The sequence below is a fragment of the Triplophysa rosa genome, unplaced genomic scaffold, assembly GCF_024868665.1.
Source record: "Triplophysa rosa unplaced genomic scaffold, Trosa_1v2 scaffold339_ERROPOS141128+, whole genome shotgun sequence".
Taxonomy (NCBI): domain Eukaryota; kingdom Metazoa; phylum Chordata; class Actinopteri; order Cypriniformes; family Nemacheilidae; genus Triplophysa; species Triplophysa rosa.
The window spans coordinates 10,066-65,474 of NW_026634345.1; the positions used below are offsets into that span (position 1 = coordinate 10,066).

The 55,409-nt window shown below is 43.7% G+C and overlaps 1 protein-coding gene across 1 annotated transcript; it reads left to right on the top strand.

Annotated features, from left to right (window-relative positions):
* Positions 1–20,594: 20,594 nt before the first annotated feature.
* Positions 20,595–53,027, top strand: LOC130550461 (mucin-2-like). Its single transcript, XM_057327939.1, has 42 exons — positions 20,595–20,643; positions 21,070–21,295; positions 21,501–21,630; positions 21,801–21,864; positions 21,973–22,055; positions 22,419–22,611; positions 22,697–22,813; positions 22,902–23,022; positions 23,260–23,395; positions 23,500–23,577; positions 23,862–23,931; positions 24,000–24,131; positions 24,251–24,394; positions 24,630–24,724; positions 24,815–24,947; positions 25,819–26,062; positions 26,177–26,217; positions 26,451–26,539; positions 26,638–26,792; positions 28,033–28,171; positions 28,423–28,521; positions 29,130–29,330; positions 29,730–29,972; positions 30,136–30,292; positions 30,434–30,544; positions 31,263–31,404; positions 31,504–34,175; positions 39,209–39,286; positions 39,923–40,126; positions 43,126–43,364; positions 43,509–43,695; positions 43,884–44,091; positions 46,995–47,173; positions 49,355–49,424; positions 49,683–49,792; positions 50,568–50,599; positions 50,726–50,876; positions 50,966–51,003; positions 51,200–51,307; positions 51,414–51,453; positions 51,786–51,894; positions 52,575–53,027. The coding sequence occupies exons 1-42, from the start codon at positions 20,595–20,597 to the stop codon at positions 52,735–52,737; spliced, it is 7,980 nt and encodes a 2,659-aa protein (XP_057183922.1). The 3' UTR covers positions 52,738–53,027.
* Positions 53,028–55,409: the final 2,382 nt, after the last annotated feature.

Genomic DNA, 55,409 nt, shown 5'->3' on the forward strand with positions numbered 1-55,409 from the left:
TCCAAGCCCTGTAGCAATGCCCATAACTAAAAGTGACCACATTAAGTTAACCTTTCCCACTTTCGGACGACCAATTGACGATACTGACCCTTTACTGTATCTAACAAAGTGTCAAGATTTTCTGGCTCTTCATCCATTGTCAGACTCGGACCTCATGGCTACCTTCCGCACTGTGTTGCATGGAACGGCATGAGATTGGTGGGAAGTCAGTCGCTCGAGTATAACTACGTGGACTGAATTTGAGATTGCATTCCATTCTGCTTTCCTGTCTGAGGATTATGAGGACGAGTTGGCTGAACGCGTCCGCACTAGAATTCAAGGCAAGAGAGAACCAATTCGAGACTTTGCATTTACATACCGTGCATTGTGCAAGAGATGGAAAAACAGCTTTACTGAATATGAAATTGTGAAGATGATTCTGAAAAATATTAAACCTTACCTTGCAAGCCAATTACGTGGTCGAGTGAATACTGTAGAAGAATTGGTCAAGCTGGGGCATCAACTAGAGAACGATCATGAACAACAGCTTCAGTACGAAAGCCGTGTGAATGTCAAACAACAAAGCATAATACAGAAAACTATACCCAATCGAGATGCTGGGAAACAGCCAGTTTTGTGTTGGAGATGCAATGGACAGCATTCACCAGGTAACTGCCCACTGTATGTACCCACTACAAATCGGCAGTCTTCAGGTCAACAATCAACCCATGGAAGATATTCACCTCATTCTGGGAAAATAGGGGGTCGATTTATCAATAATACTGTAACTGCTTCATCCGTAATGCTCCAACATCCTACAAAAACCCTGAAAAACTCTACTACCGCGACCTCGGGAGAAAATACACCAATGACAGTTCCACAGCAATTAGTTGTTCCAATTCGTAACGCTACCTGGATGGGAAAAGCTATTATGGATACAGGAGCAAGCTACACACTGATTCATCACAGTCTTTTAAAACACATCTCATCTATGGATCAGCTACAACCATGGACTTGTGGACCCCTTTACTTAGCAAATGGAAAGGCTGAGACTCCTTTAGGATGGATAAACGCCACTGTTCACCTGCACGATAAAGCTGTTACATTACCTACCGTTATTCTCGCTTCTGAAGCCCTTGCATTAATAAATGACGACTTCCATGCCAAATAATTTTCCGGGAGATCGTCAAACTTACTAAATCCTGAATTAACAAGCTTACGACGCACAAGGTATCTAGCTATTTCACTCATACTTGTGTAGTCTGAATAGGATGGCTGTTGTGTTGTACCGCTGAGGTAGGGAGTCTGAGATTTGTTAGATTTCTCTGAAACCGGAACTTGTCCATATGCTTGGTTACGAGAGACAGGAGTGCGCTGGGGTAATGATAGCTGTGCGCTGGGAATTCCTGGCTGACCTACTTGGTATGGTTTGGAAGTAGATATGCGGGTCAATCTGTCAGTGTCTTGTAGGCCATGGCTTGTGGCAGTCGCGGTGGGCCGTGCAGGGGTTGTCATGAACGGTTCCTGATCACGGGAGTCAGGCTCTGCTTTAATGGGAAGGAGACAGTGAAAACTTGATCCATACAGACTGTCCACATAGTCCTTTGTGCGCTTTTCAACTGACTCCTGTGAATGTGCGGTGGTGCCAATTGTCATATCAATTTCTCCTGACTCCATCTCTGCAGCAGCTGCTTCCAGAATTTTGGCCTCTCTTGCCGTTGCTGCAATCGCTTTTTTATGCTGTAGAGATAACAGTTCAGATTCCAGTTTGGCCTTTGCTAGCAGTACCTCAGCCTCTCTTTCGACGAAAGTTGTACGTGCTCTCACTGCTTCTGCTTTGGCCCATGCTCTGGTAGCTGCCATGCTCGCTGTGGATGATCTTGAGCTCTTGGAAAATACCGAAATCACTGACCTGGTTTCCAGTTGACTGAGTGAGACTTTCAATGTCTTTTGTTGCTCCTCAGCTCCCTCTTTATCATCTATCTTGAGTCCGTCGCAAAGCTGAAATAACCAGACGGCTGTTCTTCTTGTAAGTGCTATGTCCTACCCGTCGTGATGGTGCTTTTACACTATTCTGTCCTCTGCACGCGTGTGTGTCGAGCATGCATATACAGATAGCCAAACATTGCAAGGAGATGACAGATTAGCTTCAATGACCACTCGGATGAGTAAATTTTCTTTTTACTTTTGCTTGAGTGCAATCATGTAGCACCGGAGATATTGCGTGTGGACACTGAAACAGCGCAATGATTGACAGGATGACAGAGAGAAGAGCGCAAAAGAACGTTTGTTAATAAAAAATAATTTGAGCGTTCAATGTAAGTGAGTTTGTCTTTGTTTTACTTTAATGGTGTTTTCATAAAATGTGAACCACAAACTAAAAATGCTTAACGCAAGGGGAAAATCCAAAGATTTTTTATTTATTTGCGTTAAAATATCTGTTATCCATCTTATTTCGTTTTTTCAATAATATTTTAATTATAAACGCACAGTAAAGGTATGTTTAACATAGGCTAATTTTATTGTTGTGTTTTTATTAAATATTAATGAACCACAAACTAAGCATTCGTTTTAAAGTAGGCCTAAGTGGGAAAAGAACAATAAAATACAAGGCGAGTATATCACGTGATACGTCTTATTCGTATTATTCTGATAATAATAAATAATGTTAATAATACTTTTTGTTGAAGGAAAGGAAATAATCTAAATGTATAACTTTAAAGATCAAAATAAGTTTATTTCCTCATCAGCACATCTCTAATGGGCTACAACTCGATTGTTACTTATATTTGGGATATTTAAATAAGTTTTATTGTTTAAAACTTGACAAGTTTTTTTGCTAAAGGTATACTGTCCTCTGCACGCGTGTGTCGAGCATGCATATACCAAACATTGCAAGGAGATGACAGATTAGCTTCAATGACCACTCGGATGAGTAAATTTTCTTTTTACTTTTGCTTGAGTGCAATCATGTGATACAATCTCCGTTACATTCATTTTTTGTGAAAAAGCAAACAATACAACGAATGCTTACTTAAATGAACCAAATAAATACAAACACAAAGTATAAACAATGAATATAAATTATAGACTTACAAGCAAAGCTTATTAAGGGGCTTACACAACAGATTGGAAGAAGAACACGCAATCTCTCTGCTGAGAAATGGCCGCTGTGCTTTTCAAGCTTCCGCACTATAAAGCATAACAAATAAAGTTTTTTCAAACTGGACTTTAACTCAACCTTTGACAAACAGCGCCCTCCAGTGGGAGCGAAAGAAAATAACATTAGACATGGCATAATAAAAGGTTTTAAATGTCAAATTTCTAGACTACATAAGTGAAACTCACTTTTCAAAGAATACAATAAATAGCCTTATTTGAAATCTTATTTAGTTATTATAAGCAAAAGATCAATTTAAAAACTGTTTAGCCTGTTATCCGATTAATCAAAAAAACAATCGTCCAATTATACGGTTATTAAAATAATCGTTAGTTTCTGCCCTAATTTATTGTGTATGTCTGAACATAAACTTTATGTACTTTTACTACTTTTGCTCCTTTGTTTCATTATTTTTCAGATTGTTATTTATCTTTTCAGAATTGTGTATCTGTTACACTGTGAAGCAGTTGGAAAAGTGTTTCTGTAAAAGGAAACCTTTATGCTTCTGTTATAGATGCAAATCTGATTGTCACTGTTGACAGGATGTCCCGAGCAATGGGTTAGTAAGTGACACATAAGAGATTGTAGGTATGATGAAGAGAGTTTTAATGGTTCCTCCTCTTTCAAATATGAAAAAGCCAGCCAAGAATGCATCAACAGCAAAGTATCAAAATAACAAAGTAAATAAAATGCAACAATATACAGGCTCATTCAGCTAAACCACACAGGTCTGAACAGCATCTGTTTGCACATATCCAGTCTTACTCTAACATTCTAAACCAACCGACCTTACTCTTTGTTCTGAGCATGTTCCAACCTCCCTCATCAGCTCATGGTGCTTTGGGAGCCATTTTATATCCTAGGCGCCGCCTCCGGATCATACCATGTTGGCGGTAAAACCCATACGTAATGCACATAGTTGTGAACCACAATTGAAATAAACATGCATATTACTACGATAATTGTTTTCAAAAGGTGATGAACACCATCTTGGCTGGCATTCCTGGAGTGGCAATATATCTGGATGACATAGTGGTCCATGCATCGAACGTCCAGACCCATAACGACCATCTCAGCTCAGCAAGGTAACCAGTGCTCTCATGGCGCATAACCTCACGTTGAATGGGGAGAAATGCACATTTGCAGCTTCAGCCATAGACTTTGTTGGGTACTGCCTCACCTCTAGGGGTATCACCCCTCTTCAGTCAAACATTGAGGCGATACACAGGATCCCAGAGCCCACCTCTGCCTCCCAAGTGGCCTCGTTCCTGGGCATGACAGCCTATTACCTCCGGTTCTTGCCTCAGTACTCCCAAACCACAGCGCCACTTTGCCAGTTACTGAAGCAAGAGGAGACATGGAACTGGAATGCAGCATGCTCTGAGGCTATTCGAACACTGAAATCCCAGCTGACCACACCTCCTGTCCTGGCCCACTTCGACCCTGACAGTCTGCCTATTGTCACCTGTGATGCCTCCACACAGGCCCTGGGAGCAGTGTTGTCGCAGGAGCAGGATGGGGTGGAGAGACCAGTAGCATTCGCCTCCAGAGCTTTGACACCCACAGAACAGCGCTACTCTGTGGGTGAACGTGACGCCTTCGCATGTGTGTGGGCAACAGAAATATGGCATCTCTTCCTATATGGTCGATGTTTCACCCTCCGTACGGATCATCAGGCTCTGACCACGCTCTTGTCAGCCTCTGGCTCAGGACATAAGCCCTTGCGTCTGCACAGATGGAGTGAGCGTCTGAGGCAGTATGACTATCAACTCAAATTCATGCCAGGGAGGGACAATGTGGTTGCTGATCTCCTTTCTCGATCAATTGATGCACCTACACCAGTAGCCTCACCAGGCAGTGAGGAAATGGAGCCAGAGCTCATTCAAATGCTCCACGCACCTCTGCGGGCGTCGGTCTCCCTGGAAGAGCTGCAAAGGAAGTCTGAGTGTGACCCCACACTAACAACACTCCGCAAATATATATGCTCGGGCTGGCCAGCGCTTGTGTCTGAGGAGTTAAAACCTTTTGCTAAAATTCAAAACGAACTGTCATGTTGGGCCGATGTCTGTGTCTCAAGAGGCTGTTGTACCATTGTGCCTGGGAGCCTGCGAGCACAAGTCCTATCAATGGCACAAGAGGGGCACTTAGGCATTGTAAAGCTTAAACAAAGATGCCGGGACCTGGTCTGGTGGCCGGGCATTGATCGCGACATTGAAGGACTGGTCAGAGACTGTGAACCGTGTCTCCTTAGTGGAAAGTCTGGACAACCTGTTCCAGCCCCTTTGCAGCCTGTTCCATGGCCATCTCGTCCATGGGAGCACCTTCAACTAGACATTTGAGGGGAAATTCATGGTCGCAGCATTCCCCATCACCAGAGCTTTCTGGTGGTTGTGTATGATCTCCACTCTAAATGGCCGGAGGTAGTACCAGCTGGAACGGTGAAATCACAGACCATCACACAGATACTGGAGAGTCTGTTTGCTCGCTGGGGCATGCCCCGTGCCATTACTACGGACAATGGCCCGCAGTTTACTTCTGCTGACTTCTCCACCTACCTCTGCAGTAGAGGAATCAAGCATATCCGAGCAGCATTTTACCACCCCCAGGCAAACGGAGGGGTTGAAAGATTCAATCAGAGTCTCAAGAATGGCATTCGTGCACACATGGTCCAGGGGTACACATTTCAGGCAGCACTCAATCTAACGGTGATGCATTACAGAGCTAGTCATCACACCACCACCCAGGCTTCTCCTGCTTTGCTCATGCTTGGCCGAGAGATGGAATTGCCATTGAACAGACTCAGACCACAAGAACTGTTACCAGCAGAGGCAGGCAGCACCTGGGCAGCAGCCAAAGCTGCTGTAACTTCAAACCAGAGACAAATGAAGGACAACTTTGACAAGAGACATAAGGTCAGGCAGAGTGAGATAAGAGTTCTGGACTGGGTTCGGGTCCGGAGGCCCTGCCGTAGTAACAAAATGTCATCATTTTGGTCCACACCCCTCCAGGTGGTTCGTCAATTAGCGTCAGCTACATTCTTGTTGAGCGATGGCTCCCGCTGGCATGCTAGTAGACTATGGAAGGTGGCAACCCCTTTCTCCCCATCTACGTGCTCACCGGCGAGGGAGCCTAGTGTTGGAGCCACACAGAGCGGAGCTCTTCCGCCGCCACAGCCATTACCAATGGCAATGCAACCATGGCCAGGCCTGGCGTTTCAAGGTTCCCCTGTCAGGGAGGTCCCACAACTATCTCCGCCAGCAGTAGGGTCCCCTTCGGCCACTGATTGCTGATATTTAGGATGCCCAGGATGTGCCACAGTCGGTACCATCGGAGGGTCGGCCGGTCCGAGCAAGAGCTCAACCTGCATATCTGAAGGACTTTGTTACTGACTTTCATGCTTAGGTGCTTAGCCATCTCTTTCTACTTATAGTTCCTGTACACAGAGTTTGTTTAGTTCTAAAAAGGGGGGGAAATGTTATGTCCTGTATGTCCTGTGTTCTGCCGCTAGGCTATGTGGTTATCTGATGTGCGCATGCGTTGTGAGAGTGAGTGGCACAAGATAGTAAACTGTGGTGATCCGTTCAAGCCGTGTGTGTGACCTTCACTTGTTGTTTATATAACTCGCCTAAGCAAACACAACAGAGGACTTAGAGTTGGAGAGAATCTTGCTTACGCCAAAACATCTTAAAGATGTGTGGTTCTGGTTCTAGTCTGTTAATAGAGTGTAAAGAAGACTACAAAAACGTAAATGCAAGCAAGGGAAGTTAGGTAAATCGTGGACAATTGTCCATTCATATAGATTGCCATCGGTCGACTAGGCAGACGAAGGGCTCGTATACCTGAATTGGACGCCAAATTCTCGCTCACTCTTATTATGATTGGGACTTTTTTCCCTTATCGGAGTTTAGGGGCCGTTTTCCCGGAGAGGCATTGAACGGACACCACAAGGGGTGGCAAAGTGCTGCGGGCGTGGACCCTCGCGCCACAAAATGCCTACTCATCCCCTCACCACCTAATCTTCATCACCGCATGCACGAGGAGCCTTTCGCTTCCCCCTGACCGCCTAACTCTGCCATAGTCTTCCTCACGTCCGCAGCGCGCCTAGACTTGCTAGTTTGCTGCCCCTTGCTGCCTATTCGTGGCGCGACACCCAAAAGATGCCAAAACGTCTCGCTCGCCACCCTTGCGTCCGCAGAGCGCCTAGAGTTGTAGATTGCTGCCGCTTGCTGCCTATGCTGGCGCGACACCAAAAGATGCCAAAACGTCTCGCTCGCCACCCTTGCGTCCGCAGAGTGCCTAGAGTTGGTAGTTGCTGCCCCTTGCTGCCTATTCGTGGCGCGACACCAAAAGATGCCAAAAGTCTCGCTCGCCACCCTTGCGTCCGCAGAGCGCCTAGAGTTGGTAGATTGCTGCCCCTTGCTGCCTATGCGTGGCCACCCAAAGATGCCAAAACGTCTCGCTCGCCACCCTTGCGTCCGCAGGCGCCTAGAGTTGTTTTGCTGCCCTTGCTGCCTATCAGTGGCGCGACACCAAAAGATGCCAAAAGTCTCGCTCGCCAACCTTGCGTCCCAGAGCGCCTAGAGTTGGTAGTTTGCTGCCCCTTGCTGCCTATGCGTGGCGCGACATCCAAAGAAGCCAAAACGTCTCGCTCGCCGCCCTTCTTTCTTTTTTCTCTCCCTCACGGCCGTGGCGCCCCCTAGAGGAGCCGGGCGTCCTTCGTGACCTTGCTCGTTCGTGCTTAGGGGAGGTTTCTGTCAGAAAGACGTCGGATACCCGAGCCAACGCGCGAGGGGGTTTGCGGGCCCATAGAGAACCACTAGAGGCAGGGAGATGTATGTAAAATAAGAAAAAATATTTAAGTTCACTTCCCGACCAAGCCCTATACGGTATGACGTCGAGAGTCAAGCCGGGATATCGAGTACCGTGGTTCTCGGTCACCTCGAAGTATCTTTTTCTTGAAAAAAGATTGACCTTAATTTTGTCCGTTTGCTCATTCAAGAGGGTCTTTCAGGCTATGAAATGAAGAAGCCTGCATGAGAGACTTTTGCAAACCGCACTATAAATAGTTTCCCACGGTTCTAGAAGCCACCCTCACGGTATGTTAAACAAGGGCCTACAGACTACTAGAATCTAAAGTTTGGGCCCCTCGAGCACCCGGGGTCTGAACGGGAGCCGCCGACACTCTTAACTTATCCCATTCGTTTTCATAAGCTCTCGATGACAATTAGGGTTGGGGTACAGAATGGTCTGATCGACCTGCAATTCACGTATATGTCTCGTCACGGGGCCCTGGGTCATGTTCTGGGGTTCCGCGCCCCTCGGACCTCGTTGACCTCTCACTTTGCCCAAAAAGACACCAGCAGCCTACATATAGGTTGCGAATGTACGCTCTGAATACAGGGGTCAAAAGGCAGGGTCTTAAACTCGACGGTATACCGTGGGGGTCTCCAAGCCGGATATCGAGTCCGCGTCCGTAGACGCTTCCGGAGACAGATTTCCACCTGGAAAGCAACTGCCTCACGAGGCCTTCGCAGGCACAAGTCCCCATAGAGATCAATGCGAGGGAGAGAGATGTATGAAAAATAATAAAAAATATTAAATTTAATATCCCGACCTAGCCCTCTCGGTATGTCGTCGAGGGCCAACGTGACGCAACTTTCTGTAATTTCGGGCTCCTGGGGCCTCCGCCGGGTGGTACGGGAGCCTCTGACACCTGCAACCTATCCTATTATTTTCATAGGTGCCTATCGTACAGAGACCCTCGAACGGCCCCGGGGACTCCGAATGACCCTGATTCAAATTCCGTAGCTGCTCGCCGCCCACTCATTCGGTTCCCAAAGTTTGAAGTCGGTACGGCCTCGTTATGTACTATATAGCACGTTTTGGGGACGTTGTGGGCCGTTTATTTTTCTGGAATATTTTTTGTGATTTTTTTTGATCACTTGCCATACACCGAGGGGTACGGGCTTCGGATATGTGGTGCGTGAGGGTGTGAAGAACCAGCATTCAAAGCCGAGGTTTCTGTACAAGAATAAAGCAGAATTTTGCTGAAAATGCTGTTCAGAGATGTATTTCTGTGAAAAGTGCATTTGTAAGCAAAATAAGCATTTTAATAGCCTGAAGTGTGCAATATACCAATATGGGGTGCTTCTAGGATAGATAGCAGTAGGTTTGTCACACAAAAGCTGTTTACAGTCTTAAAAATTGACCTTTTACAGTCACATGGCCATAGAGATCAATGCGAGGGAGAGAGACGTATGAAAAATAATAAAAAATACTTAATTTCATAGCCCGACCTAGCCCTATCGGTATGTCGTAGAGAGCCACGTGACGCAACTTTCTGTTAGGATTCGGGCTCCTGTGGCCTCTGCGGGCCGTACGGGAGCCTCTGACACATGCAACCTATCCCATTATTTTCATAGGTGGCTATCGTAGGATGAGCCCGGAATGGCCCCGGGGACTTCGAATGTCCCCGATTCAAAATCTATAGCTCCTAGCGGCCCCCTCATTCGGTTCCCAGAGTTTGAAGTCGGTACGACCTCGTTATGTACTCTATCGACGCTGTTTGGGGAGGTTGTGGGCCGTTTATTTTTTGGGAATATTTTTTGTGATTTTTTTTCGAGCACTTGCCGTACAGCGAGGGGTACGGGCTTCGGATATGTGGTGCGTGAGGGTGCATCGAACTAGCATTCGAAGCTCCGAGATTTTTGTACAAGAATAAAGCAGTTTTTTGCTGAAAATGCTGGTGAGAGACTAATTTCTGTGAAAAGTGCGTTTGTATGCAAAATAAGCATTTTAATAGCCTGAGGTGTGCAATATACCAATGCGGGGTGCTTCTAGGACACACATCTGTAGGTTTGTCAGAAGAAAGTTGCTTACAGTCTAAAAAATTGACCGTTTACAGTATTGTCCACTGTAAGCCTACGAGGCTACTGTCAAATAAGTTATGACTGGTACTTCCTGTGGTTTTGCCAAGTCACAGGAAGTGCCAGTCGTAACTTATTTGACGGGTCCTCATAGGTAGCTAATGTACACACCATTTTTATGCTCCTGGAGCACATCTTTGAGCTTTAATTCACGTCATGGCGAAGGACTGTGACTCTCATACACTCTACTGTAGGATTAAGCTATATAACTCCTTACTTACGCTTATAATGACCCTTAATAGGCTTTGTCCATTATTTACCTATGAGGGCCCCATAAGATAATTTACGACTGGGACTTCCTGTGGTCACAGGAAGTCCCACACGTAACACTTTTGGCGCGGCTCCCATAGGTAGCTAATGTACACACCATTTTTAAGCCTCTGGAGCACATCTATGAGCCTTAATGCACGTCATTGGGAAGGGCTTTGCCTCTCATACACTCTACTGTTGGTTAAAGCTGTATAACTCCTTACTTAGGCTTATAATGACCCTTAATAGGCTTTGTCCATTATTTACCTATGAGGGTCCCATTAAATAAGTTACGAATGTACATACCACACGTAACACTTTTGGCACGGCTCCCATAGGTAGCTAATGGACACACAATTTTTAAGCCACTGGAGCACATCTATGAGCCTTAATGCACGTCATTGTGAAGGGCTGTTCCTCTTATACACGCTACTTTTGGTTTAAGATGGATAAATCAATGCCAAAGCAAAAGAGACCACTGACAGGGGTCTTACTCTGTCTAGCTAATTTTGGGCCCTTCGGGTGAATCGCAGATGTGAGAAAACATTGTGTCGATGCACACCGCGCTTTTATGTGCACGTTCGACTCGAAAGTCAAAGAAAAGGGCTTTGGGCTGTTTAAGCGTGTGTCACACAGCCGCTGGGCTCAAATGAGGCAGTCAGCTCCGAGACGGGGTCCCCCGGGGCAGCCTCCCTCAAGTTTAGGCTGCAAGGGGGATGCGTAGGCATTCTGTGGATGGAGGCGTGGCCAGCGGGAAGCCCCGCCCAAAATAGGTTACAAGGGGCACGCGTAGGCTTCTCGTGTACGTCGGGGTCCGGATCCGGCCCGTAGGCTGCAAGGGGGTTGCTTAGGCGCTCTTCGGGAAGCCCGGTCGCAACCTGATCGGCGCGCGTGGCTTAGGCTGGGACCGTACGTCGAGTAGCCCACTCGTGGTTCTGCCCAAGAGAGCGCCTAACCCTTCGTTCCGTGACTCAAAAATTAGGCACTTTGGGCATTTTTCATGGGTCCCCCGGGCGTCCCCGCCGCCCCATGACGCTTCCGTTCGATCGCGGGCGCTCTCCCCGCGGGCGCGACCTGGGAAAAATTTGGGGGTGTCAGCGCGCAGCGTCCATAACTAGCCGTCCGGCGCGTGTCAACTAAGTTACACAATACGTTTGATGGCCTTAGGCATGTAAGAAACCGCTGCTTTATCACTCCACAACATCTAACTTGAGAACGCACATGCAATTGTGTCATCCCGAGGAGTTTTCTCGAGAGTGTCATGACGAGGGGCCAGCATTAAAGCAGTCAAGGGTAACGGATTGTTTCTGAATGGCAGTTTGCTTTGCTATTTTGTGTTCATGTAGTACAAACATTCTGTTGAAGCATGTTTTCTCAGGTTACTGATGCACTTACACAGTTTTATGCACTTTTGTTTGAAAAATTATGCACTTTAAAAAGTCAATGTCATTTCATTTCAATAAAAGATGCGGTGATTGATTTGGTTTATATTTGCTTATTGCGCTCGCTTGCGCCCTCTTGTGAGCATAGCAGACAATACAGTACATTTTTTCTTCTAACATTGTGTTGCCTTTAGAATTCGAATATAATTCGAATTTTGTTAATATTTCAGAAAGAATTTCGAATTTAGCTTTTCAGCCATTTTGACAGCACTAGTCACTAATAACTAGATTTTTTGCCTATAGTTCCCCTTCAGTCGGTCTCTCGACGTTGTGTTGAGAGACAGACTGGGGTTTGATCTTGAGAACCTATCATCTCCGAGAGGAATTTAAAATGCCAATGGGCTTTGGCGAATGGCACGCCCACGCCAGACCCCGCCCCGTGCATACGGGTATAAAAGGGAGGTGGCGGTGGCCATTCACTCATCCTTTGTTCTTCGGAACCTGCATGACGTACATGTCAAGCGCTTCATCTCTTCGAGATTTCTTCCAGAATGCAGGATTTACGAGGCGAAGCAATGGTTTTCTCCCTCTCGGTAGCGGACTTCCCCTGGGCATCTTGGCAGCGAGCCGCAGATATTTCTAAAAGAGCAAATTTCCTCTCACAGTCTGCGCTGTCTTCGGGCATGTCTCGCAGCTGTGTTCTTGGGTATGACAGACTCATCCCTGAGTCCGACGGGCACGACACCTGTATTGCATGTTGGGGTTCCAGCATGCAGTGGCAGGGCTCGTCGATTAAGTTGTTGCGGTCATGGTTGGCTACGTTCTCCGGAATGTAGCCGCAACCCCATCTGCTTCCTGAGCAAGTTCGACTACCGCTTCAGCGTGGTTGACCACTTCGGCAAGCGGTGGGGGTGATTGGGGATTCCCATGGATGTCACTCCGCCAGTTACAGCTGGCTCGTCCCCGATGGGCAGCGTTGTACCGTCCCATAGCGGGCAGATACGAAAACGGGATGGGGACGAACTTTCTGTCATAATGTCGGCCAGCTACCTCCTGGCATCGGATGCGGAGACCCCTTGGAGCTCCCGCCCCCGGGCGGTCGAGCCCGAGATGAGGCGACACAGAGATGACGGCCGTGCTTGCCCTCCCTGGAACACTCGCGGCTGACCTGGAGGTGCATGAGGAGCTCACAAAGACGTGGAATATGCTGTTCGCGGCGCGTTCCCATCTGACGGGCTCAGGAGCTGTTACTTCCCTGGACGGCGGAGCAGCTAAGGGATATGTCGACGTCCCCCAGGTGGAATGTGCAGTCGCGGTGCACCGCAGACGCTGCCATTTGGAGGGGTCGACCAAGGCTCCCTTCCAGGGCATGTAAGCTCTTTGACACTCGTGTCGAAGACTTACGATGCTGTAGGTTAAACTGCCTCCGCCCTCCATGCTATGGCAGTCCACCGGGTTCATAAGTCAAAGCATTAAGATCTGGTTGATGTTAAGACCGACCCGGCTGCGCACCGTACGCCCCGCGGAGAATGGAGACTCCATCCCTGCGCAGTCCGGCTCATATGGGAGCAGTTCAGCCAGGCGCAGGTGGACCTGTTTGCCTCCTTGGACTCCACCCATTGCCCGCTTTGGTACTCCCTGACCGAGGGACCCCTCGGCACGGATGCCTTAGCACACAGCTGGCCATGGGACAAGCGGAAGTATGCCTTCCCCCCAGTGAGCCTCCTTGCACAGGTCCTGTGCATGGTCAGGGAAGAGGGACACCAAGTACTGTTAGTTGCGCTGTACTGGCCCAACCAGACTTGGTTCTCAGACCTGGTGGCTCTGACGACAGTTCCCCCCTGGCCAATTCCCCTGACGAAGGACCTTCTGTCGCAGGAGAAGGCACGGTGTGGCACCCCAAGCCAGGCCTTTGGAATCTCCACGTCTGGCCCCTGGACGGGACGAGGAGACCTTGTGTGGCTTGCCGCCGGCGGTCAGAGAGACCGTCCTGCAGGCTAGAGCCCCCGCCATTATAAGTGTTGTCTCTTCTCGTCCTGGTGTTCTTCCCGAGGGGAGAACCCACGGAGTTGCCCGATCAGGTCTGCGTTGGCATTTCTACAGGAGAGACTCAAGAGTAATCTCTCCCCGTCCACGCTGAAAGTGTATGTAGCCGCTATTTCTGCTCATCACGATTTCGTGGAGGGTAAGTCCTTCGGCCAACATGACCTGGTCACCAGGTTCCTTAGGGGCGCGAGAAGGGTGAATCCACCTCGACCGTGCTCCATATCCTCTTGGGACCTTAATGTGGTCCTACAGGGCCTTTGTACGGCCCCTTTCAAGCCCCTCAGAGACGCCAGTCTTTCTCATCTGACGAAGAAGGTAGGGGACTTCCAGGCATTCTCCCTGTCCCATGGGTGCCTAGAATTCGGGCCCGGTAGTTCTCACATTATCCTGAGACCCCGGCCAGGTTACGTGCCCAAGGTTTCTGGTTTCAGACGATCCACGTCTAAGAAAGTCCTTCGTTCTTTCCTGAGAGGTTTGGTAACGTGGCAGTCCGAGTCTCGTCCGTCTCTCTCTCGATTGTGCCTTCCTTGGGTGTTTATATTGTCTCCCCGCGCCCTTACTGGAACGAGAGACAGGTGTTGGCTGTTTGCATTTACTCCACTCACTTACCGCTCGTCTCCTAGCTCTCTCTCCTGCCGCATCCCTCGCTACACCACGCCCCCCTCGCCACATACCCCCACCGCCTGATTCAGGCCTGGGAACCGTCCGGCCTGCAGCCCCCCCCCATTCCTGGAGAGGAAGTCGGCTACAACCATTCGCGCCCCCGGCCTGTGGACCACCTGGAACTTAAAAGGCTGTAGCGCCAGATACCAACGGGTGATCCTGGCGTTGGTATCTTTCATGCGGTGGAGCCACTGCAGGGGAGCGTGGTCCGAACAGAGGGTGAATTCCCGGCCCAGGAGGTAGTACCTAAGGGTGAGAACAGCCCATCTGATGGCCAAACATTCTTTCTCAATAGTGCTGTACTTAGTCTCTCTCTTGGAGAGCTTGCGGCTAATGTACAGCACTGGCCGCTCCTCACCCCCCACCTCCTGTGCCAGGACAGCACCCAGCCCCCTGTCCGACGCGTCAGTCTGCAACAAGAAAGGGAGAGAAAAGTCAGGAGAGTGTAATAGCGGCCCACCACACAGGGCAGCCTTCACTTGGGAAAACGCCTGCTGGCACTGCTCTGACCATTGGACCGGATCTGGCGCCTCCTTTTTAGTAAGATCAGTCAGCGGGCTGGTGAGGTCCGAATAGTTGGGCACAAACCGTCTGTAATATCCCGCCAGCCCCAGGAACTGTCTTACCTCCTTTTTGGTCTTGGGACTCGGGCAGGTCGCAACGGCTGCGGTCTTATTAATTTGCGGCCGCACTTGCCCGTGCCCCAAGTGGAAGCCCAGATACCTAACCTCCACCCGCCCAACCGCACACTTCTTCGGGTTGGCCGTGAGGCCGGCCGCCCTCAGCGCACCCAAAACCGCCCTCAAGTGTTGGATATGCCGCTGCCAGTCATTGCTATAAATGATGATGTCATCCAGATAGGCAGCGGCATATGCCGTATGGGGACGGAGGATACGGTCCATGAGGCGCTGAAAGGTGGCCGGCGCCCCGAACAACCCGAACGGAAGCGTTACAAATTGGTGCAAACCGAACGGCGTGGTGAAGGCAGTTTTTTCTTTAGATAATGGCGATAGGGGGATCTGCCAGTACCCTTTCGTTAAGTCCAATGTCGAGTAAAAACGAGCCGTGCCTAGCCGGTCCAGTAACTCGTCGACCCGTGGCATTGGATAGGCATCGAATTTCGATACCGCGTTCACCTTGCGATAATCCACACAGAACCTGACCGAGCCGTCCGTCTTGGGAACCAAAACTATCGGGCTCGCCCAGTCACTGTTGGATTCTTCTATTACCCCCATCTCGAGCATCGCCGCTAATTCCGTCTGAACCACATTTTTCTTGTGCTCAGGTAAACGGTAGGGCCGGCTACGAACTACCACGCCCGGCACCGTCTCGATATGGTGCTGAATGAGTTTCGTGCGGCCCGGTAGGGGCGAGAACACGTCTGCGAATTCCGCCTGCAACCTGGCTATGTCCGTGAGCTGGGAGGGTGAGAGGTGATCTCCCCCCGGAGCCAGAGCGAGTGATTGTGGTTTTATATTCGCTTCTGGTCCCAGATCATCCTTCCCACTAATTACCGTCGCCAGCATCACGGGTTCCACCTCCTGCCATTTTTTAAGGAGATTGAGGTGGTAAATTTGACGTGCCCCGCTCCTATCTGACCGTATTACTTCATAATCAAGATCTCCCACTTGCCGTGTGACCTTAAACGGCCCTTGCCACTTGGCTAGTAATTTGGAACTCGAGGTGGGGAGTAATACAAGCACTTTTTCTCCCGGTGAAAATTTCCGGAGGTTGGTTCCCCTGTTATACAGCCGGCTCTGTTTGTCCTGGGCCTGTAACAAATTCTCCATAGATAGCCGCCCCAGTGTATGGAGCTTTGTTCTCAGGTCCAGGACATGTTGAATTTCATTCTTGCTGTTGGAGGGTCCGTCCTCCCAAGTCTCTCTCAGGACGTCCAAAACGCTGGTACGGACCGATTTAATGCCCAATAATTCATACAGCTCGCGTATCGTACGTGACATGAACGCCGTGCCTTGATCCATGAGGATCTCCCGGGGGATCCCCACGCAGGAGATGAAGCGAAACAGTGCCTCCGCCACACTCTTAGCGGAGATGCTGTGGAGCGGCACTGCCTCAGGATATCGGGTTGCATAATCCACTAAGACTAATGCAAATTGATGTCCTCTCGCTGACCGCTCCAATGGCCCGATGAGGTCCATACCAATTCTATCGAAGGGGACCTGCATTAGCGGTAAAGGGCGCAATGGCGCTTTTGGGGAGGCCGGAGGGTTTACCAGCTGACATTCACGACACGAGGCGCACCACCTGCGTACGTTCTCGTGAATGCCCGGCCAAAAAAATCGGGCCATGAGGCGGTTTATTGTCGAGTTTTGTCCTAAATGCCCCGCCGTAGGATTACAATGTGCCGCCTGGAAAACCAACAACTGGGTTGTATCTTCCTTTGTTTGAGCGTCTTGGGTCACTCGATACAACCGGTCTTTTATAACTGCAAAATAAGGATAGGAGCGCGGTCGGGCAGGTTGGAGAGGTTGACCGTCCACATAGCGAACCTGTTCCCAGGCGAACTTGAGTGATTCGTCCCGGGATTGTTCCAGGGGAAAGTCATCGCGTTCCGAGAGGATTCGCCCCTCGGATCCGCTCGCTTCCCCTGGAACAGCCTCTCGTGCCTGCACGAGCGCGCCGACTCCCTGTGCCTCTGGGCCCCAAGCGACACCCGCACATAAGCACCCCAATAATTCCGCGAATGCAGGCCAATTAGTTCCCAAGATCAGCGGGTGTCGGAGGTGTGGGTTAACCGCCACCTCAACTCTATGCTTTTTTCCCCTGAATTGAATAAGGACGGGGATTAAAGGATATCTCACCACATCCCCGTGTACACACCGTACCCGAACCATGCGGCTATTATCCAATGCCCCGGGCCGAACCAGGCTTTGGTGGATGGAGGTCTGGTTACAACCGGAATCCACCAGAGCCGGGTATGTACCCCCCTATACTCACAGGAATTTGGTACCCTCCATTCTGACCGGGGGCAGCCTGCGGCGTGTCGGGAACCCGGACCATCGTCCCGATTTCCATCACTGGGCACCGATCGACCCAATGGTCCGGGTCTCCGCATCGCCAACAGGCCGGCCCAGGCGTCTCCGCCACCCGAGTGGCGGGAAGTGGAGCATGAGAAGGGCGCGGAGAGAGAGTGGACCCATGGCCGTCCTGGAATCCCCGGGGCGGAGCACGATACCCGCTCGTGTAGTCCCCGGGCTGGGGAAACCGTCGTCGAGGCGGCACTCGTGGTGGACCGGGGGGAAGGGACCTAGGAGCAGGGACAGGACGAGGAGAGGGAGAGAAAGAAGAGGGAGAGAGAGAGAGGAACAGCCTCCTGAGAGGAGAGAGAGACAGCCGGTAGGGGTTCGCCAACCCCGGGGCACACCACCATCTGGTCTTCCGCCAGCTGGATGGCTGAGTCCAGCGACGTCGGGCGGTGGCACTGGACCCACTCGGCCGTTCTCTTGGGAAGCCGAGCGATGAACTGCTCCAGCACCACGCGGTCGATGATGTCCTCGACGTCACCGTTCCCAGCCAGCAGCCATTTGCGGCAGGAATCCCGGAGCTGGTGGGCCATCACGAAGGGACGGCCCGCATCCCTCGCTACACCACGCCCCCCTCGCCACATTGACATTGATAGTTAACTATTATAATTAATTAACAATGAATTTGTGCAGTTTTATCAAGCACCTGTTGCACTTATAGATTGCGAGCAGTGTCACCGTGACTTTCACAAGAGTGGCCAGGAGTTCTTATCTCTTATTATCTAAAACAATTATGAACATTGTATTATAAGTTTTCTCTCCCTTTCTCCCTCATTTATTGATTCACCACACAAACTAATGTTTGTGAAGTTGGCTAGTTGGATACAATTTAATATGCCAACAATCCCCTTACAGTAATGTTAATAATAACAAATATCAGCATCAGTTATGGGCAGAGAGTATACACAGACGAACAAAGAAACGCGATTGCGCCCCCAGGACACTATTGCGACAGAGGTGGACACCGCGTACAGCATAACATGAGGCTCATTTTCTGTTACACCTGTAGTTGCATGCGTCACCTGAAGCGGAAGTACCTTCAGGGGCTGGCTTACAAAAACACTGAAATAGTCCAATAGGAAGTTGCGATTGACATCTTTTCCATGTCGTGATGTGTATCCGAGTGAAATTAGAAATTATGAAATTAGAAATTAGAAAAATGTAGGGCGGGGCTTTATTTTGCCCTTCCCTTTTTGATTGGTTTGTTGTAAATTGGGCCTGGAGGGGAGGGCTAAAAATGCCTGGCCATTGGACAGTCAGTATAGTCCTACCTGTCATGAATGTGGAGGTAAGACACGGAGAGAAGACCCAGGCGCAGACAGTGGGTAAGGGGTTAACAAGACATTAATAAATAATAAACAAAACAAAAACCCACGAGGGGGTAAAATAACAAGATAAAACATGACAGATAAACAGGAACACGGACTAACTAAACTAGACAGGACTAAAAAAATAACATTTACCATATATTACAAAAAAGACTAGACTAGACTACACTACACTACACAAAAAAGACAAGGACTCACCCACATGAAACATGTGACAGTACACACAATGAACCAGCACGGGACAGAAAACACAAGAGAATTATAAAGGGGATAAATCAAGAGGTAACAGGTGTGGGGCATGAACTAATAACGAGCACTAACGAGGGAACAAGAGGGCAGGAACAATGACGACCTGGAGAGAGTATGGCAAGCCAAAAGGGCCAAAACGCCTCTCTCCACATGAAACAAGAGGTTCTGCCATGGCTCTGCCACAAGATCAAGAAAAGCAAGACAAGATGGGGCAGAACCATGGGGCACCTACCTCTTTTTTGTTGCTGACGTCATGTGGTAAAGTGTTGTTGAGAGGGGGAGAGGAGCTTAAGTTTTTGATTAAAGATTACAAGTGCAAATTAATTAAAAAAATAATAATGGTGTGCACGGATAGATCATTTATAATAATCACTGCAACACTGTGTAAAACACTTCAAATGTTCCTGTTTGATTGCATGGTGACTTTAAATGCTTGCCTTTCATGATCTCCTTTTGTTTCATATCTCCTGGTTGCCAATGCTACAAAAGTCAGCGTGTCGCACTTTTCTGACATAAAACAATGGAGTTACGTATCCTTTATATATATTTAATAGGAATGAACAAAGTAGACATTTGGTAACACCTTAAGTAGAATTCAAGCACATGCAGGTCAAGCATAAACAAGCAGAAGTACAAATGCCCTGAAAAAGGAATCATTTTTACCATGTATTCTCTAATAATAAATATGAGGAAATAAAACTAATGAATATTAATATGTTTAATGTACACTACCCTTAATCAGATCAGATTTAATTTGTTCTGAAAGTTTGGAAGAGTAAAAACATACATTCAAACATTCAGTATATCGAATAACTGCAACTACAAATACTGTTCAGATTACTCCAAAGGGGTTTCCATAACTGGCTTTTATATGTAATATTTATCTAATATTAACCCTCCACTTTAGTTCATTAGTCATGTTGCTATGGGGATCTTTCTTGTGCTTGACATATTTAAGAATGTTTTGTTTCTGCTTCATCCTGGAGGAGAAGGATGTAATATTTTACTTATTATTATTAAATGACACCATTATTTCAACCATAATCTGTGCCACTACTTCAGTAGCAGGGGTGTGTATTTTATATTAGGTGACAAAGCAATTTTTCCAGGGTCTGAATAACTTTAAATTCGAGTTTAATAATGCTAATAGAAAAACATGAGCTTAAGGTAATGATTTATTTATGTGCTTTTTGTTCAGATCATATTACCCTCTATGAGCTTATAGCATTCCTGCTCCTGAAATCAAACCCTAGTGTTCATAGAGAGGAACCAGGAACAATGTTAAAAAGAGGCTGACCCAAACATCATTACTGGTAAATAACAAAGCAGCTGTAAATAAAAGAATTTCCATTACTTTCTCTGTAATAAGATCAAATGAAAAGCTCTTTGTTAACATATGTGTACCAAACTCCCTATTTTGTTCACGTGAATAGTCAATGTTTAATCTGGACTCTATTTCCTCATGTTATTCAAATTAGCGAAACAGGTCTCATCATAAAATGGCTGCGAACACGAAATTCTGAAGTCCTGATGCATTTGCCCTCCTGTGAGCACATTTATTAGTCAGCATGGCTCTTCCAGAGGCCATATTTTTAGGATTAATTGTAGTACTCTCAGGTTAGTATATTTCTGTTTTTTAAATAAAAGTATTTTTTTATAATAAATCATATTTAATATTTAAAAGTAATTAAATATCAACAATTTAAAAGGTTTAGGTTTAATTATTGTTACATGTTACAAATCTTAAAGGTTCATTTAATATGTAAATAAATAATTTTAAACAAGATTCATTCATTTTTAATTTGCAGGCAATATCCACTCTGTGTTTTCTACTCAAAGTAAGGCGCTGTTTGATTTAATTTTAAATTTTAAACTTTATTGCAAAATTATGCCAATATGTCAATATTTTATTGATTTAAAAAGTTGATGATTTTATTGACCCGCTAGTTGTTTTGTGACAAAAAACTACTTATCATTTTAGAAACAATTTGAAACTATTTTGTATAATTTTGGGGAAAAATAAACTTTTTGGTCTTTTCTCAGATGTGTGTAAGACGTACGGCAGTGGAGTCTTTGAGACCTTCAACAAAACTATGTTTCACCTGAAGTCTACGTGTTCTATAACTCTCACACATTTCACACATGCTGGAGTGGACTGTCACATTATTGTCCAGCGTGGGCAGAATGGCCTCATGAACAGGGTGGAGATAATTGTGAATAAAGTTGTGACCCTTATTCACAATAACACACTTACAGTGGAGGGAAGCAGGTATGAAACGTGTGGCTATCTACTGTACTCGCATCTTACGTAATGTACTCAACAGCGCAATGGAGAAAAAAGTATGGAATGCATTTTAGGGTTAACTAAGCAAATCACATCATGACCTTACCATGGGGCATGCACATTTGGCAATGTGTAGAGAAATACGTGGACAATGTGTGAATCGAATAATAAAATAATTTGTTTTTCACAGAATTTCACTTCCATATGACCATACATATCAGCATGTCTTTCATTATGGAATCTACACCAAACTCAGAAGCAAAGTTTTGCCATTGTCTGTAACCTGGTACAATGTTAAGGATGGCATCAGTTCTCTATGGGTGAGCTGGCAACAAATATCTTATAAAAATGTTTTTGTTTGGTTCAATACGTATTGTTAGATACTTTATGCATCACTGATACTGTATATCCATGTTTGTTGTCATACATTTATATAAGTTACCCTTTCGGGCCATACATTTTGAAGGAACATCATCTATTTTTGTTATAGGTGCAACTGGACCAGAATTTAGTAGAAGGTATGAGTGGACTTTGTGGCCACCAAAACAGTTCAGGTATTGAAAACCCGTTGTCGAAACCCACTTTATGGTTTTACTGTATAAACAGTAATTATTTGTTAAGATTGCGTCAATGCTTGAAGAGTGTTTTTTTATGTTTGCTAGAAACTATGCAGCGGTTGATATTTGACAATGTTCTCTCGGATGGACAATGCCTGACTCAAGATTCTGTTGCACAGATAAACGCAGTGAGTTTCTGCATTACTGAACAAATATAAATGGTAATGCTTTCTATGACAACTGCAGATTAGCAATATCATAGGCAGCAGCAATTTACTGCTATACGGAGTCAAATGGATATTATACAGTTCTATGAACAAGACACAAGTATTTTTTTCTCTACTGACCCAAATAGTCCCAAAAGAAACATTGAACCTGTCTCAAAATCCACACTTGTGGTTTCTTGAATTGTGTATAAATTGTTATACATCTTTTATATGTATGAAAATATTTGTAATAAAAACACAAAGTACAGGCTTCATTTGGCTTTACGATATTTGAGTAACTTTCAGTATATTTAGCATTTACTAACCTTTTTTATTTATTTTCAGGGTTGTAGAGATGTTTTGTCCCATGCTTATGAATGTCTTGGCACTAAATACCGCACATACATGACTTTGTGCTATAAGAACATGTATGGCTTGCAGCATAAAGAAGCAAACTGCTCATTTTTTAAAGAGCTTTCGATTATTTGTGGAAGCTCCAGTCAGCTGTGGTCAACATGGAGGGCGAACAGCAAATGCTGTAAGAGATATTGTTTATTAAAAAATATTGATTACAAATTCTTTATAAGCTACCATGTTTGAAATATGAAGAATTCCTTTTTCAGCCCAACCTCATTGCCCTGGAGACCTACACTACGTGGAAATGGGTCCTGCTTTCCCACCAACTTGCACCAATCCACAGCCTTACCCAGAGCTCACCAGCACCTGCCAGCCTCCTCAGGGTTGGTCCTTAATAAATACTAAAACAAAAACAGAAATATAAAGTGATTTTATAATATTTGTATAATATAATATATTGTTAATTCCCAGGGAAGGTTGTTAACGATCGCGTTGACACCTACTATTCCATTAATTTGGAGGATTGTCCATGTGTGCATGGGAAGACAATATATGCACCAGGGCAGAATCGCACCACCAAGTGCCAGACATGGTGAGAACTAAGTACTTCATTGTGGATTTAACGTGGTACAATGTAAACCAGCATCTAATTAAATATAAATATTTGAATATCATAAATATTTATTTTCAGAACAACATCATTTTCTAGAAATAGTTGATTGAAAAAACATAGAATGCTTTGTTGTAGATGTAATAGTTTGCAATATTGTATAAAACGTGGGGATTTACTTAACTTCACTCTTGAAATAAACTGTTTTTTTCTCTCTAGTACATGTGTGAGAGGCAAATGGGAATGCTCTACAAACACATGTCCATCCAAGTGTATTATTGAGGGTCAGTTAATAACCACATTTGATGGCAAACAGTATTCTCTACTAGACAGATGTACCTATGTGGCTGCAAGGGTAACTGAATATAATTGTATAATATTACTAATATGTCATTACATGTTATGATATTATTTGCTTCTTTAATAGTGAAATGTTTCATTTTCGGTTCTATCACTCAGGGACATAACTGGACGTTGAACATTCAGTTTTCTGGGCAAGCTGTTGCCATAGAAAAGGCATATCTTAATATCGATCAGGTTGGTAGGTTTTTAACTTTGCATTTATTTCCCCTTGGAGCACATTTGCACAACTTTATGATGATTAAGTCATTATCTTTATTACAAGCCCACCTATTATATTTTAACTATATCTTGCACTTTATTAAAAAAAACATTTTACAATGCACACTGTCCTGACAACATCTTTAAAAATAAGTTTATTTGTTTTTAGTTTCAGCTGTTAATAATGAAGTGTTTTTAAGTACATTTTAATTCCACCCTGATAGTCTTCTTAAGAATGACTAATGCTGTCTTCGTTCCAGGAAAGATATACCTTCTCTGCAAACAATGTGCAACTGAACAATATAGAAATCAGTGACCTGTCAAAGACTGGTAGGTTTTTTAAATTGCTTCATTTATTTGATTTTATTTTTTATGCATTTTACTTGGATTTGTTTCAGAATACGCCAAGGTCTTCTGGCAGTCTTCAATGTTCATTCAAGTTCAGACTTCATTTGGCCTAAAAATGCAACTTCAGGTTTCTCCAGAGATTCAAATATATCTGTATTTGCCGGCAACTGAAACATCAAAAGGTATAAACATTACATCTTCATACAAACAAACCTAAAGGTAAACGTACGTCTTCATCAAAAGTGAATTAGGCATAGAGGTCAAAATGTAATGTTGTTATTAAATAAATGTTTTGTTATAGGACTTTGTGGAACCCATAATAATGACACAAGTGATGACTTCACGACTTTCAGTGGTATCATAGAAAATTCAATTCAACTTTTTGCCCAATCCTGGTCAATGGATAGTTGTTTCCCAATACCTGGATGCATCAACACTGACAATGGTAACTGTCATAACTTGTTTACCATAGAATATTCACTGAAATGCATAATCTGGATTTCTTTTTGAGTTATAGAATTACTTTATTTTAACTATTTCATTTTAACTTTCAGAGATGAGAAAATGTGTTTTGACAGTTTTTAATTTTGAGTGAAAAACCTGAACCCTAATCTCTTTAAGTCGTCAGGTAAACTAGACTTTCAGCCTTTTAACTTTCTTTGTATCTCTTGCATTTGCAGAGATATTTGCCGAAGAGAGTTGTGCCCAGCTGACAGATCCGAATGGAGTGTTTGCTTTGTGTCATGACTATGTACCTGTTTCATCTTTTGTTGATGTAAGGATACTGTATATCCCTACACAAATTTGATACGTTCTAAATGTATTCTTGTTTTCTTGTTATTAATCTATGTTTGTTTCTTCTCAGGCTTGCATACAGAGAACATGTCAGTGCGCCGCATCATTGCGGGAGTGTTTATGTGTCTCTTTTGGCAACTATGCCAAAGCCTGTGGGACTCAAGGAATCACTGTTCAGGACTGGAGATCATCAACAAACTGCCGTGAGTCACAACAACCATGCTTGACATTGCTGTGGTGTGCAAGTTCTTGTGTCCAATAAGCCTACTTATCTAAAAGCAGTGTGCCAATTGTATGTGTAGGAAGTTTTATGAACCTCATGAACAACAGCTTAGAAGTACCCAAATGGTCCACTCGCTTCACACAGTTTCTAAAGTGTGTATCATATGAACCGTTTCTGTCCCATTACAAAAGTTACAAAAGTGCATCATGGGTGATACTGTAAATAATGAGTTCCAAGATAATGTAAACATGCGTAGTATTTCTTGTCATGTGTTTTTGAATGAATGAATGAACATAGTGACAATGCTTTTAAAGGAATATCAGTATCTGTTTAGGTTAAAGTCCCCGTGAACCGTAGTTGTGATTGTTTTTACTTCCATATTTTGACGCATTTCTGAGTGAAAAGGAATTTCAAAGGAGAAAATTAGTGGGCGTGGCTTGCATTTTTTGCTGCGAATTGATTGGATGTATAAAAACAGCCGTTGCATTTCGAAATGGAACTGGCAGCAGACTGACAGTTGAAGGGGAGGAGTTAACGGATGCTCCACCCAAGCTGTCTTATTTACATCATTTAAGATGGATAGTCATTACAGGGCAGAAGTGCATTTTCAGATTTTAACTGAAGATTATGAGGTTACATGAATTTTGAAAGAGAATCACCCACGTTGATAAGCTATTTACTATAAATTCTTCAATATTTCATGAAAAAATAAGAATAGTTATTTTTAATTTCACTGGGAATTTAAGGATGGTTGGCGAGTTGGTCCAAGCTTAAATTAGGAGTCTTCAATTTGCACTCTTACCTTTTATGACAGAATACAAGTAGTTAACACGCAACTATTTGGGTTTCAGCTGCTTTGTGTGAGGGCAACCTGATATTTGGATACGCCACCCTGGCCTGTAACCACACCTGCCGTTCCCTCTCGGGCCCTGATCTTACCTGTGAGGTGGTGGATGACCCTGTGGAGGGATGTGGATGCACACCAGACACTCACTTGAACAACCGACACACCTGCAGCCCTCGCCCTCTGTGCAGCTGTTACCACCCTGGGGGTGTCGTACCACCAGGTCCAGTGGTTATTGGTGGACGCCAATGGTAAAGATAAATAAAACATTCACACTTTTATGTTGATTCCATGTTCCAGTAATGTACTAACAATATTTGTTTCTGTAACGTGTACATACACGTGTATAACTTATTGTGTTCCAGCATGTGTGAAAATGGACAACTTCGATGTCCTGAAGAGTGTGGTAACTTTATTTATTTTTCAAATTTTTTTTGTCATATAACCATTTTATATTGAAACGTATTGTATAATATAGAGTAATCTAACCACTGAAATATGGATTTTTAAGATGCAATCTGCAAAAATGAATTTTACTTCTTAAGAACATGTTTCATTTATCTTGGATGGAAGATGCAAAACTACTTGTAGAAAAAGATGTACTCAGTGCAATCTATGCATTCAATCCTACTTTTATAGATTGCCTAGTGGGGAAGATTTGTGTGCATTGCTCTCAAATACCTGTGAATACGGCTCACAGAACCTGCGAAAGCTTGGCCAAGCCACTAGTAAGCATTGTTTTCAAAACGGGGGCATGACTGTTGGCATACTCCAGTATTTTCCTGTCTCGAGGAGTTTCAAAAGAGTGTGAAACCTGTGTCCACAGAGTGAAGATTACACCTGTATCAGTGGCTGTTATTGCCCAGAAGGCTTTTTTGAAGATCATAATGGTGGATGTGTGACTCATGAGAACTGCACATGTGAATTCAGTGGAACAGTGTATGAAACTGGGAAGAGTGTGGAGACAAACTGTAAACTATGGTAAGACTTTTGTATTCTGGAATCCTTACTTTGGCTCATGTTAAAAAAAGACCCATTGCGTAATAAACTCCAAGTATGATTTTCTTCCTTGATTGGAACAATAGCATGTTACATCAATCCATCCTTTTACTGCACCAAAAATGTTAGCTTATCAGATTTAAAAGTATACTTCATCCAAAAATTACTTCACTGTCATGAATTACCCCCCCCTCTTTTGGAACAAATTGAGGGTGGGTAAATAGAACGTTTAGATCCAGTTCACTAGTTCTCACACTAGATCTCAATTTCCCATCTGGAAGTATTTTTTATTTTGTACATAAAGTTAGAAACTCATAAATACAACACAGATGTATGTCTGCTCTCTTGGGTTAGAGTTTCAGAGACCTTTCAGATAAGACGCACGTACACACCACTGATCTATATAAATGACTGGATTGCTCATGACGTCATTACACTGAAGCTACGGTGCCGCCATGTTGGTATGCCCAAACGTTCTAATTAATAGGGAGTTATCAGATATTGATGATAAAACAGTTACTTACCAGTCCCCGTTTTTGTATCTAAATTCTCACAGTACATTCTTACAACGCAAATGTCTTAAGCATGTAAATTATTTAAAAAGTCTGGAATTTTCCCGTCTTATTAGATATAGAGTGAGTTACGTTCATTTCCATTATGGTAGCATATACATATGTAACCAGCAGACTAACGAGACACCTCAACATATGACAAATGTGCTTATTCTGAAATCTAAATACAGATAAATACAGGCTGTATATGTTCTCCAAGTCATTCTGCCATTACAACAGTGTGCAATAAACACTCACCGTCTATACATTGATTTCTATACGTCACAGTTCTGCTCAAAATAAACATAAACATTGGAAAAAACATCAGAAGTAACAATTAATTTAAACACACATGTGAACTAAAAACTTATCGCGCGCCTAAGGTGAAAAACGGGTTCTTTTAGATTAGATTTTGACTGTAAGTCAATGGCGCGCTCTGTCAGTTGGGCATACCAAGATGGCTGCGCGATCTCTTCCGGTAGCTTCACCTCCTGCCGTTGATTTAGTGTTCTAGGCTCAATCAAGTCATTTATATAGATCAGTGGTGCACACACGATTCTTCATTCCCCCCTTCTTAATCATTATGTTTTACAATGCCTTCACTTCATGATAATTATGGACATGAAATCCTGGTTGCTCGAGTTTTAAAAATGTTATTTCATGTCTCACAGCACCTGTAGAGGAGGTGAGTGGTCTTGTGTCGACCAGGCATGTTCAGGAGAGTGTGAAGTGTTTGGGAATGGGCAGTACCGCACATTTGACTCCAAATGGTACCGGTTTGATGGTCACTGTCAGTACACACTATTAAAGGTGCGTGGTCCTTACCTATATGCAACAAATTACCTTTTTAAAACCTAGGTGAGTGTTCAAGGAGTTTGACAATAAGTATTGGCAGGAGTTTGGCAGGAGCAACTTATTAACAAATCAATGGTACGGAAGAAAAAAATTAAAGAAAACCTACTTATGCCAAGTATGTTTGTAAATTCTGCAAATGCTTAATGCAATATTGGGCAAAAACCAGACATTGTTTAACCTTAATATTTTGATTTGTCTGTGTTAAGGATGCTAGTGGACAGGGCCAGTTTACAATCCAAACAGAGAGTGTTCCATGCTGCGACGAGTCGCTGACGTGTTCTCGCGCCATCTCAGTGGAGCTATGGGTAACTGATCATCTCTGTATATGTATATACTGTATGTACATAGAGTACATACTGTATATTGTACTTTGTGTTTTGAATTCCAAACATTGTATATGAAACAAAGACAAGTGTAATGATTGTATTATCTAACTACTGTATATAAAAGTGGCTAAATGAAATGAAATTAATATTGGTAATTTTCTATGAAGCCTACATGGTTATTACAGTATAAGGGATTTCAAAATGCATTATAAGGCAGACTGCCTTAATAAACCTTATAATATGTTAATATCGACTATTGTCTATAAATATTGTAAGTACTGTTGCAATATAACAGAAGTCTCATTACTGAACAGTCTTATAAACATTCAAACGGCTTTATAATACGATCATAATACTTGTTGACTATTTCACCTCTTAACCTTTTTGGGTGGAGTATCCCTTTAACAATCATTGTTATCTATCAATGTACCATCTGAAACTGCACTATGTACCGTGGTACCACCACAGTATTTATTTGAAAGGGTTGACCATTTTCAGGCCCATTCTCACAGACTCTACAACAATTCAAATTGTTTGACCTATTTTTATACCTGATAAAGATGAGGATGCATTGTAATGTTTGACAGGGTGACGTGTCTCTTCTGCTAAGTGATATGAAGGTCACTGAGACATATCTGTCAGGGGGGACCCAGAGCATGCTGACAGAACCCTTGTACTCCATCCACATTGTGGGTCTGTACGTCATCATCTCAGTACCCACACTGGGCCTGGCTGTGATCTGGGACAAACACACCAGGGTCACAATCCAGCTGGAGTCTCAGTGGAGAGTAAGGAGAAATGTTTATAAGATTGATATACAATCTATGACTGTAAGGTTAGACATATTTTCAATAAAGCCAACAGAACAACTGGCCTAATGTTATAACGTGTTCTGTTTAGTTTTAACATTGAAAGAATGTATGCATATTACTAGATTATGATTCTCAATGGAAGCATACTGGAAGCATGATCAGTTTGTATTAATATTAATTGTCTTAGTAAATATTTAATAAAACATTTTGCTTTAATTGTAGAGATTGTTTAGGTTTTGGGTCAGGGAATGAGTTAAAGTGATAACAATTCTTCTGAAGGCTTAAATTATTTGACATCCAGAAACATGCCCTACATTTTATGTGATCATGAGAGTGGAAACCACATGCTGATGTTTTTTCTCATCTGTTCAAAAGGGCAGAGTGTTGGGTCTTTGTGGGAACTTTGATGGAAAGGTGACAAATGACCTTCTGACAAGCAGCTCCTCTGAGGTTTTCAGTGTCATGGAATTTGGCAACAGCTGGAAGACGGCAGCCCCACCCTGCTCGGACGTGACTACCGAAATGTTTCCTTGTGAGCGGCACTCCTACTGTGCAGCCTGGGCCCAAAGACGCTGTATGATTCTGAGATCTGACACCTTTAACGATTGCCACCTGAAGGTACATTGAAATGTGTTCATTTAGCACAATCATAAAGCAACATAGTTTCTAATGTTTGAGTGCATGTATGGTAGTTTATATTGGGTCAATGACAAACACATTTCTATCAACAATTTTTTTACCCCTGCGTTCAAGGTAATTGTAGCATTCCTGTGATCAATAGGTGGATCCAGAACCTTACTACCAGGCCTGTGTCGTGGAGTCGTGTTCTTGTGAGTTTGAGGGAAAGTTTCTCGGCTTCTGTACAGCTGTTGCAGCTTACGCAGAGGCCTGCAGTGCAAAGGACATCTGCATAAACTGGAGAACCCCGGATTTGTGTCGTACGTAATTAATTCATATTCTAATGATTGTATTGTATTGCGGAAACACTTAAGAAATTCCAGAATGTTTATTTCCTGGTATTGGTGTACTAGAACTATTACTGGGTTAGCCAAGTGATTATAATGTTAGTATCTCCTCAGCGGTCTATTGTGATTATTACAATGAAGCGGACCAGTACACCTGGCATTACAATTCCTGTGCTCAAGTTAAGACCTGCGGCACTAACAACCACTTTACAGGAAAGCTTGAAGGTAAATACTTTCTCTCTTTTCCCTTCCTCGATGTTGCTGTATCATGTACTGCAATAAACCAGCAGTACTGTTAGAGTAATGTTATTGTTACGTAAGAGTAATTGAAAAACAATTTAAGTCTTAAAGTTGAACATAGGGCTGTCAATTTAACATGTTAATTTAGTTAAAGTGATAGTTCACCCAAATATAAAAATTATTTTATCATTTACTCACCCCTTTGTTATTTTGAAACCTGACTGACTTTCTTCTGTGGAAAACAAAAGAAGATATTTTGAAAAATGTCGGTAACCAAACAACGGTGGCACACATTGACTTCTCAGCGGTTTTGTGTCTAGAGGTCAATGGGTGCCATAGCTGTTGAATAAATTATTCGAATTAAAATTTTTAGGTGAACTATACCTTTAAGATGGAATTTTGACTTTTGAAAGTCATTCAGGTTGACTTGGGTATGACTTGTATGACTGCGATAGCTGCGTAAGTGTTGCAGATATGGCTTCTGAGTGAACTGCCTTTCCATGAAAGTGACTGGACTGTAGACCAGTGACATTCTTATGTTCAAATGCCATTGAATTTAAACAAACAATATATACAGTAGCAATATAATGAATTTGAAAGACACTTTAAATAAGTAATTCAATTATTTGCCCAATACCAAAACTGTACTCTTACTTTGATAAATTAAACTGCATATGTATTGATGCTTTACCTTTTTGCCCAGGTTGTTATCCAAGGTGCCCTGCGGAGGCACCATATCATGATGAGAATACGGGTAAATGCTCCACATTGAACAACTGCACTTGTAACTTCATGAACAAAGTGTGGACTCCTCAAGATGAAGTGTGTAGTCTAGATATGTGCTGGTAAGCCACTGGGTGGATCATTTTCTTGATGCTGAAAAGACATTCTAGGCAAAATATTTATAGAATCCAACAATAAAACTTACCAATTATTTTTTATAGCAAATGCCTTGAAGGAAACATCCATTGCATACCAACATCTACATTTACACCTACAAACACAATTAACACATCCACAGCACAGCCAGCTACAACTACGATGCTGCCTACAACTAAACCATTAACTACTGAGAGCACAACACAGTTACATACAACTACAAGAAATACAACACAACCACCATTATCTGAGAAAACGACAGGGTCACATACAACTGAATACATAGCCACAACACACCATCCAACCTCTAAGAGGACAACCATGACACAACCGCCAACTTCAGTGAGGACAACAGAATCATATACAACTCCAGTAGAACACACAACCACAACACAACCACTAACCTCTGGGAGGACAACAGAATACACAACCACAACTGAGAGGTCAACAGAACTGTATACAACCACAGTAGAGCACACAACCACAACAGAACCACCAGCCTCTGAGAGAACAACAGAACCCACAACCACAGCAATGGAAAGGACAACAGAATTGTATACAACTTCAGCAGAACACACAACAGAACCATTGTCTTTAGAAACTACAACTAAATCACATTCAACTCCACTGGAACACACAACCACAACAGAACCCCCAACCTCTGAGAAGATTACAGAATACACAACCACCACAACAACTGTGAGAGCGACAGAATCAAGTACAGCTGCAATAGTACACACAACAATAACACAACCACCAATTTCAAGGACAACTGAATCATATTCAACGGCAATGGAACAGACAACAACAACACAACCTATATCACCTGAGACGACAACAAAATACACCACCACAACAACTGAGAGGACAACACAATTGTATACAACTCCAGAAGAGCACACAACTACAACACAACCACCAACTTCTGAGGGGACAACTGAATTCACAACTTCAACAACTGAGGGGACAACAGAATTGTATACAACTCCAGCAAAACACACAACTACAACAGAAACACCAACCTCAATGAGGACAACCACATCATTTTTAACTCCAGTGAAACCCACAAACACAACAGAACAACCAACCTCTGAGACAACAACAAAAAACACAACCACAGTAACTGAGAAGACAACAGAGTTTTATTCAACTCCAATAGAACACACAACCACAACACAACCACCAACCTCTGAGAGCACAACAGAATTCACAACCACAATAGAACCACCAACCTCAGTCATAACAACTGAATCACATTCAACACCAATGGAACAAACAACCACAACAGAACCACCAACCTCTGAGAGGACAACGGAAAGCACAACCACAACGACTGAGAAGACAACAAAACTGAATACAACTCCTGTAGAACACACAACCACAACAGAACCACCAAACTCAGTAATAACACCCAAAACATATTCAACACCAAAGGAACACACAACCACAACACAAACACCAACCTCTGAAACAACGACAGAACACACAACCACAGTAACTGAGAAGACAACAGAGTTTTATTCAACTCCAATAGAACACACAACCACAACACAACCACCATCTTCAGAGACTACAACCAAATCACATTCAACTCCAACAGAACAGACAACCACAACACAACCACCAACCTCTGAGAGCACAACAGAATTCACAACCACAATAGAGCCACCAACCTCAGTCATAACAACTGAATCACATTCAACACCAATGGAACAAACAACCACAACAGAACCACCAACCTCTGAGAGGACAACGGAAAACACAACAACAACGACTGAGAAGACAACAAAACTGAATACAACTCCTGTAGAACACACAACCACAACAGAACCACCAAACTCAGTAATAACACCCAAAACATATTCAACACCAAAGGAACACACAACCACAACACAAACACCAACCTCTGAAACAACGACAGAACACACAACCACAGTAACTGAGAAGACAACAGAGTTTTATTCAACTCCAATAGAACACACAACCACAACACAACCACCATCTTCAGAGACTACAACCAAATCACATTCAACTCCAACAGAACAGACAACCACAACACAACCACCAACCTCTGAGAGCACAACAGAATTCACAACCACAATAGAGCCACCAACCTCAGTCATAACAACTGAATCACATTCAACTCCAATGGAACAAACAACCACAACAGAACCACCAACCTCTGAGAGGACAACGGAAATCACAACAACAACGACTGAGAAGACAACAAAACTGAATACAACTCCTGTAGAACACACAACCACAACAGAACCACCAAACTCAGTAATAACACCCAAAACATATTCAACGCCAAAGGAACACACAACCACAACACAAACACCAACCTCTGAAACAACAACAGAACACACAACCTCAGCAACTGAGAGGACAACAGAATGGTTTACAACTGCAGAAGAACCAACAACCACAACACAACCAGTCTCCTCTACGAAAATAAAATACACAACACAACCACCAACCCCGACAACAGAATCATATACTTCAATGAAATACACAACCATAACACAACCAACTACAGTGGAACACACAACCCAAGCACCAAATGCTACCACAGAAAAATCCACAACCTTGTTACCACAAACTACAACTATCACACAATCAACAACTTTAGAAAAATCAACTGAACCACCCACAACTTCAAAGAAATACACAAGCACAGGTCAACCAACAACTGAAATAGTTAAGACCACTCCAGTGTTAACAGTAACCACAACAGGTATAAACTTACTTTTTTCAAGTGACATATTTTTAGAAAAACATGTATTTACAGAATTTTTTTATGTATTTTTAAAAATCGGTCAATTTTTTTTTACAGATTATTTCTGCGCCCAGCAGATTAACAAAATTTTATTTTTTACAGTTTATTTTTAAAATACAATACAAAAATGTAAAATTACAGAAAAGTCAGAAAATTTCCAAAGGAAAACCGGGGAAAACAATTAATTGTATATCCTTTTATCCTGTAATTTTACAGGATTTTTTTTATTTTGCGGTATATTTATGTCGCTCCAGCTGACAGAAAATGTAGTTTTTTTTACAGATTTTTTACAGTGTACATTTGTTTACCCATTAGTTCCCTTTCTGTCGGTCTCACAGATGGGGTTCGCTCTTGAGAACCTCTCAACTTCTGACTAGTTTAGAAAAGGCCAATGAAATTGGCGAATTAAATTTGCATGCCGGACTCCGCCCCCGGATATCCGGGTATAAAAGGGAGACGGCGTGCTGCATTCATTCACCTTTTGTTCTTCGGAGCCTTCACACATGATCGACTTCGAGACTTCAAACTCTACGCCGAATTACTGCTGGAATCTTACGACATGATGCAGCGGACTCTCCCTTCCTGCAGCGACTTTTTTTTCTCTAAAAGAGCAAATTTCTCCAGCGTGGCATGTACCGCTTTTCTTGTGGGTGCAACACACTCATCGAGGAGGGGGACGGACACGAGGTCTGCTTCCAGCATGCTGGGGCAGCCTTTGTGGATACGTCCCGCCCGCAGTTGATGATTAAGTCATTGTGTCATGGGTGGCTGTGTTCCCACGGGACTCAGCCACCACCTCGTCTGCTTCCGTGACAGCATGGGCTCCGGTCCTGCCGTCTGCTACAGCGAGCAGCGAGGGTGATATGACGATTACTGTGAACCTAATCCGTCAGCCACTGGCTCGCAGACCATTCACACCTCGTCTCGCTCGTCTGACCGTTCCCCAAGAGACGGTCCCACCGTCTTGTTCCTCAACCACGTATTTGGAAACGGTGTGTGATGATGATGATGAGATGTCCCTTGCAGCATCGGAGGGTGACTTACTGGCATCTGACTCCGACGATTCCTCGGAGCTCCCTCCCACGGGGGATCGAGCCCAGGAAAAAGCGGACGTCGAAATGTCAGCCATGCTTTCCCGGTCCGCCGGCATTGGGTTGCAGTGCACCGCACTGCCTCTCCCAACGCTCGCGGCTGGATACATGGTACCTCGGGTTTGAGCGCGGCTCCAAGATGCGCCCGCCCCCAGTGCCGTGTTTTCCCGGAAGTGCATGAGGAACTTAGTAAGACCTGGAACGCCCCCTTTCGGCGCGTGCACGTCAGACTAGTTCCGTCGCCCTTTCTTCCCTCGATGGTGAGGCAGCTAGAGTATACGTCGATGTCCCCCAGGTGGAGTGTGCCGTCGCGGTACCTGCAGACGGCGGCCACCTGGGGGGCTCGACCTAGACTCCCGTCCAAAGCATGTAGAATTTTGGCATCTCTGGTGTCGAGAGCTTACACTGCTGCGGGCCAAGCTGCCTCCTCTCTCCACGCTATGGCCATCCTGCAGGTCCATCAGGCCAAGGTGTTGAGAGAGCTCTACGAGGGTAAGACCGACCCAGCGCTTATGCAGGAACTCCGCGCCACCACCAACCTCGCTCTACGGGCGACCAAAGTGACCGCGCGGGCCCTGGGTTGGGCGATGTCCACACTTGTGGTCCAGGAGAGACACCTCTGGCTGAACCTTGCACAGATGAGTGATGCAGAGAAAGTTTGCTTTCTCGATGCACCCATCTCGCAAGGGGGGGGGGCTGTTCGGTGATACTGTCGAGCCGCAGTTCTCGACAGTAAAGAAGCAGACAGAGGCTATCAAGCATATCCTCCCCCGGCGCGATTCGGCCGCCCTCCGGCCGTCGAGATCCCGTGCACCGTCTGCTTCCCAGAAGCCCTGGTCCTCTTCGACGCCCTCTGGCTCTGGCGCCCCCACTCAGGCGGTCCCCCAGAAGAAGAAGTGTCTCTTCGAAGAAGAGACCACCTTCGGCGGAAGCCAAAGCGGCCCTCATGGGAAGACCCCACGGAGATCGAGCATACCATCGAGCCTGACCCAATCCATTCCATCGCTGGTTGGTCGATCCGGCAGGTTCCTGCACCGTCCCAACAGCCCACTTCTAAGAGTTTTCTCTCTCTCTGGATGTTTATCACAGCCGCTCTCACCCTCTACACGACGGTGTTCGGCAACTCGACGTTGCGTCACGGCGAGAACCAATGTCGAGGATAATCAGCAGGCCTCAGCACTCTCAATCGACGGTGCTTCGTGCTACATCATCGCCAGGGAGGTAAATCAGCAGAGCCAATCTCCTCCCCGGGGGCTTCCCCACGGCGAGGGATCCGCACTGCCAGCCATCGAACCACCCCCCGAGAGGTCGATGAAGCAGATCGTACCCCTAGCCCTCCTGTCTCGGTCCCTGGGAGCCTGACAAGAGCTTCCCAAACCGTCACGGTGGCTACGAGATACGATCCGTCTCGGCTACGCGATCCAACTCACCAGACGCCCGCCCAAGTTTCGGGGAATCCTCTCAACCTCAGTCAGAGGCAATGATGCTACCGTGCTTCGGGCCGAGGTCGCCACCCCTCTGACGAAGGAAGCAATCGTGCTCTTCCCTCTAGCTAAGATGTTCAACGGGTTTTACAGCCCGTACTTCATCATCCCCAAAAAAGACGGGGGGTTGCGCCCCATTCTAGATCTGCTAGAATGGGGCGCACACAAGCTGCCGTTCAGGATGCTCACGCAGAAGCGCATCCTGACGTCTATCAGATGTCAAGATTGGTTCATGGCAATCGACCTGAAGGATGCTTACTTTCATGTCTCGATTCTCCCTCGTCATCTCCCGTTCCTACGGTTCGCTTTCGAGGGTCGGGCATAGCAGTACAGAGTCCTCCCTTTCGGTCTCTCCCTGTCCCCACGAGTCTTCACGAAGATCGTGGAAGCCGCCCTCACTCCCCTCAGGGAGAGAGGTGTGCGGGTACTAAAACTATCTCGACGACTGGCTCATCTTGACACACTCGCAAGATCTGTTATGTACACACAGGGACCTAGTGCTTCGGCACCTAGATCGATTGGGACTACAGGTCAACCGAGAAAAGAGCAAGCTCTCCCCTATGCAGAGCATCCTCTTTCTTGGTATGGAACTCAACTCTGTCTCCATTACAGCGCTATTGACTACAGAGCGCGCTCTGTCAGTGTTGAACTGCCTGGAACATTTCAAGCAGTCAGCGGTCGCCCTGAAACAATTTCAGAGGCTCCTGGACATGGCATCCTCGGCGGGGGTGATACCCCTCGGGTTGATGCACATGAGACCGCTCCAACACTGGCTAAAGAGTCGAGTTCCCTGGAGAGCATGGCACACCGGCAGCAGGCGGATGGTCATTATGCCTCTCTGCTGACGCACCCTAACCCCTTGTTCTTCAATGACCTTTCTACGGATGGGGGTCCCTCTCGGGCAGGTCACGTGGTGCGTCGTGGTGATGACAGACGCCTCCCTGCAGGGTTGGGGTGCCATGTGCAACGGGCACGCAGTGTCGGGGCGATGGACGGGCCCCCGCATGCGCGGGCATATCACCTGCCTAGAGTTGATGGATGTGCTACTTGCACTGAAGGGCTACAACCTCTCGTGCAGGACAAGCATGTGCTGGTCCGGTCGGACAGCACAATTTCCGTAGCGTATATATCAACCGCCAGGGTGGCGTTCGCTCACGGCAGCTAACACGACTCGCCTGACGCCTCCTCCTGTGGAGTCCGCAGGTGATCAGCTCCCTGCGAGTCACACATATCCCAGGCGACCTGAACCAGACTGCCGATGCGCTCTCTTGTCAGTTGACGCCTCGCGGAGAGTGGCGACACCACCCCCGTGCAGTCCAGCTCATTTGGGTACAGTTCGGGCAGGCTCAGGTAGACCTGTTCGCCTCGCTGGACACCACTCATTGCCCGCTAGGGTACTCCCTGTCCGAGGCCCCCTTCGGCATGGATGCTCTAGCGCACAGCAGGCCGTGGGACAAGCGGAAGTATGCCTTCCCCCCAGTGAGCCTCATTACACAGATCCGGTGCAAGGTCAGGGAAGAGGAGCATCAAGTGCTACTAACCGGACCTAGTACTACCGGACGTTGTAACCCCCCAGCAGGGCGGTTCCATCTGATGTATCATCATGATTGGTTCCCACCTTGGTAACCCATGACCTTCCCTAGGTGGACCTCCACCTTGCGGTCAACTCCTTCAGTCCGCACATTTCTCCCATGAGTTCTCCCCTAAACGGTGAGACCATGTTGGTATCTCCACTAAACTCCTCCCTATGGTAGGAAATGGTCTCTGTAGCGCGTCCCCCATTTGAGGAAGTAGCGCTTACCCAGTGGCCTTACGGTACCGGGTGACTTCTCGCTGTTAGAGAAACAAGGCCGCCGCATGTGAGGGCCGAAGGCAGGGGCTTCCCACCTTTTCAAAAAGCTCTGGGACCCCCTACCTATCCACTGGTAGGTTACAATTTCACGATAGCGCTCACGTCTGACACGCCCAGGCCAGTCACCGTCGCTTCGCTAGAGATTGTGACAGGGCACAGCGTCATGGCGTTTTCCATAGGAACCCCATCTGTCGGTTCGTTGTGTCCCTTATGCCACAACGTGTGCTGCCCGCTGCAACAGTCGTGAGAGGTTCTCAGGCTCCTCAGAACAAAGGTGAATGAATGCAGCACGCCGTCTCCCTTTTATACCCGGATATCCGGGGGCGGAGTCCAGCATGCAAATTTCATTCGCCAATTTCATTGGCCTTTTCTAAACTAGTCAGAAGTTGATAGGTTCTCAAGAGCGAACCCCATCTGTCGGTTCGACACAACGTCTCGTTCCCCCCATCAGGGAACTGAGGTTACATCCGTAACCAAGACGTTTATAACAACAATGTTACCATATAAATAAATAATAAAGTTCCATGTACAGTATGTAATTGTTATCATTATTTTTGCAAACAGATTTTACAGTTATTACAGGCCCAACAATCTCCAGTGGTACTGCAGGCCCACAGATTAGCAGTACGACTATGTCACCAGGTACCAGTACCATTACTTGTATAGCGCACCTACCCTTTTTAAACCCTCTTTGTTTAACCTTCTCAAGTTCTACAGCATTAGGTTAGACAACCATGTGTTTATCTCCCCCTCTGGTATTAACCCTATCCTAAATGAATGTATATACCAGAAAAATTAAACAAACAAACAAAAAATTGGGGAAAAACATTGGGAAAGAATGTAAAACAAAAGGGTGAGTATTTACTGTATAAAGCAATGAAAGCTAAACACTTTAGTTGCAAACAATACTCTGAAACATTTTCAAAAATATCCTTATTAAACACTCCGGAAAATGAGAAGACAGCACGTTTAACATTGTACAGAAGTCAGAATGCATGACACACCATTGCACCACCCCTTTAGTTTGTACACTCTTAAAAATAAAAGTGCTTCACGATGCCATCGAAGAAACTTTTTGTCTAAATGGTTCTTCTATGGCATCTCTGTGAAGAACCTTTTTAGGACCTTTATTTTTAAGAGTGTGACGCACAATTGTTTGTGTAGGTTTGTAATGCTCAGTCTCCAAGTGCCTAGAACTTAAAAATGTTTTTTTTTTAAAGTTCTGTAGTGTAACTCTGCCTTATGCTGTATTTCTGTTTATTTATTTTTTCAAAACAGACTGCAGAGATGTGCTGCGGAACCAAAGCTGGCCAAATGGTGCCACTTGGAGAGAGAATTGCGCTGATAAAGTCTGTAAGGCTGGAGTGATTGAGGTAAAACCCATTACCTGCCCAACATTATTGGATAGGACCGATTGCCCTAGAGACATGAAGAGTCTGGTTAAGGATAAAGACACTTGCTGTGAGAGCTGGCAGTGTGATTGTAAGTACCTTGGTTGATCATGAACACACATGTATGTTATGATCTCTGTTTTCAGCCATCCTGATTTCATGACTGTAAAATGTGGTTCAAGTAATTGATTTTTTTTCACAATTTATTCAGCCTCATGTCTGTTCAACCTGTATGATATTCTTTCTATAGAACACACAAACACAAAATTAATGAAAATATGGATGGGTGAATTTAATACAAAGGATCGCTTTCAAAATTCAGCGATTTTTGTGATGTTTATGGCAAAAATATGGAATACATAGGTTCTTTAAGGTATCTCAAGATGATAGTTCACCCAAAAAATAAAAAGTCTTTCAACCATTTACTCATTTTCTTGCCATTTCAAACCTGTATGACTTTCTTCCACAGAGCACAAAAGAATATATTCTGAAAAGTGTTGTTAACCGGCACCTACTTGCATTGGTTTTGTGTCCATACAATTGAAGCGAATGAGTGCTGGTGCTGTTCGGTTACCAAGTTTCTTCAGGATATCTTCATTTGTGTTCTGCAAGACAAAGAATGTCATACAGGCTTGAAGGGTGAGTAAATGATGACCGCATTTTCATTTTTGGGTGAATGGGCTAGTTGCACAAGATGGCGCCAATGAGCTCTTGCGACGCCCGAGTCAAGACTAATTTCCGGTCTATCGAGTTGTTTTGGCTTAACGAAGTGCTCAGCAATGTAAAGAGGATCTGTCATATCGCTTATACAGTATATTACTTTCTTAAATTCTAAATATAATACCCATATTTGCCGGCCAAAAATCCTCCTTTTCCCATACAGTGTTATATGACCGGGAAGTATTCTGCCGACTCTGGAGTCCCAAAATCTCACCGGCGCTATCTTGTGCAACTAGCGAATTATTCCTTTAAGGTATCTACACAGGATGACTTGATCTGACATGGCCGTCATGGTTTTACTGCCTAAACATTGGGGGGTTTACCAGTCCAACCAATCCAATCACAGAAAAAATATTGATTTATTTATTTAAAAAATGATCTATAATGTTAGAATCTGTAACTAAGTATATAAGTATATCTCCTCCACCCTTTTTACTAACACTGGGGGTCCACAAGGGTGTGTGCTAAGCCCTATGCTTTACAGTCTCTTCACACATGATTGCTCCATCTCTTCCCCTTCCAATCTCATTGTCAAATTTGCCGACGACACCACAGTGCTTGGACTAATCAGCAACAACAACGAGATGGTATACAGGACTGAGGTACAACATCTGGCAACATGGTGTGACAGCAATAACCTGGCCTTGAACATTAAAAAGACCAAGGAAATTTGTCAGGATCGTGTGGCTGAAGAACCCAGATGCAGGCAGGCAGTGACGGGGTTAACAAAACAAGACTTTATTCCAACACAACGGAGACAAAACAAAAACCCTCGATGGGGGACAAACACAATAACCAAAAATGCTTTTCAAAAAAAGACAAAGAAAAACTTCCCACTATGGGGCAAAACAGAAACTAAGGCTAAAGAATAAACCAAACTTGCAGACAAGGCAAGAACTCGGGGAACAGGTAGACAACGCGCACGAAACACAGCACAAGATACAGGGTTTCACATACACAGTACAATCCACGAGCACAAGACAAAGAAACATGAGGGCATTTATAGGAAAGACAAACGAAGGATAACAAGCGAGGGCAGGTGGGAAATATTAGACACGGAAGGGAAGCAATACATGAAACGAGAGGGGCGGGGCCAATGACAAGACATGAGAAAACACATGAGATGTCAAAAAACATAAACATCTCATGGCTTTCTCACATGGAACCTAAGGGCTCTGTCCTATCCTGCCACACGACTAGAAATTCATAAGCAAGAAGGTAGGACCGTGACAAAATTATTGTTGATTTTCGCAAAAAAGGGTACAACCACCTTTCACTCTCTATTGGCAGCGAGAGGGTAGAGCGGGTGAGAAACTTTAATTTCCTGGGACTGATTGTGACCGAGGACCTATCCTGGGGCATTAACACTGCCTCGGTGGTAGGAAAGGCCCAACAACGCCTCTACTACTTGAGGAAACTGAGGAGTGCTAATATCCCAAAACAGCTGATGGTGAATTTCTACAATTGTGCCATCAGCAGTGTATTGACATATGGACTTTTAGTTTGGTTCTCCAACTGCACTAAGGCCGACCAGCAGGCACTCCAGCAGGTGGTAAGTACAGCGGCGAAAATTACCGGGACTACTCTCCCTGAGATCAGTACCATCTACACCACCCGCTGTCTGAGGAGAGTTTATAACATCCTGCGGGACCAACATCATCCTGCTCACCAACTGTTCCACTTGCTGCCCTCAGGTAGAATGTACAGGTCCATCCGGGCCAGAACAACCAGACTGGCCCACAGCCTGTTCCCTCAAGCAGTGAGGCTGCTGAACAGTACGCCTCTCCCCCTCTTGACCCACACCCATGGACATTCCCTCTATTAAAATAACTATGAACTGGACTTTGCACTGTTGCAATATTAAACTATAATTCTACAAATTTGACTATTTACACTGAACACTATTATTATTTGTGCAATATGTTTACACAGTGTTTATTTAATTATTATGGGATAGGATCTCTGCACTACTATTTGTGTTTCATTACTATGTTGTGTTTGATGCTCTAACAAAATTTCATTGTTATCTTGTATGACAATGACAATAAACTAACTAAACTAAGTTGCTGGTGGAGGTAAATTGGCAAGCAAAGTAGGCCTATGCCATCTTTGCTCATTTGCTCAGGATTTTTTAAACCTACTTTTGAATGATGATTAGTGGTTAAAGGTGGTTTTGGTAGTTATGTCTGCTCATATGCTAACAACTTACTGTAATCCTTGAGTCTTTGGTTTGTTTAATCGGGCCAACCAGCTCAACATAGAGCAATGTCTTGTACTGTTTTTGATATATTTGAAATTCAATATTTTTGCCATTAATGCGAACTACAACTTTTATGACTTTTATGATATTTCTGTTGTTTAACTACACAGGCCAGTGTCAGCTTTATGGAGACCCTCACTACATTTCCTTCCAAGGCGTCTCTTTTGACTTTATGGATAACTGCACCTACACTCTAGTGGAGGAAAAAGTACTGCTTCACAATTTAAGCATTACTGGAGACAACTATTTCTGCGAGCCAGACATTGATGCTTCCTGTTCTAAGGGCATCACAATAAAGTACTGGAATGACAAGGTCACACTTATGGTTACAGAAACGTTTACGGTGGAGGTAAGCTTATAAACCTAATGAATGAAAAAGTCTTTTCTCAAAGTATGATGACATTAAGCGGTGAATTGGGGACCTAAATCATTTCCAGGATACATGATTATTTGAAAAAAAAAAATAATTCTGATTTGTTCATATTTATTACAGTCTACTTTGAATCAAGAGAATATTAAACCACCATATGAAAATGACATCTTCAAGTTTGAAAGCAATGGTTTAGAAGTCTCCATCTACATCAAACCTATTCGCTCTTATGTTTCTCTTACACCATTTAACACTCTGTTGATCAACCTGGCAGGAGAGCACTTTCTCAACAACACTCAAGGACAGTGTGGTACGTCATTACAATGACTGCATAAGATATCATGCATGAATGATGCAGGATTACCATATACTATAGTTAAATGATCAAATAATTATACTTAATTAATTGATAATTAATGATAAAGTCAATGACAAAATGTTTTATGCTATGTGTGTGATTTACTCTGGGCACTGTTTTTCCATTTGCTTTGAATGCAGGTGTTTGTGGTGGGCAGTCGTGTATACGCACAAATGGCATCGTTGAAGAAAATAGCTGCTGTGATAAGACTGCATACGATTGGGTGGTGGAAGACCCTCTGAAACCCTATTGCAAATCTCCACTCAGAAATGTTCCTTGTATATTTCCCCCACCAACGCCACCTCCACCTCCATGCATTGCCCCAATATGTGATCTCATTCACCATGAGTAAGCCACTGTTGCATGTTTTTCCAAATGTACTTAAAACGGAAACTTTTTTCCTTTGCAATTTTTGAAAAGTACACACTGATCTGTTAAAATCACGGTATGGCAGGCCAGTAGTTGGTGATGTCAATTTTTATACACACACACGCACAGTCTTCTACAGAGCAATAAACAAAAAACAATTAAGTTGCATTAATAAACCAGGCATACTGTACCACACACGACCCTGTAAAGTTAGGCCAAAGCAATTTGATCGCCCTCTGGTGGCTGGTTGCTGTATAGGTCATAAACTGCGCCCTTTCCAAGTAAACGAACAGGAATCACAGCAAACGAAAAAATCCAATTGCATGTCAAATATATATAAAATGTACAAGATAGTTTCGGTCATTTTAGTTAGTTCTTGTTAAGCTAATGTATGTTCAAGTTTTTCTAATAAGTTTGGTTTTAGTTAGTTATGTTATAAAAAAGGGGCGTGATAACATGATTTCTTCGTTTATGATTGAGACATCGGGGAATATGGACAGGACCTTGTGCTCACTTCTGCACTCTGGTGCAGACTCAGGCTCCTTATGATGTCATAAGTGCAATATGTCAGCAGCCATATCTGTCACGACAGGTAAGGGAAGAACCCAAGTGCAGGCAATGGCAATGAAGAGGTTAACAGATTTATTAATACAAACAATATACAGAAACAAAACACCCACGAGGGGGTAACGAGGACACGACTAAGGTATAAAAAAACTGAAAACAAAACACTTCCCTCGATGGGGCAAAAACAACCCTGGACAGGGCTTGACGCCGGCTGGAAGGCCGGCTGGACAGGGCTTGACGCCGGCTGGAAGACCGGCTGGAACACCGGCTGGGATGCCGGCTGGATCACCGGCTGGGACGCCAGCTGCACCGGACTGGACACTGGACTAGACAGCGGCCGCACCAGACTGGACGCCGGCTGCACCGGCTGGGGTGGAGTCCGCGCTGCCTGCCGCTGCCTCTTTTTCTTCAGCCGAACCACCTGCCTGAAGGTCGGCAGAAGAAAAGAGGCAAACGGCACGGCTGGTTCTGGCTGGGACTCCTCGGAGGAGGTCCCCCAAGACTCTCGTCTCCCCCGCTTGCCACCCAGGCTGACTGGTGGAGACGAGACTGCAGGGGCTGAGGCGGAAGGTGTGGCAACACCCAAAACCCCGACCTGCAAGGGGGCGTTCTCAGGAATCGCCGCCAGCCCCGTGAGAGGCTCCGCCATGGACATTCCCCTGGGCTCCTCACGATTCATCGCGAGTTGGACCTGGTCCGCGAAGCCCAGGGGTCTCAACAGGCGCATCTCAGCTGGCTCGAAGGGATCATCGAGGCAGCTGTTGAAGATTACCTTCAACTCTGCCTCGGTGAACCCCGAGTAGCGCGCGGTGGACAGGAAGTCCATGGCGAAGTCCTTCACGGGGGTCCCCCTCTGGCGGAAGCCAAACAGGACGTGAGCCTGGTGGCTCCTGAACGCCTCGTCCATCTCCTCCATACTGCCCGCTGTGTTCAGAGCTGGCGGTTGGATTCTGTCACGACAGGTAAGGGAAGAACCCAAGTGCAGGCAGTGGCAATGAAAGGGTTAACAGATTTATTAATACAAACAATAAACAGAAACAAAACACCCACGAGGGGGTAACGAGGACACGACTAAGGTATAAAAAACACTTCCCTCGATGGGGCAAAAACAACAGGACAAAATAACTAAAATATGACACGACACAACGTCTCATAACAGGCAGGGTACAAGCACAAGAAAACACTATACAAAGGCACGGCGAACACTCACTTTGAGAGGAATGGGGCACGAACGGCCACACATACAAGCACAACGTACGTAATCCAACCGCACATGACAAAGAAACATGAGGGCATTAAATAGGGAAGACAAATGAAGGATAATGACACAGGGCAGGTGAGGGTAATGAAACACGGACGGGAAGCAATACGTGAAACGAGAGGGGCGGGGCTAATGACGAGACACTGGAGAGAACGCATATTATTGTCAAAAGGACAATAATATGTTTCTCTCCACACATAACCAAAGACTTTGTCATGGCTCTGCCTCAGGACCAGGAAATCCAAGACTACTGTAGGTGAGGCAGAACCATGACACATTTCACTGACATTTTGGATCATTTTTCTACAGTGTAAGTGAATGGGGGTGCATCCATCTTTCTGGGCAGCACAGACACAACCCAATCCACCATTTTTGTTGTTTTGGTTGTCAAGTACTCGCACACGCCTATAGACTGGTCATGCAATGTGCTTTCACATCATGGTGTAATGCAAGTTATAAAAAAATGCAAGTTTGTGTAAACAGAGATTATAAGAGTATTGTTTTCAATTACTTGTTATGTAAAAGAGTGGCCAAAATGCATAAAGTTTCAGTTTTTAGTTGAAAATGCTTTCGTGTAAACACCTACTATGTCAGCTAGCCTTGTATCATATGGGGGGAGTCTTATTCAGCTCCCAAATTCATTCTCCAGGGAAGTCAGTGGGCAATTCTAGGGCTATATTGTCAGAATTCTACAGTACATTAAATGTCCCTGTGGCTTCATTGGTAATGCATGGCAAATAGCAACCTTATTATCATGGGTTTGATTTTCAGGGAAGATAAAAAAAATGATAACATGTACACCTTGAATGCAATGTAAATACAGTAGCTGTTTTAAAATGTCCAAACCTATTGACTCCTCATTGCTCTCACGCTCTTCCACCAAAACCACAGAAAAGCCATAAGGTACAGTTTGCTTGAATAAGATAAACATTGACTCACCAACTAGACTGCTCATTTTTGGCTTGACTGGTAAAGTAGTGAAAATTGATTTTTTACAAGTAGCTGTTTGCCTTCTCCTGTTTTATAATGATACAAATGTGCACCTTGTTTGCAGTGTGTTTGCAGAATGCAGTGAAAGCATTGACCTTGTATCCGTGAAGAAGAATTGCAGGTTCGACCATTGTTCATCGACAAGTACTGTTGGTGCCTGTTCTTCTCTGGAGTACGCAGCATCAGCGTGCAAGACGATTGGTATTTGTGTTGACTGGAGATATCTCACCAATGGCTCTTGCGGTAAGAAAAGCCTTCCGTGTAGAAGTCTTTGTTGCAGCCAAAAACTACAGTCAAAGATTGCTGATTAGACCTGTTGATCAGCTTTTCATTTAATTGCCGCCCATGCGTGTTGCCTCATAAAGCACTGTCAACTTAAACAGTAAAGATTAAACAAAAAATGCCAAACCTCACTAATTACATAATGGATGATGAGACACCTATTGTCTGTCTGTCTGTCTATTACTCCAGCTTTAATCCTCCTAGTAGCATGGCCTTGTAAACTAACGGTACTGTTTAGCGTGTTGACAAAATGTTTATATGCTCTCCTACTCTCTATGTTTAGGTCTTTATGTTTAGATCTAAGAATGGTTTACACCAGGGGTCACTAACTAGCGGACTCCGGTCCGAATGCGGACCGCGAGATGCGTCCGTCCGGACCTCAAAGCCTTTTGACATAATAAATAAATGAACGCCTAACATTATTTTCTAATGCAATCAAATTTATAGCAGGCACATCAAGGTCCGCTCAGTAGCAGTTTGGGTCCTACGGCGCCACGGACAGTTAACAGCGCACTGTTGCTACGTACAGACGTCGATGAGTGAAGAGAGTCGAGACAGACTCGCTGCACAGCGCGCAGACAGATGTAACTCTCAGTGACTGAAAAACAATGTCCTTTTCAAAAGTTAGAAAAGTTGACGCCGAAAACCATGTTTTCCGAGATGAATGGGTCGAGAGATTTGCATTTATTCTTCCTGCATCGAGATGCACGAGACCGGTTTGTCTCATTTGCTCAGAGTCTGTAGCGGTTGTCAAAAGTGGAAACTTTAAACGGCATTATGAAATTAGACAGAGACACTTTGAAGAAACTTACCCGCAGCAGTCCGAGGTAAGGACACGGAAAATATATGAGCTCAAAGCCCAGTAGGAGCGATCTACACGGGTCCTCCCTCACTCGCTTACCGCCCAACAACCAGCATATGAATGTTCATTAAGAATACAGTGGATCTTAGGAAAACATAACAAGACCTTTACTGATGGGAAAATAGTGCATGGAGGCTTCTGTGAAACACTTTTAGAAGTAAAATAAAGACATGAACTAAAATAAAATATGACACAAACCCCCTTTCAGCTGCAACAACCACCAGAAGAGCTGAAACGTTATCAGAGGATGATCAGTCACAACTTGATGCTGCTATTTATTAATCTCAGTTCAGCAGAAAACAACACTTTAGTTTTCTTTTAAAGTTGTTAATGTTGAAATGAATGAATGTTCAGTGCAGGTTTAGAGATTAGGGCATTTTGCACATTTTCCTTCATTATATTGTTGTCAGACATTGTTATGCCGTTGTATAGATATGAAAAAAAACATCTATTCATATTTTTAGGTATTTAATTGTCCGGACCTCGGCTGGTAAGGAGGGTTCATTAACTGGACCTCAAGCAATTTTAGTTGAAGACTCCTGGTTTACACTGTACATTGTGTGCGTGTTGTGAATTAAGTCCTTTAAGGTATTTAGGGTGTTTTGCAAACTGATAAGTTGATTGTCTTAAATGTATTTTCTATTCATTCTGGTAGAAGACCAGGGGCCTCATGTATCAACGCCGCGTATGCACAAAAACTTTGCGTACACCAGCTTTCACACTCACGGTCGGATGTACTAACAGTGAAATTAACGTGAGAATGTGCATTCCTCCACGCCAACTTCATGTCTGGCGTGAGTTTTTTTGTGCTTACGCACATTTACAGCTTTGTCCGTACGCAATGTTTTAGTATTGTTATAATGTTGGATTAGGTTAAATTGTGTTGAATGTGTAGTTCTCTATGCACAAATGCATAGTAGTGTATTAGCCAATCACATGCTGTTACGTCACTGTACGGGGACAGGTTCAGTTTGTTGTGTTAGACAGTGTGCTCGCAGGTTCCGGTGCAGGTGGTTGAGAAGAATCCCATCAGCGCCGGGAAAGAGCATAACCCCGTTATTGTACACTTTATTTACTTTATATACCAGTAAAGTGACTGAAATGATCATCTGTGTTGTGTGCCTCTCTTCACGCCTCCACGGACACACAGAGAACACAAAAAGGGAGAGCATAACAGTATGGAATCAACGCAAGTCTTTGTACATGAGGCCCCTGATCTTTTAAAGTCAGTAGACTTTCAAAGTTTTGCTCTCTTTGAATAATATTTAACTGTGTTCTAGAGGTCAACTGTCCTGAAGGAATGATATATGATGAGTGTCGACAGTCTCCAAATGATATTTGTCAAGGCGGGTGAGAATCTTTTTCGTACAACCGATTCAAATGCAAACCATGCGTCATGTGTTTCACCTTTTAATTGAAAGATTGAGTAGCAACGAAAAAGATTATTTCTTTTTTATTCTGTGCAAACTGTTGTTTTGTTGGTATTTTTTTACCTTCAGCTTTTAAAACTGATTTTTGCTTAGAATAATGGGACTAGGGTCATATGTATGTCTCTTAAAAAAATGATGTGGGCTCACAGTCACGCTCAATGCTTTACTGTCTCCTCAGTATTCCCGTTCCTGCAACATCATTAGTTGGTATAAGTTCAGGCTGCTTTTGTCCAGACGGCCAGATACTAGCTGAGGAACACAAGCAAATATGTGTATCTGAATGCACAAGTAAGTGATTTCCTTTACCTACACACCAAATTCAGCCATATAGGTCTAATGCAAAACGTATTTCACTTATCTTGTGCCTCATATAATACTATGTAATACTTTACTCATATAATAATATCTTTGGTTATTATTATTCTAAAGGAGTCATATGGCGCGAATACGTGTTTTTCTGTGTCTTTGGTGTGTTATAAGTTGCCCATGCATGTATTAGACACGTAAAATTGCAAAAATTTAAGTGTCGGAAAAAAAGATGCATTCTATCTAAAAGCGAATGCCCAACCAGACCTGCCTGAAACGCCTCATGTAACCACACCCCCACAAATCTACGTCAGTTCGTGGTATGATTTGACTAAGACCGCCCAAATGTATATGCAAGTAAGGTGGGCATACCTGCCAGTACAATTGCTTTGGAACCTGATGTTCCAAATACGGTAAGAGGCGTTACATTTCCGTCACACGCTTGCAGTATTCGACCAATCACTACACACTGTTTAACTGGCCAATCCTAGCACACCTCGCTTTTAAGAGCGATGAGCTTAAGAAAAAATCTGCGCATTTCAGAGAGGCGGGGCAAAGAGGAGATACAAACATGCACGGTATGTGGAAAATACAGTGTTTTTGAACCTTAAATCGTGTATACAAATTGCATTACATCTAAAACAAACGATAATGTTCATTTTAGTCGTGTCATATGACCCCTTTAAAACTGTATCGAAAGATATGATCTTAATCTCAAATTCCAAATGTAGACATTTTAAATCTTCTTTTTTTTCAGCGTGCAAAGGGCCATTGGGTGAGCCTATGCCGGTAAGATTTCAACAGAGTATGCCAGAATCATTGGATGTCACAATACAAATACAAAGCTCATGCTGCATTGATCAGATGTTTATTGTGACTATTCATTTACTGTACGTTCTTCTCTCTGTTTATAAGGTTGGGGCCGTATGGGAATCAAACTGTCACATATGCACATGTAATAACCAGACCAAAACTGAAGAGTGCCGTCCCAAGCCTCCAACAGCTTCTCCAATGTGCAGTTCCTACTCCCTCCTTGTTTCTGACTGCTGTAACAATCAGATCTGTGGTAATGTTTAAACTTCACATCTAAAACTTTATATCTCATCACAACGCTCGCGGCAAAATAGATTCTGAGTGTCTTTTGCTATATTACAGTTGAGAAGACTTGTGAGTACAATGGATACACTTACAAGGTAAGGGAAATAATTCACATATGTACTACTCACAACAGTGCTTTCATTGTTCTGTGTATCAACACTAGAGGAATGCCACTTGTCCAATCAGTTTCGAGGACCAGAACTATTGTACATTATTCAAGCTGATATTTCATAGATTTTTAAACAGGAGTGTGGAGGTATTTGTGAAGATTTGTGTTTTGTGTGGGTTTAGGTGGGTGACCGTTGGACAGACCCCTTACATCCATGTGAGTCTTACAGCTGTAGCCAAAAAGGAACTGAGATAGAGAGAACTGTTTGTCCAGAGCAGACCTGTGCTGAGGTAACTCAGATCAGCATAACAAAGAAAATCAATATTACACAACAATGCAGAGGTCTTTTTTATGCAGCTAATGTATATATTGTCATGCTTTATGTGTGTTTTTCAGGATTTACGCATATGGGACAAGCATCATTGCTGCTATTCATGTGAGTTTATTCTAAAATTTTATTTCTCCAGATATATCTACAGTATTTACTGACCTTTAGTAATAATTAATTTAAAGTAATTAGTTTAGAAGTGGTTTAAATTAATTCGTTTTTAGGTTTTGTGTAAGGGAGACCTGGAATATCATACTAAATACGTGATACAGTAAATGTACAGGAACCAGTACAACCAGTCATCAAATGGTGTACTATGCTTTTAAATGTGTAGAAACCAGCAAATGTCTAGATATTTGTTCATGTTGAACAGTGCATCTATAAAATAAGACATAAAGATATATGTTTATGTTCATGTTGTTTTCTTCTGGGCATCATAGGTAACACTACATGTGCTGCCAGACTGACCCAAGTGAACCTCACAGATGCTGACTGCACACAGGAAGTCGAGCTGCCCAGCTGTGAAGGCCAATGTGACTCACAAAACAGGCAAGTCGTACATCTTATTTTTGTTTACCCTGAAACGTATTCTTCTTCATCTTTGACTTGTCTGGAAAACTCATACATTCACACACAAGGCAAAACGAGACCCCTGGACACATCATTAGCTACAGGTATAAATGTCTTTATCTGTTTAACTGATAAACTAAACTCAAATTTGGAGCCAGCATTACCAAATAGTTTCTCTGGAAAAAAGCATTTTGGCAACTAGGGTCATTGTTAGAACATTGCAAGTGATAGAAGTTTTCAAAATTTCTTTAAGTTTTAGTATAGTTTTTAAATTACACTGTATCCATTACTTACTAATCATTTTCTTTTATAATTTTAGTTTATTTATTTAAACACATTTTTGAGCATACCAATATAATCTGTGTTAAACAAGAAAAAAAAAAATCATTTTCATAACGTGCTTAGGGGCCTTTGACCTCACATTTATATAACTTCTAAGTACATTTATGTAAGTCTGACCTAAAATACTTTTCAGACGGTACCATTTTCTGTTATCACTCTTGACATTTCATAATATCTTCATTATATTAATTTAGTCACTGTTACAGGAGGGTTATTTTACCCTGAATACAATCTAAATACAAACCATGTCTTATTTCGAATGCTGTTAGTAATGTGGCCTCAGCCCCTTGTCCTTAAATCTTTATGTTGTGTTACAGATGGGTTCAATCCAACAGGACATTACAGCTTGAAAAGGGTCACCAATGCTGTAAGGAAAGCGCTTATGAGATGAGGGAAATAACAGTGACATGCAATAAAAGACCCCCCACACACTTCACATACAGACATGTAATGGGCTGCGAATGCAAGTCTGAAAGTTAATGTGCCACAGAGTGTGAGAAAATATGCAAATGCAAATAAGATTATGGTTAATCTTACATGTGATGAGTTTATACATGATAATGTTTCAATGTTAATGCATGATTAATAAATTGATGTGTTGTATAATTTAGTTGGCATATCAACTCTCTGTTCTTTTGTATTTTCTTATCAAGTGATCAACACATTTTTGTCATTTCTGCATAACTTGATTGATTGTTAGCCGTCTGTCTGGCAGTTTGTGCCAAAAATCAGTTTTTCATGCCAATCCTATATGTAATTTGAAAATCGAATCTGTGATTGTAACCTGATTTCAGGTATTAATGCCTCTAAGGCTACTGTAATCCATTTTATGGAATCATAATGCATAATAATCATTTAATAAAGTGATTTATTATAAATAACTTAATAATTAATATCATATGATGATACATAAGAAGCATAACAACATGAGGTAAACATTAAAAATCAACAAACCAAATTTTGTGGTATTTAGTATGCCCCTTTTTCGTAGCAGCATGCACTCGGAGCTGGCATGAACTTCAAAACTCCAAAACTTAATGAATCATGATATCCCAGCAGGATTTAGGAATGTTCCACAGAACATCTTGCTTTAATCAAGCCAAGAATCAATGCAGTTGTCATTGTCAGTTTCATAGATAAGGCCATTTAACTAGTAATCTACTGTATAGTACAGAATCCTGAACACATCATTGTTTGGTTATTTTAAAGGGGTCCTATTCTGCTTATTTTGCAAAAAACACTTTATTATGTTTATGGTGTGCTAAACAATATGTGTTCTTGTTTCGATTTTCAAAGAAAAAAAACGCTTTATGTATTACATATTTCACCTGTGTTTTACACCGTCATCTCACTTCTCAGAAAACAGGCTGTTGAGGTCCTAGTTCTATGGAGTCCCTCCTTCTGAAATGCTCTGATTGGTCAACCTGAGCCAATCTTTTGTGATTGGTCTACCGCTTAGAGCAGTGGTTCTCAACTCTGGCCCGCGAGATCCATTTTCCTGCCGAGTTTAGCCCCTACTCTAATATAAACCACCTGAACAAGCTAATCAGCGTCTTTAGGAGTAGATGCTTTCAACTTAATGCGGCGCTGCACAAATCTATCAGCATATGACATTTAAGTACAAGTGCAGATTGCATTTGAATCGCTCTCACGGGACATTAATGCGATATGCCAAACAATCTGCGCAGCCCAACATTAAATTGAACGCGTCTGTTCCTGAAGTCACTGATTAGCCTCTTCAGGTGTTTTATTAGAGTTGGGGCTAAACTCGGCAGGAAAATAGATCTCGCGGGCCAGAGTTGAGAACCACTGGTTTAGAATGTGTTTTGAGATGTCCTGGCCATTAGACTATCCGTGTTCTGGGGGCAGGGTCAATGTAAATTTTGGGATTCATGATGGCACTAACCAAGTAAAAAGTTTGTTGTAGTCCCAACGAGCTGAGAAAATATCTTCATTTTTTGTAAACTGTTTCGACTTGGCAGATGTTGTTTATGCGCAAACAGCTATAATGCTCACTAACTAAATTTAAAAATGTGAAATTTCATCAGAGCTCCCTTTTCATTTTTTCATCCTAAAAACGTGTTTCAAATATCTGTTTATTACAGGTTAATAGTTCTAATGCTTTATTTAAAGATAATAACGTGTTTATTTTATTATTATTAATATTATATTTTGTTTTTATTAAGAATTATTAATTGTTTATAACAACAATTTTTAATAGCAGTATGAATACAATAGTACTTGAATGGAAATGTTAATTTAGGAAAGATTACTTTGGAAGATACATTCCAGGAATCAGCTCTGTACGTTCAAACACAGTATTCTATGCTGGACAGCATACCAGTTGTTTTGCAATCATATAGAGTATTTGAACTGGAGTAAAAGGTGCTTTCACAATAAAGACATTGCAGTGAAAGCCCTCACTGTTCAATGAACCACACTGTGTTTTTTTAGTGACAGTCTTCAGCAAGCCGCCTTTCACTGTGGCATCCCATCTCTGTTTGTCCAAAGCACACACTCTTATGCCACAGTGTTAGAGAGTTTATTTGTCTGTTGTGTTGTCTGTAACATTGTGAATCCCCAGCAGAGAAATGATATGTTGACATGATCAGCAAATGGTCATGACTGTTTGGTTACTGATTAGATGAGATGTTATAACATTGAATGATAAGGCATTACCTGTGAGCAAAGTCCCTTCGTCTTCCATCCATTCTGAGGGGAGCAGACAACAGCACAGGTACATTCGAGTTCTCTTTATATTTCACTGTATGAATCTTGTTGTCTAAAATGCCATTATTTTTCTAATCGGTTCAGTTTCTAACATATGGTCATTTTATGCAAACACTATGGGGTAAGTTGTCACATGGAATTGCAAACAGCCTATTATAGACTTGAGCAAAACAGTTCTGAAATGCAGAAGAGTTGTAAACCATAATTACTAACAATTTGCATACATCGTTTTTGCAGAGATGAATAACATGTAAAACACAAGACAACAAATACAATACAGACAGCCATTTTACATAAATTATGAATTTGGCAGTGAATTGCATTGCACTCGAGGTGCAAATTTCTATCAGCACAGATATGTGTCTTTCCTTGGGATTGAAACCCACAATCTTTGGGTGCTAATATACAATGCTCCACTATTT

Coding starts and splice junctions, on each gene's coding strand:
- LOC130550461 (XM_057327939.1), top strand. CDS start 20,595: ATGGCTCTTCCAGAGGCCATATTTTTAGGATTAATTGTAGTACTCTCA. Junction 22,612..22,696: donor GAGGGCGAACAGCAAATGCT/GTAAGAGATATT, acceptor TTCCTTTTTCAG/CCCAACCTCATTGCCCTGGA. Junction 47,174..49,354: donor TCTCACCAATGGCTCTTGCG/GTAAGAAAAGCC, acceptor ACTGTGTTCTAG/AGGTCAACTGTCCTGAAGGA.